At 41.0% G+C, this 60,948-nt stretch overlaps 4 protein-coding genes and 1 non-coding gene across 5 annotated transcripts in view; 1 reads left to right on the plus strand and 4 right to left on the minus strand.

Annotated features, from left to right (window-relative positions):
- The window catches only part of slc16a2 (solute carrier family 16 member 2), a 24,657-nt gene extending 16,171 nt beyond the window's left edge, over positions 1–8,486 (plus strand). Inside the window, exons 6-7 of the mRNA XM_061079559.1 lie at positions 2,390–2,662; positions 2,772–8,486. Coding sequence (XP_060935542.1) covers positions 2,390–2,646 — 257 coding nt within the window. The 3' untranslated portion in view covers positions 2,647–2,662; positions 2,772–8,486. The remainder of the gene's footprint in view (positions 1–2,389; positions 2,663–2,771) is intronic.
- Positions 8,487–19,561: 11,075 nt separating this feature from the next.
- On the minus strand, positions 19,562–35,230 carry f8 (coagulation factor VIII, procoagulant component). The gene is made up of 27 exons (XM_061079131.1): positions 35,055–35,230; positions 34,656–34,756; positions 34,092–34,214; positions 32,535–32,747; positions 31,616–31,798; positions 31,350–31,453; positions 30,315–30,435; positions 29,935–30,214; positions 29,670–29,835; positions 29,430–29,517; positions 28,492–28,709; positions 28,247–28,388; positions 27,930–28,139; positions 26,366–27,228; positions 26,139–26,281; positions 25,137–25,302; positions 24,651–24,890; positions 24,310–24,538; positions 24,023–24,205; positions 23,545–23,661; positions 23,011–23,082; positions 22,712–22,797; positions 22,436–22,591; positions 21,805–21,949; positions 21,569–21,717; positions 20,455–20,637; positions 19,562–20,030 (listed from the first exon to the last, which is right to left on the minus strand). Exons 1-27 carry the CDS (start codon positions 35,228–35,230, stop codon positions 19,875–19,877), a joined length of 5,013 nt encoding a protein of 1,670 aa, XP_060935114.1. The 3' UTR covers positions 19,562–19,874.
- A 1,178-nt stretch (positions 35,231–36,408) lies between these two features.
- On the minus strand, positions 36,409–49,569 carry zgc:152774 (uncharacterized protein LOC553526 homolog). The gene is made up of 18 exons (XM_061079339.1): positions 49,486–49,569; positions 49,323–49,395; positions 46,405–46,537; positions 45,337–45,558; positions 44,475–44,621; positions 43,286–43,439; positions 42,996–43,124; positions 42,577–42,696; positions 42,372–42,475; positions 41,939–42,070; positions 41,291–41,407; positions 40,514–40,591; positions 40,067–40,118; positions 39,607–39,965; positions 39,206–39,304; positions 38,140–38,530; positions 37,573–37,736; positions 36,409–37,296 (listed from the first exon to the last, which is right to left on the minus strand). Exons 1-18 carry the CDS (start codon positions 49,522–49,524, stop codon positions 37,140–37,142), a joined length of 2,670 nt encoding a protein of 889 aa, XP_060935322.1. The 5' UTR covers positions 49,525–49,569; the 3' UTR covers positions 36,409–37,139.
- trnak-uuu (transfer RNA lysine (anticodon UUU)) lies at positions 44,084–44,156 on the minus strand. The gene has a single exon. It is a non-coding gene; the product is annotated as a tRNA-Lys (tRNA).
- A 2,717-nt stretch (positions 49,570–52,286) lies between the features above and the next one.
- On the minus strand, positions 52,287–60,592 carry pmt (phosphoethanolamine methyltransferase). Its single transcript, XM_061079332.1, has 12 exons — positions 60,436–60,592; positions 56,620–56,791; positions 56,032–56,187; positions 55,019–55,155; positions 54,687–54,838; positions 54,408–54,596; positions 53,852–53,941; positions 53,643–53,732; positions 53,435–53,557; positions 53,134–53,265; positions 52,683–52,799; positions 52,287–52,528 (listed from the first exon to the last, which is right to left on the minus strand). Exons 1-12 carry the CDS (start codon positions 60,470–60,472, stop codon positions 52,418–52,420), a joined length of 1,506 nt encoding a protein of 501 aa, XP_060935315.1. The 5' UTR covers positions 60,473–60,592; the 3' UTR covers positions 52,287–52,417.
- Between the last annotated feature and the right edge of the window lie 356 nt (positions 60,593–60,948).

The following is a 60,948-nucleotide window of genomic DNA, read 5'->3' on the forward strand; positions in this document are numbered from 1 at the left end:
AGAGAAAAATAGGAGAACAAAGATTGAAAAAATTGGTGTGAGCAAAATGTATGGCAGGATTATTTGTGCTGCACATTGTGTCTAGAGAGGTTTGGGCTTGTAGCCAACTCCAGGTAGTCTCCGGGGATTTGTCCTGAGAGAGAAAACCTTGGATGTCAGAGAAGAAGCCGTCCAATCTTGGAGCAGATCTGGATCCGAGGGCAGATCATTTGATTACTTTTTCTAACATTGCGAGATAGAGCGTTGTTCAACAATCTCTTTGATGTCTAAGAGAATATTTCCCAGATCTTAATGAATAAAACACAATGAACACCCAAGATCTGGATCCCTGCCCGAATGGACTGGGTTCCTCCCTGACCCATACTGCATCCTTAACACCAATTTTAGTGATAATCCATCTAGTTGTTTTTGCGTAATCTTGCTTAAAAACTAATAAATTAACCAACCAAAAAAGGGATAAGGGTAACCATAATATGATATTTTAATTTAGCATAAGCTTTTTTTAGTTCTCTTAATCTTTTGCTGTAATTTGTTGAAAACATGTAAAAACCCCAAAAATATTATTCACAATTTTGGAAACATGGGAAATATTTTGGTTTCACGTGACTACTATTTATTTTAACAAAAAAACAGCATGGTCGGCTGTTGGCAGCAGGAAAAATGGTAGATTAGAGAAAAATCTGCAATTACCTTGTACCTTTGCTTGCTGCTCCCTGTTGTTCCTGCATATATGTCTGAAATGTGTCCATCTTTTGTTGGTAACTGCAGTCAGATAATTGGCTATAGAGCATCCGGTGCATGTCGGATGCCGCTGTAAGAGGCTAACCAGCAAATGATTGCAGTATTTGTGTGCCAACACAAAGCCCTTAAGGGGTAAAGCACAGTTTAGTGGTTACATTTGGTGTATGATTACAGCCTCTTTCCGACTCTGGCTTTATCTCCTGCAGTTAAACCAAATATGAAGCTGGCAGAATGCAGACTTTAAAATGTGCAGTATACATACTGTATAATGTGCTGCATCATATCATACTTAACTTTGACTAAATATTAAAATGCATACATTACCTCTACATTCAATAAAAAGGGCTGAATGTTATTGTCCCTGTATAAACATATGTGCTTCTGTACAGTATGTCCTATTCACCAGCAAGAATGTGTACGTACACAACAAGCAACAATGCATGCACTCACCCCTCCCATCGGTCTCATGTCACAAGCTCAGTGCAGTAAACTTGTTGACCTTGTTCTGTCGGTGCACTGTGGGAATAGTTTGTTTCTTTTTACTCACATGTGGATAAATACACATGTTCGTCAGCAGTAGCATCACAACAAGGAGCAACACGTGTTCAGCAGATGGTTTTTATGTTGCGGCTTATCCATTTAGTAGGTATAGTACAGACAGAGTGATGTTTGAGTGCTGTATTGTGATAATTGGGACAATAGTACAATGTCCTTGTTTACTGCCACTGATGAGGGGAAGGTGCCAAGTGTCGGTGGGAATGAGGTTGGAACTCCAGGATTTCAGATACTTAAAAAGTTAAAATTCTGAAAGTAAATTAATATTTGGTATTTAAAAATTGAGTAATTATATATAATAATAAATAATGTATTGTTTTATACCAGTTTTGCTGAGGAGACGTTTTTGTTCCTGAAATGTGACTGAAATTGTGACACACAAAAAATATGAATGCAAAAAAGTCAGTGTTGTTGCTTTTCAGTGACATGCCAGGCTGTGTTAACCTGACAAAACAAATCTCCCAGAAAGAAGAAAACTGGCATTTAAAGGCTGACAATGCTGAAAATGAATGAATATTTCAGGACTGATATTGGTTATTAAAAGTGAAAAATAACATGATTCTGTATAGTGTTATAAAGAAGGGGTAGGGGTGGCATTTTTATACTTAAGGTTTATTAGTTAAACGTGAAACAACACAAAATAAGAACAAGATACATGTAAAATAAATAAATAATAATAATTGCTCTAATAAATGTTAACTCTCCAAAAGAGATTCTTGGAGAATTTCTATGGAAATAGACATATATAGTGTTTTTATAGCAGTTTTAGGGAGAAGGCATTTTTGTCCCAAAGTTGCTGAGAGGGAGTATTTTAAAGGAGTCCTACAGGTTAAAGATAAGTTTAAGTAAAAAACAAACAAATTTGGTTATAATTCAAATGTTTGACAGAACTATTGTGGCCAAATCTTGTGTGCTACATAATGTTATAATGAAATGAAGCTTACTTTCTTGAATTGGACTGTGAACTTTCTGACTATAGCATAAATGATTAGCCAAAAAAAAAATATATAAATGTGCCAGGGTGTGAATTCAATACCAGGATGTGACTCACTTTGTCGACATGCATAACATTTATTTTGCCACCACTGCCCAGGTCTCCTACATGATTACTTTGGGAACTACACAGTAGCCTTCTCCCTGGCCGGGGTGCCTCCTATGGTGGGGGCCGTGGTGCTGTTCTTTGTGCCCCTGATGCACTCAAGGCTCCAGCGAGGCCAGGCCGGGGCGTCACCAGAGGAGACGTCCACGACCGCCCACATGTTGCCCACCACGCCGCTAGCAGACGAGCCAAAGAGCTGCACCAATGGAGAGATCCTCCCCGGCTACACTGACGTAGAGACCCACATCTGAGTCGCACTGTACAAAGGTTACAAACATTTACATTTGATTACTATCGTGCACATGTCTAGAATCTGCACCTGGAAATATGTAAATAAGTTTCCCTTCACATTTCCTTTCCTTGCGTTTTTTTTCAGGGATTCCGTCCACCAGCACCTTTTCTCATCCTTTGATTGCGCTCCTCCCAACCAGAGCTCTCAACCATGGACTTCTGTTTGCTGACCTTTGACCCCACTTGGCCCTCATTGGCTGTTTTGTTATTTGTACATGGAGAGAAGTGGAAAAGGGCACTCTGGCTACGAACTGCAGAAAGGACAAAAAACTGGTGCATCAGGGTAGTATGATGGAAACATTTAGGGAGGATAAACACAGCAAAGTCTCTACTCCGATTTTTTCATCAGTGGGGACTTTGTAGTAATATAAACTGTACCTCCAAGAGGAAAGAAAGGAATAGATTTTACCTGACAGCGGTAGTTTCTGATTTCATAGCAAGAATGACTATAAATATATTATATTACATATATTTTAAGTCATAAAAATTAAGAATAGTCATATTTACGACAAAAAATGACTATTCTTTGTTTTTAGATTCCTTGTAAACCCATTGTGAGGCATATAAAATATGAACTAGTGAAGGGATAAATTCTCAATTTCTTCACGTAGTACCTCATACATCAAAGTTTTCTCAACACACTGCAGGTTTTATTTTTTCTACTGTTTTCTGCCGAGCCAGCGACAAGAGAATCTTATGTACAGTACATGTTTTACATGTCACTGCAAATTCCTCTGAGAGATCAGCAACCAGACACAATCACCTCAACCACACACTGTTCCACACCGTGCTCAAAGCCAGGGTCTCAAACTCAACTACTCAACAATCCTGCCTGCACGGGAGACACATATGTGACTTTGGCAGCTGCTGATTCCACTGATCTATTTGCCACGGACTTGTGTGTTGGATTCTTCTAGTGTTATATTATAGGTCAGTTCACTCAGAGGTGAGCAGTGAGATCAGTGCATCTCCTACACGAATCACTGAGAGGAAACACTACAGTCGATACAAGGTCTTCTCCTGAGTCAGCCTTAACTTTCAGCTTTCGATTACGTTTGTTTCTCCAATAATTCAACACTTCATTTGTCTTATTGGCCTTTAACATTTTTAGTAGGTTGCTAGATAAATCCACATGAACTGTTTGCTATGAATAGTTTTGTAGTGTTTGCACACTGTCTACGCATATTAGTAGAAAAAGCTGGAATCACGCAGGCCTCATGGCAGATTGACGACTGTCGTTAACTTTAGATTTTCATCATAATAACAACAGGCATTTTTTTTATCTTGAGTTTTCCTGTGTATGAATGAGTGTCTGTGTGTGTACTTGTTCTTGTTGCCACTTTAGGACCTTTTCCTGCATAAAGACCTCATCAGGACCAGTAGACCTCATGGGGACCACAGCTTGGTCCTGATGGGGCAAAACTTAATTTCTGAGCCCCTGGTTAAGGTTAGAGGTTAATATATGAATGGTGGTTAGATTAAGGTTAGGGTCGGTTATGGTAAAGGTTAGGAATAAAGTCCACCATGATTCAAAGTCGCTGCAGAGCCCTAGTCAGGATAGCTGCACAAAAAAACCTGTGTGTGTGCGTGTACACGTGTCTGTGTGTGGCACCTGTGCATCTGCATTAGTAGTAGCGGCAGTTCTGTAATATGAAACTACGATGTTACAGTCTGTTGATAAGAAGGGGACTTCTGAGATTAAAACTGCCAAACGGCCCCGGGGCCCTCATGAGGCCACTTCACAGAAACAATGAATTTGCTGCTGTAGTTTAGTCTCGTCATGAGCACCTCGATCACTGTGTTAGCAGCTGTGAAACTAAACGTTACAGCCTGCTCTCTTAGATTACAATGGACTGTAATGAACAGATGTGAAGTAGAGCTTCAATAACAGACAGTTTTTAGTGTTTTGAGTTTGGGTTACACTCTTTTTTTATCTGCGTAGCTGAATACCAGTGGGAGGTCGGGGGGAACAAGGAAAAGGAAACGCCCTGGTGTTAAGGTGGTATTCCTTTTCATTCAATGCCCCCTGTTGCTTTCACTGCCATTATTCAGTCTGTGTTACAACACTTTAGGACCGTACAGCTACACAAACCTTACTGCTGAGTGTAGCTTTTTTTGGTGTGTGTTAGTGTTTTGGAGTGATGACGCTACATTACAAACTGTTCTGAATAGGAAACACTTATACCTCAGTGATCAACCAATCAATCAATCCTCAGCCGTTTAGGTGTGAACGCGTGGACATTCTTCATTAACTTCTTAGTGGTTTGTTGATGCAGTCTGAGTCTCAAAACCATTAAGTTGCCAAATGCTAGTTTTTTTTCACTTCCTCTGAACAAAAGCTCATTAGTGTCGTTTAAGTTTTACGAAACATCGTACTTCCCTTTCTCATGATCAGCTGGTGCAAGATTTATCCTTCCCGTTTTGTTTTTGCCTTCCCATCCATTTGCCCTGATGTTTTTCATTATTTACTACGGAATTTCTAGTTGTCAGTTGCTGTCTTTATCACAGCCTGATTTCCTTGTCTGTGATTCAAAAATGCAGTTAATTAAAAATTTATAAAATTCTTAACTAAAGTGCGGAGGTGTTTAACCATGAGCAGTGGCGACTTTTAATTGTTAACTGGTTGTTTGAAAGCAAAATCACAGACCTCTAATTTGACTGAGGCAGTGTTAAAATCTCTTTGTAGCACAGATGTTAATTTGCAGCTGCACAGAAAAAGGTAGGGAGTCATTAAAGCTACGGGCTGCGTGAGTTAAGCTAACCAATATCATAAATTGTGATACAAGTTAGCTTTATTTCAATTCAGCCAATTTTGAGATTCATCATCTTTCAGCTCCCATTAACGTGAATGATCCTGCACATCAATGTCATTCAAACCAAATAAATCTTCAAAATAAGCAGAAATCAATTATAAATACTTTTTAAAGCCAGTTTTTACTTTTAATATTTCTATCTATGGAGTTAAACTCAAAAATGATGTATGGCTAACTTCCTGCCTATTAAACAATACGCAGAGGTAAAAATGATAGTTTTATTTTTGTGATAAGAAGGTTGCAGGTGATGCTTTTTAAAACAACACAACTGCTTGGAAAATCAGTAGCCCATTAACCTTATAGCAGTTTTTTTTGTCATTTGGACCCACAATTTAAAGATGATGATATTTTGTTTCATCAGAGTATAAATAGGTTACATTTTTTGCTGTATCCTCACATTCTGCTGGTTTGCACAGCACTACCCCAGTGAAAGCATAGCTTTGCATGTTACTGACATGTTGCACTAGTTTACTAGTTTGCTGAGCTTGATGCATGTGTGTCAGAATCTAGCAAATGAACTAGTGAATGAAAAGTCCGCAGGGGACTTTAAACCTCTGGCAGCCATATTGGACGACCTCAGCTGCTATAGGCTGAATGTGTTTCTATGCATGAAACGAATCCGTCTCAAACAAAAATTAGCTAGAGTCATTTGATTTAAATGTGTTATTATTATCACTGTGAACTAATAATTTCTTTTTGTGTTGAATATGTCTCCTCGTTATCATCCGCTGTTGTTTTGTAAAACACATTTTGGAAGAGACAAGGAATAAAAACAAGACATTTGAGTTACAATTCTGCCTTATAGATAAATCAGAACTTGTTGCTACAGATTAGAGTCAAAACAGCAAAGCCTATAAAACGTTTTTCAGATCTCAATGTGACTTTTTACTTCTTATTTTTCTGTTAGTTTATGGTTGTTTTCTGTTCTGGATCTATCTGAAAAAGCTAAGTTACTTAGTTTCAGTAGAGTCGGCCCCGGATTCTGGTCAGAACCAGCTGAGGCTCCTTTTATATCTCTACTGTAGGTTCAAATAGAGTAAATTGATATATGTATACCAACTTTTTTTAATTTACCATAAACAGTTTTAATATGTTCAATGACTGATTTTTTTGGGGTTGTGTTTTAATGATATAATTCAATGACTACTGGAAAAAAATATGTACTGTTAGTGAGTTTAGCTTTAAACTTGTATCTAAAAGTGAAGGAGCTGGTTGCATGAAGAATGATTCAATACATGTGATTGGTGTTTGCCAGAGTTTTGGGCTTGTGGTCCTGCAACTACTTCTCTTCCTGAAGTCTGAACACAAAGTCAAAACCATGGATGTTTGACTTTGACTCCCGAGTTTTTGTTTCAGGAAAAGCTAAATCCGTCGTAGAGCCCCTTCTGTGTTAACCCAACCTACATGTATAATACTAACACTCACTCAGTACTTAGTTACTTAACACTTTTTTATTACTAGGAAGTTTTAGGACTTTTCATTCTTTTGCCTGACAATCAAAACTTCTCATTTCTCCTCCGGTGCCTGCTGGGGACACACATTACACAAGTCAGAGATAAATAGTCGCACAATCAACACAACAGGCTACGCATGAATAAAAACAGGCTTCTAGTAAAGGTTCAGTGTGAAGGATTTAGTGACATCTACTGGTCAGGCTGCATGTTGCAGCTGAATACCTCTCACTTTTACCCTCCCCTTGAAAGAGAACCTGTGGTAGCCTTAAGTTGTCACAAAAACTCAAAAGAGTTTTAGTGTGTCCCGTCTGGGCTACTGTAAAAAACATGGCGGCCACCGTAGAGAGGACCCACTCCCGATGTAAATATAAAGTATTTAAATACAAAGGGCTCATTCTAGGGTAAAGAAAACCAAAATTTGTACAGTTTAGATGAATCACACTAGTGAAAACATCACTAGGATTACTTTATATAACATTTCTCCCTTTCACCTAAATCTTACACACTGGACCTTTAAACCCTGTCTCAAAGCGTGACTTAGTTTCTCGGTTGTTTCAAGTGATCGAATGAACGAAAATTGACTTTACAGTTTGTAATATGTTATTCCATTGCAGCGTCATTTCATTCAGCATTAACTTAAATTTCTTGCTGATAATCTAACGCCATTAGGCTTTTCCACTGGCGGAGAGAAAAAAAGAAAAACACCACGATTATTCTGCTTTCCGATGTGCCATTTTCACCGCTCCTCTGACCTCAGTCTCACACTGCTTTGCTTTTCCTCCAAACCACACAAGCAGCATGTGACTGCGGAGGGTCTGTACATTATGAGGCTGAGACGTGATTTGAAAAAAAACAAGTCAACACCTCAGATTCGGCCATGGACCACTTCAACCCTCGATATGTTTCTGGCTCTGTTCCCAGCACCATTCATCTCTTTTCATTTTGCTTAAGTCACATTTTTATCGCTCCTGGTCGCACCTAAATAATGTATAGACCTTTTTATATGCTGTTCTAGAAACCCTGTATTTTTCATGCATATCTGTCATCATCTTGACTGTAGGCGTAGTGTTTTCTCTGCCGTAAATCCCCTGACTTTTGCAGGTGATATATTCTCATTTACATTTGTGCTCGGTCCCGGTGCAACGCTCGGCCAGGCCTTCCCACAGCCTTATATGTTTAAGTCATATTTCAATGCAGGGCTCTGCTAAACTTTCCTCCTCTAACCTCCAGTAAGGCTGCTGCAGTTAAACCTCTATTGCCTCCCCTTCCTTTCTTAAGCTATAAGCTTCTGTCCTCGCACCACAAGCTACTGGACCTTTTTTGTAAGAATATATATTTCTGTTTCACGTCATTTTACAAAAAAATTAAAAAAACTTCTAACAAGGCCAGTGGCGTCACACCATCTGAAATCAAGTCATGCTGCTAGAGAAAATGTATGTAATCTGTGTTTTTGTCAAAGTAATTTTGGATCTGTATCATAAAATGGCACATTTTTTCTATTAAACCAACAATAAAGATGTAACATGAAAACAATCCATGTGGTCTTTTGTTGGTCATGTGTTTTCAGTCCTCAACTGCTCCACTTCCATATGAGCTGCTGCAGGCGCTCAGGTGTTTTTAGACATGCAGGCACTTTGAGATTAAGTCCAGGCTACTTTAAATGCATGAAAGACTCGGCTCATTCAGAACAGAAATGTAATACTCCGCTGCAGCTGAGCTGGGACACACTGAATGTGTCCTTGAATGTGTGATCTCCTCGTTATCACCACAGCAACATGGCTGAGTTTATTCAGGCATCAAGTCCTCGCTTGACTCCCTCTCACCCTGTTTACCATCAGTAAATCACAGCCACTGATGTGTCTTATATCACACCAGTCCCTGAATCCCACCCAGGCTCTTTATGTACACGCAGGGAACTAACGCATGTGACAAGGCAAAGAATAAAATCACTGGCGATAAATAAGCAGTAAAACAATGAGGAACGATCTTTAACTGGAGATAATACATTAAAGACATAATGTTGAGCCTGAACTCCTTTATTCAACCATTAGACCTCTATTGATTCCTTCTATTTTCAGCGAATGCTCAGGATTCAGAAACTCTCAGGAAAAAAATACTTGTGTATTAGATTAAGAGTATTTTTATTCCAACATGATTCAGGATTATCAGATTTGAGGATTATTTTATTTAAGGCTGAATTGTTTTTGTTCCATATCAGAAAGCAAAAAGCAGTACAGCAAACAGCACAGTGAAGCATCACACAGCTCCCTGTATTTGAATAGTTATAGAATCAATGCTCTCAGTTATTTGGGTACAGATTGTACAAATGCAGGCTTCATTCATTTCACTGTATGTTTGTGAGTGTTCATGACAGCCAGTAGGTGTCACCAAACCACTGTTCTGCGATAAGTAATGTAACACTGTGGGTTGACCAGTAGGGGTCGTCCCCTCCCATCTTTGAATGAACCATTTTGACTGAACTCATCATAAAGAATCTGGACTTCACAGGGTGCTGTTCGAGACCGTAAACATCTCATGGAGAGACGTTAGCTTTAAGTTTGTATTTAGTTGAGTGACTTTACTGTATGTCCTGTTCTACAGAAAATATATATAGGAACCTTTCAGCAATAAAATAAAATATCATTAAAAGATTACTAGTTATTTTCAAAAGCATATTATTTATCAAGAACTAAAAAGCATTTGTATGAATGAAATATAAGGAATTAGGGTAGTGCATTGCTATTTGAGCCATATGTTTCCCAACTTGGTTCATATTTTGTCAAGAAATACTCATACTGATTCAGAGTAAGTCTTTGATGTGGCTAGCATTATTTTTTTCTGTGATTGTGAAAATAGCTTACAGTGTAACTAGTTTCGTCACAATAGAAACTTAAATTAGGAATTAACCACAGACGTGTAAAACACATTGTCCGAAAATAATTCTCGCGGTATTAGTTTGAGAAAATGAAATGCATTTTCCAGGATGGTCAGAGAAAATATAAATGTGTTCATCTGTGATTCAGGATGGAGGTTAAAATAACCATGAATAATTCTTAATAAACGATAAACAGTACATTGTGTCGCAATGCAGGAATTTTATTATGCATAATTTCCCAGTAAAAAGTTAAAAGTACCCCTGGTTTCATCAATATCACAGTGAAAACGATTTTTGTGTGAACATACTGTAGTTCCATTGTATAATATAAGTGATGAATGAGGAACAAAGCATGTGCACATACTGATGTTGTCATTTGAAATGATGTTGTCAATGGCACCGTGAAGAGAAAACAAGACGAACAAAAGAGTAGATTAGGTCTTCGTCGGTTTGTTCGGTTTATCTCACATCCAGGGGCCTGTGGGTCGTCAGGGGCCTACGGACCACATCAGGAAGTGACGTGAAGACGGTGATAAAACTGTGGTCATTTTGTTTCTGTTGCGTCACAAGCTTTTCTGTATTTTCCTTCCTCTTCATGAGAACTGTCCCTAGAATAAAGTTCTGTACACTGTTATTGCATATAAGCAGGTTGTGACAAAGGAAAGCTAGGCAATGTCTCACCAGGTTCCACATTCTCTGAAGAGTATGACAGATCCGTCGTGGTTGGAAATCTCACAGCTGATGTTGCAATTTTTTCCGTTGATAAATGTGTCAAGTCAGATCTGATTAAGTTTTTATTTTTGATTAGTTTCTCACAGGGTGGATTATAAATAAAAACAAATCAGTTTACCTCAATAAACAAAAGGCATGTTTCCAGTATAACATTTTTTTAAGTGTATACACAATGTTGCAATACTGTAACTTCAGCTTCACTCGCAGCAGCAAGCCTGGACTTCTGAACTGTTGCAAACTGAATGAAAAGAAAAAAAAAAAGACGAAAATGGGGAAGAAGGATAACCTGTTTCCCATCAAAGGCTGTTTCTATTCTTATAAACCATTCTTGGGCCATACCAAATGACTTTCAAAAGTATTTTTGATATAAATGATTTCTCATCTGTGAAAGGGGCTTTACAAATAAACTTGACTTATTGTGTCATATATGACGGCTGGAGCTGCTTCTCTCTAGCGTCTGATGTCAGATGATGATGATGACGATGATGATGCTACCCACGCATGGTTTAACCTGAAACAACTTGATCAAGCGAATTGTCACCATGTAGTAAAGTGTTGCATTTGAGAATAGGTTACACTCAGAAAGTTCATTCTCTCCCAACATAATATAAGATATATGTAAAAGCAAGTACCTACATAACTTCAGTGAAGCAGACAAGTTAATGGTATGCATAACTTTTACTTGATAACATTTCTTTATATTTATTAGTTGTTTTACTTACTTTTGCCACTTCAGGAATTGCATCCAAGGAAAAGTGCACAAATGTGGATTAATAAGTGGTAAATAAATAAGACAGAAGACATATTTAACCCTTTGATACACAAGCTATGCAAACCCCTTTTTGGCACAACATGGGTCAAAAATGACCCGTATTGACCTACAATGTTATTTCATGCACGGCTGAGTGTTTCATTGATATATTTTTGGAAATAAATTATTTCATCATTTAATATTTAAAGTTAAATATCTTGTTTTTGATTACCACAAATCATTATTTTCATTTTATCTTTCTCAATTTATGAACTAAAATATTTGTTGTATTTTTACATCAAGTTTACACACATGGGTCAAAAATGACCCAGGTATGCAAGTATGATAAATAAAAAGACATACTGTTATAATGATTTTGTTAAAAAATATTATTTTAGCAATGATGGACCAAAAAATTTCACATTTAATATTTATAATGTTTATTTGTCACTTTGTCTCACTTACACATAACATACACCATACAACTGATAAAACTGATGTTGAACTGTAGTGAACTGTTGTTGTGCAATAGGAGTAGACTTGACGTTGGCTAATTATTAATAACCATGAAATATGATTATTAAAATAATAAAAGATTATTTATTAAAAATAATTAAAAATGATAAGGCTATCGTTACTTATCGTAGAGGGGCACCACCCTGGTTACAGGGACCAACGAGTCAAACTATAAATATCAGTCTCATATGATACTTGTTAAATTAATAATCCTAATAGTTAATATTAATGATTATTTAATAAACAATGAAGGGTTTTCAAGTTCAAGCACAGGCTATCGTAATCCAGCTGTATTCACACACATATGCACAAATAATCACAGACCTCAGATGCTTTAATTACAAAAGCATTTATTAAAAAGAGGGAAATACCGTTAATGTTATTTAATGATTCATCATTTTAACAAACTCCAATATTTCAAAGATAACAACAGCAGCAGCACCTATCACAATTCAGAAAATACATGTAAAACCTGCGGTCTACCTATGTATGTCTGTCTGTCTGTGTGTGTGTGTGTGTGTGTGTGTCAATGTGTCTCTCTCTGTGTGTGTGTGTGTGTGTGTGTGTGTGTGTGTGTGTGAGAGAGAGAGAGAGCGAGAGAGAAGAGGGGGAGTGGCACATCCAATATGGCAGCCGACAATGATTCAAGGAATCATTAGGCCTAAAAACTCTCAAAATGGTGGTTTGACTACAAACAAGATGGCGGAGCCGCTTTGGAAGTTAGAGCCAAAATGGGAGGAGAGAGAGAAAGGAGGCGTGGCAATAATAGACTCTCAAAATGGTGGTTTAACTTAACGTTATCCAAAATGGAGTTTATGTTAATGACCATGTGGCCTGAGCTCACAATGGCGACCGCCACATGAGTTACACAAAGGGATTTTCAGACAAAGAGAATTTCTTATCTCTGCTTGGCTTTGGGGCCGAATTGCTTCCAGATGTGTTCAGCCTCTCTAAGTATAGATTTATCTATGTGACATGAACTGTATATACAGATCGGAATGTTTGTGTAAACAGGTTCAGGAGAAAAGAGAGAAAGGGCGAAGAGAGAGAGAAAACATGCAAGAAGATAACAAAGAAGCTCTTAAAACACGCCGGAGATAAGTTAACAGTGATTTAACCACTCAGCCCCCAAGCGGACGTTGTGGGCTGATCTGATCGGTGAAATCACTGCAGACCTACCCAGACGTAAACAGCACGGCCGGAGGCTTCTCGCGGCGCTTAAACACACGGAACCCGGAAATGAACCGGAAGTAGCCGGATCGTCGTGGCTAAACAATGAGAACGCGGAGGTTTCCCAAATCAAATGCACTCAAATAAAGACAATACACTACGTATTAAAACTAGTACATGCCCAGACAATCAAGTCTCTTACTGTACAACCCTCGCGGTGTGCCTGCGCTCGGCGCGAATGTGCCGGGGGCCAGTGAATCACGTGGTCTCTCTCGAGCGGAGCTCCGGAGCTCGGCCGCTGGACCGGAAAAGGGAGCGAATTCCTCGTGCTCCTTGACGGCATGAAACTTCGTCTTTTTTCTGTAACAGCGGAGATTGTGCTGCTTTACAGGAACGGAGTGGATTTTCTCATACTCCTCAGCGGGATGAACGTCGCGTTTCTGCAGGGGACGGCCGTGGAAGCCGTCTGTAACAGCGGAGATCGTGCTGATTTACAGGAACGGAGTGGATTTTCTCATACTCCTCAGCGGGATGAACGTCGCGCTTCTGCAGAAAACGGCCGTCGTAGATGTCTTCATGCTATATGAAGACATCTACAAACTGGAAGCCGTTTGTAGATCGTTGGAAAAAAGAAAAAGTCTGTGGAAAATGTCGGAGTCCGTCCCGCGGGTGCACTTCCTGTTTCGGTCTTTCAAGTTAAAACAGCAAAAAGTCCTATCAAAATAAAACTTTGACTGAGATAAAAGAAGAAATGAAACGAATTCAAATAAAATGATATTAAACAAACGTCTAATCGCCTCCTTAGTTGCTGAGTCGTGTGGTCGGCCTCGAAAGGTCTGGTCACAACTTGAGCAGTGGAGTAAAAGAGAAACATTTCTGGGAGCACAGCGTTTTTGTTGTACCTGGGAGGTACCTGCCTCCTCAGTAAGCGGTAATGGGCTTCAGTTGGCTCTCAGCCAATGATATGTCAGGGTCCCGACCTTAGTGGGCGGGGATTCGACCTCAGTGGGCGTTTCAGAGTTACAGTTGGGGTTCTCTTGAAGGACACCCGAGATGCCCCCCTGCTGGGCGAGGCTCCACGTTGTCTGAAGAATGTGTGGATGCAAAGCAGAAACCGGTCGGACTGGTTTCGGGGTGGCCAACAGGCCGCAGTTTTATTGCCCCCCTTTGTTTGGAGGTCAGATCTCAGGACTTCACCCCCAACACTGTGGTGAATGTATAAAATGAATGAATAAAAGAAAAGAAAACTGATTAAATTAACTCATATGGGTACAGTGCAAATTGCCATCTCAGTGCATACATGCCTCACAAATGACTATCACATGTTTGTGCTCCTTGGACACAGGGCTGGTGCACTTGGAACCCCAGCTGCTGGCTTTTTGGTCTTTGGCAGCTGGGAAGATCTTGCACCTCTTCCTCTTCACTAGGCCCTCCTGTCTGATGTCCTCCTGTGGCTGGGTGGTGGCAGCGTTTATTTTTCTTAACCCACATCTTCCCATTGCCTCTGTAATATGAATTCGAACCTATGACTTTTCTGCCGTTAAAAAGCAGCATAAAAACGGACAACTTTTCTGCCGTTAAAAAGCAGCATAAAAACCTATGACTTTTCTTCCGTTAAAAAGTGGCTTAAAACCTACGTCTGCCGTTAAAAAGTTGCATGAAAACGAACAACTTTTCTGCCGTTAAAAGGCAGCATGAAAACTGACAACTTTTCTGCCGTTAAAAAGCGGCATAAAAACGGACAACTTTTCTGCTGTCAAAAAGCGTGATCTAGGTATTGTGGTAGAACTTCAAGAGTATATTCACTTCTGTATTCTATATTCACCTGTCTGTCTGATTCCACTGGACAACTGTTGAGCAATATTCGCTCCAAGGTTCCTCTGATCTTTCTCGCCTGGCTGTCTCCCTGCGTAGATCATTCCATCTATCGCATAGGGGACCCTCGTGTCGCACATCCAGAAGATTTTATCCCATATTTTGCAGGCTTGCTGGGCATGTTTTGCAAGAACTTGCACCTGCCCCGGAATGGCACAAGCTGCTCGTCTATGGTGACAGTGACTGCACTGGGGATGAACACTCTTTTGAAATTTGCCAGGAAACAGTCCTATACATACCTGAATGAGGCCATGTGGTCTGTTTCCAGTTGAAGAGCCCTGGTCCTCATGTCATCAAACCTTTTGAGGCGGCGGATATCGTCATATCTATGGAACCCCATGGTGGCCTTGTACATTTGATTTTGGAGTGGATCCAGAAACAGCTCCCACAGGGCTACATCCCAGCTCTTGTCCCCTCCCCTGCAAGGAGGGTCAAACCAATAAAGGCCATGAATTCTACTTTGACGACGCATCTCCACTCTTCTTCTTCTACTTCTTTTGCTACTGCTGCTCTTCGTCCCTCTAAATTGGTGCATTTCAGAACCTCCTCAATGATGTTGTCACTATTAAATAAATCCCAGGCATCTCTGGGTGAAACTGTTGTTGAACCAGATGCAGGTCCTGGGCAGCTCCTCGGGATGTTGTGGCTTCTTGCTCTGCCCTGAGTGGGGGGATGCTCATTCCAGTAAGACCCCTTTTTACTCAGTCTATTGGCCTGGGTCTGAGTTTCCTCTTCAGAGGACTCATCAGACGAGTCTTCGATCTCATTCAAGGAGTCTTCTTCATCTAGGAGAGCTTGATTTCTAGACACGCCCACAACTCCAGCTTGACCCTGTGGCACATAGTCTAGGTCATCAGCATCAGAGATGTCAGACTCAGAATCAGGATCAAGAATTGCTTCATCTTCATTTAGCATCTCTATGACCTGTTCAGCTGTAAATCTGGAATGACTGTGACGAGCCATACTAACACTGTGGATAAAGAAAATCTAAATAATATTTAAACTATCAGTTGATAAAGTATACAGTATACTGTTCTATTTCAAGTTGTATTTTGTTTACCTAGCTGACATTAGCTAACATTAGCTAGCTAGAATAGAATGTCATGTTGACCTAGCTATCGTTAGCTAGAATTGACCTAGCTTACATAAGCTAACATTAGCTAGCTAAAATAGAATATGTTAACAGCTAGCTAATAATATTGGACATATTTCTCTTTCCCACAAGTAGAGTGAAGTAATGTTCAAATGGTATGTGCAGTTATCTTTTCACAAGATATCAAATATTTTCTTAGGTAAAACAATTGTAAAATAAGACTTACATGAGTCAGATGTGCAAAGGCAGCCCGTTTAGTTCTGACAAGTAGTTCTGACAAGTGTGGCATGTGAAAAGTTGTCCACAGTAAACATGTTCCTGACTACAAACATTTACAAATCAAAGGTTCCTATCAATTCACACTTGCACACATGGGAAATTTTTGACCCATTTGTGTACTACACAACTAGTAATACAGAAACTATTTTAGTTTAAAAAAATTAAGACAGAGAAATGGAAAATAATGATTTGTGGTAAACAAGATATTTTAATGAATACTTTGTAATATTAAATGATTAAATAAATAGATTTTAAAAGATATAGCAAAGAAGCACAGCATGAAATAAAATGTGAAATGAATACGGGTCATTTTTTACCCATGTTGCGCCTTATAAGGGTAGTGATACAAAAATGATTTTTATTAAAAAAAGTAAAAAAGGACAAATGACAATAAGAATTTGTGATGATCAAAATTAATTGAGGAATTCCTGGAATTCTGAATGATGGAATAAATTTATTGCAAAGATATTTACAATTAAAACTCCATCGGGTCACTTTTGACCCATGTTGTCATCAAAGGGTTAACAGCCAGTCCTGGATAAGAGTACTAATAAGGACAGGCCTATAGATAGAGGTCACATTATTGCATATCAACGTGTCTTTAAGTTCATCACATGCCAGAGTCAGGAGAAGGTGGATCTAAATATTAAGTTGGGTTGTGTTTAACATTCAAAAAAATCCTCCACATGATATAAGTTAAACCAATAACAGAACACTGCATCACCTCACAACCTGCAGTACACTCAAGTGAACACGGTCGGTTCAAGTAGTGGGTCACAGTCATACAACAGCCAAACAGACTGTGTCAGGGCAGAAGCTCAACACAACTGTATATTCATTACTGCCACAATCTCTTATAGCCAATCATGCGGTTGCTGTCAAACTTTAAATCCTCAGTGATCCGCTTCCTCCCCCAGTCTTCATCCAAAGCCCTGGTCGAGTCAACAGGAGCTTTCATCATCATATCAGGATCCCCAGCCACCACCAGCATCTACCTAGACCCTGGGGGGATTTCTGACGTAAGGGTCTAAACGCCAAAAGACTTTCAATATATTGCATCACTTTCTTTTTGTGCACGGCAATAACAATGTTAAAATTTCTCTCCTGATTCAAAAAGATACATGTACATATAACTAGGAAAAAGTAGGTCTCAGCCACCTAACCGCTGTTTGCTCGCAGGGAGGAGTTACATAACACATACAGTTAAGACAACAAAAATAGGAAGTACATAAAGAATTCTGAATTGATGAGTAAATCCTGTGAAAGCCTCAGTGTGACCCGCAGGGTTCAGTGTCCGCAGTCGATGCTTGGCCTGTAATTGTTCTCGTTGTCTCTTTCACACGCTGCAAAGCCATAATTCTTCAGTTGGAGCTGAACACAGGTGCTGTGTCATGTTGCTGAGATAACAGAAAGTGTGTTATTGTTTTCAGAGAGATAAAGTGTGACAGCCAGGCATAACGTGCCACTGCTGTGTCAATGTGCCAACACATGTCCTGTCCAGGATGACTGTGTCCTCCAAACGAAACACACCCCCAGCACCGGAAACTTCTTCAGCTGATAGTGAGGTGATAAAGGTCGGGCGGGCGGGCGGGCCTACAAAAACGCAGCTCGTGTTTTCAAGCCTCGCACAGCCGGGGCCCAAAATATACAGCTTAGACACACACACCCGCCGGCGCCTTGAGATCTCAATGTTTCCCTTGCAGTCACCTCACAATTTCATCTTCTTCTCGGTTTTCCTCAGCAATATTTGAACTTGTAGCAGAACAATGTTGGAGCCAAGCTGGTCATTGTTTCTAGCGGGAGGACCTGGTGGAGGAGGATAAGCCGAAATAACAGTTAAGGAAAAATTCAGACTAAAGACAGATGGAGCGATGAAAGAACAGAGATAAAGTGGAAAGAAGGAAGAAAATAGAACACCCTTGATTAATCTGTGGACTATTGTTTGAAGCTGTGCATGTTCAAATACCTGTGGTTTTGAAAGCACATATAACAGTTCGAGCTTTGCTTTTTGAATCTATATTGTTAGTGCAGTTCTCATTGTAAACCTGCCTGTTTGGAACGGGCTGTTTGCTCAGCCTGTGTTAAAGGGCACACATTATGAAAATTCCACTTTTGTAGTGCTTCTACACATTAGTTTGGGTATCTAGCATGTCTACCGTCCCAAAAACTCTGGAAAACAAGAACTCCCGCGATTTGTTGAGGTTCCTCTATGGCTTGCTACACGGCCCGGCTCAAAACAGGTCAATCTGAGGAGGGCTGTTTTAGACAGGGTAAAAAGGGTGCCGTTTTAGATGATCCTTGTGGTATTTTGAACAAAATATGTTACAGACATTTCATTAAGACCCCAAGGAACCATATCAACTGTGGTGAAATGGGCATACGATGGGTCCTTAAAGCTCCGCTGTTACTTTATAATTCCTTGATATTATTGAGTCCTCCTCAAAAAGATCTACAATATACTTTATACTTTATAAACAGTCTATGGTGCGAAGTGAGGTTTGTGTTCATCCTACCTGGTTTATCTACAATCAAGATTATATAGTCAAAGTTTTTCATATAATGAAACAGATTTTTTGTATTACTGTTCACGTGCGTTGCTTAAATACAAGTTGGATAAAATTGACTAAACTGCTGTTATATGTTCATGTTCATATTTTCAGAGGTCTGTTAAGCAATTGACACAATTTACAGACCCAAGTCCACCACTTTTCTAAATAAAAGCTCTGTGAATCAGCTCAATATAAACCATTGCTGCAACAAAATTCTATGAATGTTGTTGCCATGACAGAGTTTAGCATCAGTGTGAATGTCTGTGTCAGTCTGATATGGTGTAATGAAAATGATCAGATCATCTAAAATTTAGATGATGATCGGATCATTCAGATTCATTCAGATATTATTGGCCGTAGGCTGCAAGTTGCATACCGCTGCTGTAGTTAATCCAGGGGACCTAGAAGAAGACATGTTCAACTTGGTCCAGAGACTGAAGACACACAGCCCCGTCCCTGCTGAATGCTACAGAGCACTGGTCACTTGAAATTCCTTTTTTATAGTATTGAATGTATCGAGTGTCCAAATCGCACCAATTTCGCCACTATACTTCCCTGGACCACTAAAAAAACACAGACACCAAGTGTGAAGCTGATAAGATGAAAAGATCACCAGATATGTGTCCCACAGACAGACAGAGAGACAGAGAGACAGACAGGCATTTTTGTAACTAGTAGGTAGATTCATTGTTTATACAAACTCTTATAAAGCATAAAAAATATAAAATGATATACAACCAGTCAAACTGTTTACATTTTTCTCTAATATTTACACAAGATTACATTCAAAATGTTTGATCTGGAGTTCGCAGAGCCCAAAAGTGTTTATCTTAAAACAAATATCTAAACTATCAACATATACATTTCATCTCACCTACAATGACAAAATGCCACTCCGACAATAAGGGGAAGATATAAACAGAGTTGTGGCTACGGCAGAAATAGCTTTTCCAATACAATATTTTGTATATAACTTAAGAAGTGCTCATAACAATAAAATCATCACTGAAACAGCATAAAAATACAAAAAACACACTGCTGCTTAAATGCCGCTGCAGGCTGGTTGGTGAGATATGTGGCTTCACAGCACCTTCTGCGTGTCACAGCCCAGGACCTCCAGACGCAGGGCGATGCCGTTGATCCAGCCGCGCGGGTGGACACGGAGGAAGCGGCCGAACAAGGGGGCATCGAACACTGTGACAGCCTCCTCGTCTGGATCATTGTTTCCTGGGAAGATCTGAGGGTGGACAGAGGAGGACAGAGAAACAGCAGATGAAGAATTGTAATAAACTAACACTGAAGTCCACAAGTTACAGATAAGCTACAAAAATAAATCTGTGTATAGACTTGTGTATTCAACTGTGAGTTCAGCAGATGTGGATTTGGAAGGCGTGATACTAAGAAGCAAATATTTGTTCTAAAGTTTTATTCGTTACAAGGTTTCTCTGTAACCACAACATAAAAACGTGGTTTTATAGTATCACGGACTCCCAGCTCCTGAACAGAGTGACTCATCCAGAGTAATGGAAACTGGGAGTCAGGCCTGTGTTAATGATACAATGAAGGAATAAGTGAAATGAGTAGAGAGAATGTTAGTCATTGCACTTTTATGGACTGTTTCTATGGCCGGCAGGAACCAGGATCATATTAGTTTGGTCTACCTGTTCTCTTTGGGAGCTGCCCTCTAACACACTGCTCCAGGATTGTCCGTCCTGGCTGATGGTGACCGAGAACTCCGTCACCATCATTTGGGTCAACAGTGAATGTGCTCCTTGGGTTATGACCCCTGTGATGCGTCTGACTTTCCCCAAGTCGACCTGCAGCCACTCATGGGGGTTGTCGTGCTGAGATGAAGTGAACAGAGGAAGCATCGTTAGATCTCAGTGGAGAAAATATTCATATTACAGAAAACAGATGAACCAGAGTCCAAGAAACCAAAACAGCTCAGGGGAAAACAGACTGTATTAAAGATGTTGAGAACAATTTTTTAATTGAATCCTGACTGTGGCTGCTGTAAAAGGATAATAAATGCTCCAAAACCCTTTAGAATAAGTTACTAATAAAAACTCTGTGTTAGGGACACTATTCAGATAATAGTTGACCCACAGTGTTTGGCGCCTGTCCAATAATCATAAGTGCTCCGTACTGCTTGACTTGTGACTTTGAATAACAGCTCAACAGCTTGACAGAGGGAAAAATCACACCTCTAATGCTCAGTGCTGCAAAGTGTGAACTCGATAAGCTCCAGACGGGAGAAGAGGAGGAACTGCAACGCAAAATAATATGAGGGTAAAGATACGGAGAACAACGGGAGGAGAAAAGGTCTCATGATCAACAATACTTTTTTTTAACAAAGAGTGAAGACTAACAGAAATAGTTTGTCTTTTGATACTTAGGCAAACAAAAGAAAAGAAGACAGTAAGCTATTTATTAATGAATTCTTTGACTTTGATTTTAAAGAGCACACCTCCGACTAAACTTTTCAGTGGCTTGTAGCTCAGATTCAATGGACAGATTACAAGTTCAGTTTTTATCAAGCAGCCACTATCTGGATAAATTATCAACCTGGAAGTGGCGACATCATGATCCTTGACTGATAGAATAACTTCTCTCATTGCTTTAACTGCAGAACAAGTCATGTTACACTCATTCAGTTAGAATGAATTCAGCTCAGCTGTTCAGAGCCAGTGTGAGATGAGCTGAAGTCATGGCACTTTGGGGAATATGCATGTACACTAGACATGTATTTGTGAATGTATGTGTGTGTCTGCTCACCATTGGCCTCCAGGCGTTGGCTCGGCCCTCCAGATGGAGCCGGGCAAGACTGGGGCTCCAGATACGCAGCAGAGACTTGTGAAATGAGGAGGCATTGAAGCTGCTGTCGGGAATCAGTTTCCTTTGGAGCCCGAGAGGCAGCGAGCAGCCTGATGACAAACACAGATGCACACTGATTTTTTTCACTGTAAAATTATCCCTTCTAAAAATGTATGTTACTGTTTGGTGAAACTCACTGTTGAGATCGCAGCCCAGCAGCTCCAGTCGGAGAGCAGGCTTTTGCACAAAATTTAACGGCAGAATCCGGACGTAGCGAGCCACAAACGGTGGAGAGAAGTGATGGCTTCTCACCCTGTAGCTGTCCAGGTTGCCGTAAAAGTTCTAAAACACAGACACAAACAATTTAACATTTAACACTGCTCAACCAACCATAGTCAGTCATATATGTGACCAGCAACATCTTTCAAAACCAACTTATAACTGCTTAACCAGACCTCTGTCTTTGGTTAAAATACAAAGGAGGTTAAATGTTAAATTCACCAATTACCAGTAAGTTGCTTACTAGTGCTGACTAATACACTTACAAAGGAAAAAATGATGACATGTATAGACTGGGGGGGTTATCTTCCTGAAATGATCATAGATTGTTAGTGTTGTTTCTAAAAATTGCTTCAATGTCTACGAATTGAAATCACGTCAGAAGTCACATGGTCTGTTTGTCTGATGTTCTGGGAACAACATGTTCTCTGACTGTTGTCTTCGAGACGCTGCAGTGCTGCTGAGAAACTCATTTCCTGAAGCATCAACCTTTTATTAGTGATAGAGATGAAGACTAATCCTGCTGTGATACCACAGCAGAGGACGTACGTTCTTCTGCCTGGTGCTATTTCCTTTGTAAGTGGTCCAAGTTTCCAGGTCCAGACTGTAGGAGACGGAGAAGATTGTGATGTAGTGGTCCCTCAGCCATGACCTGGCGCCCTGTGTCTGCACACCATGCAGCAGCATGGGCCTCCGGAGGTCCACCTGACAGCACACACATTACATTACACATCACATTATTGAATTCAGGGCTAGCATTGGTCATGAAGGCACCACAGACTGGCAGATAAACAATGTTACAGTGAGACAGACTGTGTGTCTAACCTGTATCCATGACATCTTGTTTCTGCCCATCCAGGCATTGATGGAACCTGACTGATCCAGCCTGGCCAGCCTGGGCTCCCAGCCATCTGGACAAATGTATGTAAACATGTTTATAATCACATTTAATGGGACCAATATCCAGGGTTTAATATTTCATAAAGCTGCTTCGGGTGTTTTCATTTTCAGTGCACTGGTAAGCATGTCCTCTCTCTGTAAGTATCTACAAGAATTGAAGGACGTCTTGGTTTGTTTGTCTTTGTTAAATGAAAATTAGAACGAAAATATATTAACAGACTTACCTATGTGATCTGATGCTGTAATCTGGGAATCTTCAATTCTGCCTGATTTCATCCCCAGAGGTATAACACAGCCTGCATGTCAGTAAAAGAAAACCCCAGTTGTCAACTTTCCAAGTTTTCATTAATATTACTTATCCAAATTTCCCAGTTTCAGTGTACTTGCTAAATCTATACAGTGCAGACAAACACATTGTCTGTTTTGGGGCTTTTCTTGAAATGATGAAACGAGCTTCAATGTAAGTTTACCCAAGATATTTGGCCTGAAATTGTGTAAAATCATCATTAAAGAGCCCTGTACACACAGCAAGTAGTCTAGTTTGTATTGTAATTGGTTCCAAATATCTGTAGCTCTCTCCGAAGCTACATGAAGCTGTTGGACTAATTGCAATAGTAACAAGGAGAACATTTCTGGATCCACTAACACAGCTAGAAACAGTTACAATCACACTTAATCCATCATAATAGACTAATCTAATACATTCTAACTCCAATTACCTTATGAACAATATATACATATGTGACACATGCACCTACGTGGATTATACACCAGAAGTTTCGCCCTCATGCCAGCCAGCTGATAGTCTCCTATGGTGCACTCCACCAGCCACGTGCCGACTGTAGGGGGCCTCATCTCCACCGTGCCAAACACTCCTGGACGGTGAGGAAGAAATAGGTGACGGAGAACAGAAAAAATGAATAAATTACATGCTACAGTGTATAATGAATTGATCAAAAAATAGCTTTTTTATATAACATAACCATGGAAAAACAAACTAGAATAAGGTAAAATCTATGATTCCCTTTGCTCAGAAAATTCTCCAAAAGGATTCAGAATATTTGAATATAGAATAATATGTTAAATTTTCAAATATACAATAGATTCTGTGGAATGAAACTACTGCTGAGGTTGATACTGACAATGAAACTCAAAATGCAGACAAAGACAACACAGGATGGAGGGTTCAAGTATACATTTAATAACCTATACATATCAAAGTGTACGTGTATTTACCAGGGAAGAGGTTGAAGACACCCATGCGATGTTCCTGTTCAGTGTGAAGGGTGAAAGGTAAACCATGGAAGTGCACGGCGTGGTACTCCCCATCACTTCCCACATTCAACAGGTGCCACCTTGCTCTCTGGTGCTGGGCGACCACCAGACCAGGAAGTGTCTCAGCCACGTAACCGTTTATAGCTACAGTGAAAATAAATCATTGGCATTATCGAAAAAAAGGCTGAAAACAAGTTGGTGGGCCAGTTAAGACACAACACCAACAATCAACCTTATTGTCTCATTACCTGCAAACTTGTTGCTGATGTGGTACCAGGGGTCGTCTGTGTTGACCCAACAGGGGGGGGCACAGTGCTGCTGCAGATTCTCCTCCAGGTACCAGCTTTTAGTTTCGTCAAAGGTGTGGAAGAGCAGGGAGAACTCTTGGATGTCTGGCTGTGTTTGCTGACCAGTGAGGAGGGTGCCAGACTTACAGATCACCAGCGGACCGATCAGACCTGAGTGAAGGTCCTTCTCCTGGACATGGAAGGAAATATGTTCAATATAAACATTTGAATACAGCAGGTACAAATTCTGTGCTGCATGTCCATGACAGATTTGAAGGCTGCAGGTGTAGACTCATACAGACCTTGTCCACGGTGGAGTAGTAAGCTCCTGTCTTGCAGTCAAACTCAGTGTTGGTGGGTCCTTGTTTGTTGGTTACTCTCCAGTTGTAGGCCCGTGACTCACCGGGGGCCACAGGCTCTCCTGGGACCCCAGGTGGAGCAGGGGAGGCATGGGTTTGTGCTATGCTGGCCCCCTGGCTACGGTCATACACTCCCTGGAGGTGGAAGGAGTAAGGCCTGGATGCCTTGTTTTTAAAGATCACCTGGATAAAATAAAGAGGGAAATTATGTCAAACACTCATCTAAAGAGAGGTTTTGTTTTCCAAAATGCAGAGGCACAAACTTTAACTGAAGCTAAATCATTGAAACTAGCTTTATTTCATAATTCAATTGTTTGATGAAACGTATTTCTCACGTTTAATGACAGTTTGTAAAAGAGGACGTAGCGACAGAAAACCTTTATCTATTTGTTCTTCATCTCATTTTACTTGGGCTACAGCATCACTCACAGTGACAAGATCATTGATCTCAGCTCGGATGAAAGGTCCAATGATTCCCAAGTGTTGTTGAAGCTCTCCTCTGTTAATGGGACGGAGGAAGTCTTTATCCTTGTAGCCTCGAAACACCACCTTCTTATACTCGGGCAGGAACTTCCTCATCCCTCGACGCATCTCTCTAAAGGGAGAGTCAATACTAATGCTTAAACACCGATATATTACCTCTTTGACAGATTTTACCTTTTAGTTTTAAATAATTCAACTTTCATCCATCTACGCTACACTGCTTATGTGTCCTATCATTTAGCTAAAACAAAAGCTTTTTCCATGCGCTTCCAGTTAAGATAAGCTGATGTTGTGGATAGCTTCGAGCTGGTGGAGATTCACTTTCAAACTGTATTTAGTGAACAGACATGAGAGTTTTGTTGACCTTCTAATCTAACTCTAACAATTAAGTGTGCACAGATGTCCAGGCTGTATGTGAGAACTTAAATGCCTGCGTCAGTCGCTCAGAATATTCAGCAGAAATATCCTGCTCTGTTGTTTATATGTTTAAAGGCAAACTTGATATTAATGAAGCTCAGTGTAAATTCAGTCAGGAAATTTTTACCAGCTTATTGATCAGCGGATTGTGGGCGTTTCTATGGGGCCAATCAGATTCTGCCACAGTCTCTTCGAGCCAATCATGCGGCTGCTGTCTTAAATCCCTTCTCCTCTCTTCCTCAGTGAGCCGTCACTCATGTCGCTTAAGTAATCCACCTCCACCCCAATCTCCTCCAGTCTTTAGCAGAACCATCATCACCTTATCTAGATCCTCAACCACCACCAGTGTCTAGACCCCGGTGGGGAATTCCTGTCCTACGCTCTACTTCACCCCCTCCTAATCCTGATGACATCACACAGGGGTCTAAAACGGCAAAGGACTTGTAACATTCACATCACTTTCTGTGCGCATGTCAATAAATGTTGTTAAAATGTTGAATCAAAGTCTCTCCTGCTTGACTTGATATTTACCTGGGTTTGATGAGCTGATTTGGTTTTCTGATGCCGTAGTCCCAACTGATCTCCTCTGCAGCAATGTAGTAAGTACGATATCTGGTCCCTCCAGAGCGCGGGTCCACGTGATCTGAGGCAAAGATATCGGATGTGCTGTTCGCCTACAAAAAATATTGACATTGTTACAGGTGAGGTGGGAGACTTTGGACTTAATAAATGTACAAGACACATGTAGAAAATAGTACCTGATGGTCGTAGTCATCATATTCTAGAGACAGATCTATCTGTGTTTCGTTGTTGTCAGCCGTGTAGTTGTATTCCAGGAGTGGCAGATCCACTTTTAATTGCTCAGGCTCAGCCTGGATGTAGTTTTTCCAAACAAAGTTTTTATCCATTTCCTCTGAGGTGCTCGGCTCCAGAGCTGCAACCTTCTTTGTCAGCAGTGGGGTGCTCTTCAGTGAGATCTCATTACTCTCTTCAAGCTCTTCCTTTGGCCCAATCTCCTCACTTGGCATGTCACTCCTTCCCTGAGACGTTACCTCTGCAACAGTGTCCGTGATGTTTCCCACAATCCCTCCATCGATCTCCAGGTCAGCTCCTCCATCCTCTGAGGCTCCAGAGCTGACGTCTCCATCTGTCCAGTTTCCTTCGGCCTGTCTTCTCTGTCGGCCACCTCCTGTTTTTCCAGTTCCAGTCTGATTAGTAACAGTCCACTCCTCATCTCTCTCTAGTTCCTCCAAGATGTCCAGTGGGATTCCTCCCTCTGACACCTTGTCTGTTTTTTGTCCTCGTGCTGATGTTACTGAGACTCTCTTCAGATGACATATTGCCTGTTCCTTGGTGTGGGTTACATTTTGTCCTGTAGAGTTTCCTGACTGAGTGCTGTTATCATCGAGGGGTTTCTTGCACACCTTCACCAAAACAGTGTGATTTTCAGGTCTACTGCCTCTTGGCAGCAGACTGAACTGATCAATATAGTCAGAGATATCTTCTGCATCTTCATCGTGATCAACGTGGAGGCCTCCACTGTTGCAAGGGAGAACGCTGTAACTGATGCTCATCCCCCGGCTCTTCAGGCTGCCATCAAAAGCGCTGATCTCCCACTCACCTGAGAGAAGAGACAGGAAAAGGTTAATATGAATTGAGTACAGACCCACAGAGGTTAAGAAACCTCTCACTTGCCAGTAAGTACTGAAGAAGGCTGTTGGATGATCGGTTAAACATCTTCAAGAAACACAAGCAAGTCTAGTTGCCCACGTAGACCTGTACAACTCCTGAAGATCAAAATCTGTAGTTTTCATGTGAGCCAATCATGGCCATTTCTTAGTAGAAAGACCAGTAGCATATACACCTTGATATTTGTCAACCAATACAGTATATGATGTCAAAGCTGGGAAGAGGCGGTCATTCTCAATGCTCGAAAAATATGAATCGCAAAGATGATTCATCACATTTGTCTTTGGATCACAGAAGAGGAACTTTCTTGCAACGGTACCATATTTGTTGGTTTTTGAGGAATAGGATTCTTTCATCATGCTACCGCCGGGGAATTCAAAGAATGCACAATGTTATGTAATTTTGTGGATGACCACCAATCGTACAGATCATTGGAATAGTGTGATTCTATTGGCAAGAATGTCTATCATCAGTTTGCACATGGACATGTTCAAAATGCTGATCCGCTCATAAAAACATTGCTCGGTGTCATTACTTATGGGCAAAATTGGTACCTTTTATTTCTCAACGGCTGTTATTAGCACAGATTTGGTCACTCAGACTGGTTGGATTTCTACATGTTCAAAACCTCACCTATTAGCTCAGTCTCCATGGGAACGGTCATGCCAGTCATGGGGAACAGTGTGAGGACAGACTGGTAGAGGCCTTGGTACTGAAACAGGTTTCCCGTGAAGTAAACGGACAGGAAGTCGCTCTGGGTGCCCACACTGGCCACGTGCCAGAAGGTGACATCAGTCTGACACATCACAAACTGACGCCCACTGAACATGATGCCATTCACACCTGGAAGAGCAGGGACAACACATGTAATTCTGACTCTGTGTGTTTAAAACAGATATTTATTCCACTGAAACTTCTTAAGAAGAAAAAAACATACAACGTGAACTCACTGTAAATGACGTTGGAGTCGTAGACTTGTGGGTCGGTGTTGTTCAAGTTCTGTTTGGACTTCTCCATGTTTTCATCAAAGTACCAACTTCTGTTCTCATCAAACACAGCAAATATCAAGCTCCACTCTTTATCTGGGCCCAACTGTGTGTAACAACAGATCCAGTAGAAGAGACACAAGATATTAAGTCACATTTTGACAGGATGTTGTTCAAATAATTTTTCATTATTTGCCGATTCTTCTCACCAGGCGTCCTCTGGCGTCGATAGCGTCATACTTGCATATGAGCAGGGTTCCCACCAGCCCCGATACCAAGTCCCTCTCCGGTGAGACGGTGCTCTGATACAGTTGGGTCAGACACTGGGGGTCCCCCCCCAAAGGCCCGTCATCTGTTGTTAGCCTCCAAATGTAGCCAAACGTTCCGTTGGGGGGGACACCCATAGAGCGCAGGTCATTCTCTGCATCTGTTCCATAGGAGGAAATTAGATCTCATTGTGATGTTGGGGGTTTTGAGGTGATGCAGCAGAAACAGAGAACACTAAAGACAATGCGATAAACCTAATGTGATAATAAGACTATATAGCGCTAAAGTTTTAGTGGCAGGATTACAAGCTTTAATAGCACTATCATCAGAGATCATTACATAATAGTAACGCAATATTTCTAAAGTTGTAACTTTTAAACAAAGGGTTAGGGGTTAGGGTTAGGTTATATCTAATCATTATAGATATTTTATTAGCTTTTCTTTCCTTGGATATTTAAATTCAGCAGTATATGACTGATATCATAAAATTCTAATGTCATGATGTGCACAGTTGTAATGTGGTTATAGATTTATAAAACTAACATTCAAATCATTAATCATATTTCGATGTTTTAAGTTTTTTGCTATCAGAAATTAGATAATTTCAGAGGAAATTAAGGTTTTTCTGATGGCGAGGTGTGGTCTCAGTAATCCCTACAGTTCAATATGGCTGTGGTTCTCAAGAGAAGCCACACCCACTGTTTAAGCGGTCCAATCAAACCTTGGAACCATTTGAGAACCCCTCTTGAAATTATATCTCTCCATATATTAATTATACTCAGCATTAACTGAGCTGAGGATGTTCAAGATATCTTTTAAACCAGTCAAATTAGAGATAAGTTAGGATCGCCTGTTGCTTCATGTCTGAGTTTAGTCTCACCGTTGGTGGTTCTCTGCAGTGGAAAGATCTGGGTGAGGCCATTGGGGTAGATATTGTAGGAGCGACTGGCCAGGTTTCTGAAGATGATCTGGAGACACAATTGAAACCAAATATCAGATCAAGACAAAGTCATACAACGAACTTTCAAGTTTGTTTTCTTGTACGATCAGCTTTTCTTTTGTTTTGCCTCATATTCTCCATTCACATAATCCCCATGTTTTCCTGAACGGACTCACTCACATGGAACTGGTCGTTGACTTTTCCTTTCAGAAGTGGACCTAGTAGATTCTTGTCAGGGTTTTTCCTCTGAGTGAAAGATGCGTCTGTGTATTCTACATACACCACCTTCTTGTACTTGTAACCCAGGTGATGAGGAGGCCCAGGCAAATATCCAGACTGCAACTCACTGATGAGACCAAGAAAGGAGATAAAAAAACTTCCCTCACAAACAATTCAAATCAGCTCAGCGACTCACTCCCTGTTCCTCCTCCTCCATTGTTCTGACCTGTCTGTGGGTTGGAGGTGAGGAGCGTAGTCCCAGGTGACCTCCTCAGCTGCGATGTAATGCCTCCAGGTAACTGACACCTGTCCTCCGCTGGATCTCCCTACCGCTTGTGGCCTCTTGGGCTGAAAGCTGAAGGTGTTGAACATATTTCCGTAATCATAGTCGCTGTAGTCTTTGCCGCTGTCCCCGTTCTCCTTGTGTTTGACGTTACGGCGGTCAGGCCCCGGCAGAGTGGCGGGCTCGGGGCATTTCTCCACCGTGAACAAGGCGTTCATACCATCTGGAGGAGAGCAGCAGTGCACCGGGACAACTGCAGGTTATGACTCAGATCGAAGAGATAAAACACATTTTTTGTCAGAGTAACAGATGTTTGTTGTTACCGTGGCGATGAGCATGTATCTGGCAGCTGATAAGGAAGCGGCCTATTGTAGAAGGTTTCATTTGGGCTGTGATGAAGGTCATGGGAGTCACCTCCATCATCACTTTACGATGAGTCAGCACCTGGAGAATCGAAGCAGAAACACTTAAATCAGAGGCACTAGTCCACACAGTTTGTTAAAAAACATGAAAAACATAAATTATGAATTGGATTCTGAAATTAAAAATGCATAAATGTCTATTTTTCAAACAAGAATTAAAAAATTAACAATTAAACTGTCTGTTATACTGCAGACTTTAGACTGCATATTATATTAGAGACGCCTACTATTCCACTGCAACAACATTTCTGAAGTCAGGGTCACATTCAACACAGTGCTTGATGCTTTTGGTAAGTCTGTTTTTAAGCTATTTGAGCACTTCTTACTTTACTCAGTGTGGCCAGTGTGGGCACCCAGAGCAACTTCCTGTCCGTTTACTTCACAGGAAACCTGTTTCAGTACCAAGGCCTCTACCAGTCTGTCCCTGACCCTGTTCCCCATGACTGGCATGACCATTCCCATGGAGACTGAGCTAATAGGTGAGGTTTTGAACATGTAGAAATCCAACCAGTCTGAGTGACCCAATCTGAGCTAATCACAATTGTTGAGAAATTAGTGTAACCATTTTTGCCCATTAGTAATGACACCGAGCAATTGCTTAATTTTCTATTTGGACTTTAAAATAAACATAAAAGAATAAACATTTAAAAGAGTAATAGAAGTTATTTATGCAGACATCCGTTTGTGCAAAAGAAGAGGTGTTGCTTCTCGCCTTGAAAAGTGAACATGTACCTCTGCCATGGAGGTTATGTCCACTTAGGGTTAGGGTTGTTTTTGTTTGTTTATCTGTGAATTACATTTGAGTGCCGATCCAAACCAAGGGGTACAATTCTAGTTAAGTTTTTTTATTAAATACAGGATTTTTAAAAAATCTGCTCCAATGACTTCTGAGCAGCTGTTATCTGTGACTGACTTTTATGCGACGACTTGAATTACCTGCAGCGAGTGATGCTGAAACTGAATGGAGTGGATTTCTGGTGCTGTGCCCACTCCGATCATATGCCAAAACACATGACTACGGCCCTGACACATTGTCAGACCTACACAGACACACACACACACACACAGAGAGGGAAAGAAAATGAGGCCAAGTTCCAGTGCAGACCACATTCAACACAGCCACTGATACACCCAGCACGGTGTTAGCAACACTTAACATTACAACACGACTTCATGGAACAAACTCCAGTCTGGTGCATTACCAGGTAACGTGGAGTTGACATATCCATTGATGGTGTGGTATTCCTTCCTGCCGTAGCTCCTCTTGAATTTCTCTCTGCTGATCCTCTCTCCTACCTCTCCATACCAGCTCTTTGTTTCATCGAACACAGCAAACAGCAGGACGAACGCTGGATTTCTCCTCTGGCCTTTGTCTGTGAAGGCACCTGAGGACAGATACACACACGATGCAAGCATAAAACATAATGGTGAATGGACTGTGTTTGCATATATTGTCCAATCTTATCAACCTCTCAAAACGCTTCACGATCCAAGTTGCATTCACCAATTCCTGCACAACATTCATACATGGTTCGGTTGTCAGCTGTCAGAGGCAGTTTTAAGTTCTTGACAAAGGACTCTTCTTAATGTACACTGGAGGTGTCAGGGATCAGACCACCAACCCTTTGGTTAGTGGACAACCCTCTTTACCCCCTGAGCCATACATAATGGCAAAAGAGCAAGATGCCAGAGACTCAGAATGAAAAAGAACACAAAGGCTAATTTAGCCAAATGGCACTTCAGTGGGAAATTGTGTCTGTTTGAAGGGGAACTGATTTATTTAATGTTGCACCTTCATAACCTTCAACATGTGAATTTCCCCGATGTGTGGATAAAAAAAATTCTATCTAATCTAATAAAGCTGAAGGACGCACAAGAGACCGGTTTAGAAAAGAAGATGAGCAGCAGAGGCCAGGATGAGTCTTGTAGTTCAACCTCTTAAAAAAACACTGGATCCTACATTTCAACAACTCAATAACATCTGATGACAGACTAGTAAATGTCTGTGTTCTTCAAATTACGCCAACTCCCCCAGTAATGCAGGCTTTAAAATGTGTAGTTATCAATCTGAAATCTTTATTTTCATCACAAGTTGTTGGAAAGCTCAACAAAAATACTGACTTGGTTTGCAGATGAGGAGGGCACCGATGAGTCCCGAGTTGACGTCTCGCACTGCGTCCACTTGGGATGAGTAGGAGTAAGTGAGGCATTCGGGGTCGCTGCTGGTGGGTCCGTCTTTGGGGCTGATGTCCCACACATACTCATAGTATCCTCCTGGAGAGACGGCGTCATCCTCCTTCTCCTGACCCGCTGTGGAGTCATCATACCCGGCTCCTGGAGAGAGGAGACACAATGTGACTCATCTGTATTCATTCAGAGGTAGAAGAGAAAAATATTGTCCCTGGAGGAGGATATTTTTGTGTAATCCTCTTTGAGGTAAAGGAGCATGATCATTTAAGTCTAAAGAGACACTACAACAAAGGCCATAAAGTATGCAAACTAGTAGAGCTCTAAGTCCCAAATGTATCCTTTCAAGCTGCACCAAATTTCCCACACTCATTAGATACAGTTTTTTTTTCATTAAAGTCTGTGAATCATTCTCTGAGAGGCTCTGAGATCCGCCCTGATCCAGATCGGCACCAAAATTGAATGGGTTTTCCCCTGACCCATATCACATCCTCACATCCACCAAGTTCGGTGATCCGAGGTGATCCATCAAGTTGTTTGGGTGTAATCCAACCCATGAATGAAAACCCAACAAACGCACAGGTGAAATCATAAAGTAAAAAGTATATAATAAATTCAATCAATATATCACGATTGTGTTCTCAAGCGTGTTAATTTCATTTGTTTAAAATTGCAATTCAAGCTATACCCTCTCTTCCTCTTTGATCCGATTGAAATTAGATTCATGAAGCTTTATTCCTGGACGTGATGGGAGCAGCTTTTCAGATTATAACAAACTCTGTTATAGGAATCTAACCGGTGACAGGAAGACATGAGCTGCTTTACAGGAACTGACTGACTCTTCATCTACAGCAGAATTAGGACAAACGCCAGCGCCTGCTGTGAGGGGGATTAACCAATAAAAGCTTCTCCCATCAGGGATATTCAATCATTACCTAGTTGGTGGTCAGGAAGCATGTAATGGAAGAGTGTAAAATTTTGACTGATAATCTCATTGGACTTCTGTGAGTGTGGGTTCTGTGCCGATTTTTTTTTCTGCTGTAAAAACAGTTTGGCCGTAACTTGCTGCACACACGAGATAATGATAACCGTTGACCGCTGCAGCTTCTCAGGAATCAGAATTAAAGAAACTGTCACCATAATGTTAGTTTCTTGCAGGAATTAGATCGAAGGTGCATGAACAACCTTGACTTTTTCAATGAACAGATTCTTTTTTCCCTTTTCTCAATAAACGTATTCTTCATTCACTTTTGGTCTGGCTAACATTCACATGTTCACTGGAACTTTGCGTTTACAGGGTTTCTTTGGTTTTTCCATTGTCCTGCTGTAGGGAGTTCATATAAGAAAAAAACTAATATGAGTCAAAAGGTTGAGTCAGATTGTTGCTCACTATTTGACCAAGAAGAGCAGAATGCTTCTGACTAATGTACAGTGTGTGATCTCACACAGTTAAAATGCTCATGAGACAAGAGTGACCAGTTCTCCCAGTACCTTCACCCTGTTTCCAGTAGGTGATCCCCAGAGGGCTGACACTGTACGGCTGAGAGGCCAGGTTTTTGAAGTGAACCACCACCCTGTCGCCGGCCTGGGCCACGATCACAGGGCCTTGAATACCTGCAACCAACAGACACAACTTACTTTAAGAATTCACAATAAGAAGAACGAGGAGAAGAAGAGCAAGAAGAAGAGGAAACATAATCTGAATCACAATACACACTATCAACGTTTTCTTAGTGCTGGACGATATGGAAACTTATATCAAGATAAACATGCTCATATCAGTTGATAGCGATAATTATCACAATGAATGTCACAATATTATTACTTCTAAGTTACAAGACTGATTTTCGATCCAACGTGGAGGTTGTGATAAATAACAGCAAAACAAATCTGAGGCAAACAGTATATGTTGCACCTCCTCAGGCTTCGTGTGTTCAGAAATACTGGGTTAACTGTTTACTGGCCATTGACAGACGATCATCTATATCATCTACATGTGATAATGACACAGAGTGAGGACAGAAGAAGTGTGGCCCATGTGTGAAGGAGACCTACCTGTCCACGCGGCTCGGGGTTTGGGGACAGTGTATTTGCCGTTTGTGTACTCCCTGTAAACTGCCTTGATGTATTTCTGAGGAATGTCTCCGGATTTGCCTCTGAAAAATAAAAAAACACAGTGAAAACAACTCCAAAGTAATAACGATAATAATAACAAAGTCATTATAATAATAAAAATAATTATAATTAATATTATTATTATTATAAATAATTGTCATTAATTTCAGATGACAACATTTAAACTGTTTTCCCAGAGAAACTTAGTTTTTTAACTAAAGCACTGGATTTACTAGATTTACACTTAATTGAACTGTTTTGTCAACTTTTAACTCTGAGTTGTAGAATGACACCATCAACGCAGACAGGACGGGCTAACTGCAAGGGAAAAGTGCTCACCTCTCGGAGTCTCCATCCTCCATGTAGATATAATCCCATCCGATCTCCACAGCAGCGATGAAATAGTCCCTCACTGCGGAGGGGCCCTGTGGCGGAGGCTGCGGTGGCTGCGGAGCTTCCCCGGTGGAGGCGCAGATGAGCGGCAGCAGCAGCAGCAGCAAGAGAGTCCCGGTCATCGCGGAGTGATCGGCGGTCAGCTTCACGAGCAGGAGCCCGGGTGTGGAGGTCCTCCTGCGGCGGGGCAGGCTTTAAAGGGCCGGTGGAGAGGGAGGGGAGCAGGGAAACTGGAGGCGTGTGTGTTGAGATTAGATGACCCGGGAGGAGACAGGGCATCTCACCAGAGATCCAGAATCATGAGCTAATAAAACAAGGATGATTTCATATGGAACTATTGGCTCCATAGATGTGACTTAATCCTGTTTGGATAGTTGGAAGTCATTCATGAAAATAACACGTGGGGCTGCTGGTTGGGAAAATAAACTCTGGTGTGATCCTGTTCCCATGAGTCACTGGGCATCTGAACAAAAATCGGTTATATAACGCCTTCAGAAAATATTAAACTTCATACGTGATAGAATATTTGAAAGTGGGAAAGTTTATTGAATGATTGCTATGTGCTATGCAGTTATAGAGCTGCTCTTATTAAAGGGATAGTTCACCCAAAAATGAAGGTTCACTCAATATTTACTCACCATTATGCCAATGTCGGGGCTTACGGACACTTGGATGACACCACAAGAACAGTTTGGAGGCATTTGATCTTTCTTCCTTATGTTACTTTTACGTTTGAAGAACTGGTCACCATTTACTTCAATTGTATTTGGCTGCAACACCGTTTACCCCTGAAACTCCAAAAGAGTTCAAACACTTCAGCTCTCCATCGGCATATTGTTGATATAATTAGTGAATTTTCATCTTTGGGTGAACTATCCCTTTAATGGGTTGTAACAGGTCTATAATTAATAAATGGTCAGTTATTATCCATCATAACATTTGTTACAATTTCTAAATCTCTCATAAAGTGTGTAAAGGTAGCACTCTTGTGGATACTGCTGCTCTTGTCCAATATACAGAGTATGTTTTGTACCTATTGTATGATTGCATTCACCAGATGGTTTATTCTGAGAGGTTGCAGTGTGAATACATATTTTTTATTGATAATAATGATTCACGCATCTAAAGAACAGATAAAAGCTCCAATCCACTGTCCTTAACTGACTAAAAACTCAAATGGCTGATAGCCTTGAAGCTAGTTGCCAGAGAAATGGTGGTTAAAAACAAAAGCAACAAACAATAGATACATAAATTGTAAGGATTTCAGCAGTTTACAAAATCACAACACAATTTCACTGTAGACGTGTGAGAGAACCATGTTTTATTACTCGCCTTGACTGCCACCTTATGGCAAATAAAAGATACTGCAAACCACGTTTGTTTACTGCAGTGACGGTTTGAAAATAAACATCACATGGTTTTAGTACAAAAAGCATGACTCCATGACTCTATGACAGAATAATTTGACACACGTGAATGAAACGAATTACAATATAAAAGTTAAATAGTTAAAAAAGCAGGGAGAACACACAGCAGCAGAATATCACACTTTTTTAAAGAAAACAAATTAAAACACAAGTTTAGATCAAAAAGTAGATGATAAAGTAAATAGGCAGCAGATATAATGTGGGAAATAAAGGTTGAATATAAGCATAAGTCTGACTGTTTTTCACAACTTTGACCATTAAAGTTTTATAGTAATTATGGATAATATTATATTTTTGAATGGGGATATTAAGTTAAATTACAACTGCTCTTCTCTTTGCCTTCATGTTTACCACAGATGTTAGAAGAATTGTACACTTATATTAAATTGATGCGGTGCCCTTTCACAGCTAGATGTAATATGAGGCACAGATAGTAAATATAATAAAATAACCTTCAAATATTATAATGCAGAGTTCGTCCATAAGCATCAGACATTTTTATGTAAGAATGGCGCACTTTCCAATTAATTAATTAGCAGATTGGACTTAGTTTTATTTACCAGACTTTTAGCACAAATCTGCAGGATATAAAGAAGAACAGTGATCATAGTTTCAGTGAGTTGACCTCTATGATCTGCTGCAGGATGTCGTCCACGTCCGTCGACTCCAGGCTGATGCCAGCGAGGTCCAGCTGAGGCAGCAGAGCCGTGAGAAGCACCACCATGTTGTGACGGAGACCACGCAGATTCTCCTGAGCCGATCTGTTGGAAGATCAGGTTCGTTATCATAGCTGGAAAACCTAACCGCTTAAATTCACTCACATGTAACTCTGGTGGGGGGAACTTTACTTTTTACTCGACAAAAAGAACAAGAACTTGCAAATAAACATAAAGCATGGGGCCTCAGTGTTTTTGGAGAAGTGGGAGGTCAAAAACAGAGGAAGGCGTTAAAGCTGCCATTCACACTATTTCTTAAAATAAAGCTGGTGGGGCCTGTGTCGTTAACTGTATGTGTTTGTCTGTGCAGATCATACACACCTGCTGTCTTCACAGGGCTCGCAGTCCCCGTCCCTCGTCCTGCTCTGAGCTTCAGTTTTCTCCTTCCTGAGTTTGCTCTGCTCGTGCTGCTCCCTCAGTCCAGACATCGCTCCCTGACCCTGGACCGGCAGCGTGAGGGCCGGGCGGCTGGATGAGGCAGAGCTCTGGTGCAGAGGACGGAGAGAAGAGAGAAGTTTTCTGTCAGTTGCTCCTGCAGGGTTTTTTGAGTCTGAGCCTATTTAGACGAATAATTCTAATAAATCAAGAATAAAGCATTTTCTATCCTCTCATATGTGAATGTTTTGGTCGGCGCTAAATTCAGTTAAGTATTCTTAAGGGTAAAATAAAATGAGCGTGAACAGTGTGAGTGAGGCTGCTTCAAGAATCATTCAAACTAAATCATGTCATTGGATATTTTTACAATGAATGAACCACAAACTACTCCAGACACAGTAAAAACAATTCAAATTTATGAGACTTTCATAATATAACTTTCGATTCATATTGAGTTTTGTATCTGTTCATCATAATAATGAAACTAAGATGTTGGATATAAACTCTGCTGACCTCAGCCGTGTCCATCTGGCAGCCGACCTCTCTGCTCTCCGGGGCTGCCATTGTGCCTCGAGACTTTTTTGTGTCTCGACCGAGAAGCTTCCGCAGCTCCTGAACCTCTCTCTCTAAAGCAGACAGCTTTTGTTCTGTAGCCTCCTGCCCACTCGCTCCGAGATGCAGCGGCATGGTCTGCGTGGAGGGGAGTGGGGGGGTCCAGGTGAGGTTAAGGGGTGTTTCCTGCCCTGTGTCACCTGGTTTCTCCACCCGGCAGCAACTGTCCTGATTGGTTTTCTCTGAGGAAAGTGTCTCGGACACACATGCTGGCTCTTCAGGGTTCATCTCCTCCACCATGTTCTCTGAGTCAGGCGGTTGCTCCTCCCTAAGACCGGACTTCCTTTTAGGGCTACAAAGAACAAATACTCGTGAGTTTGTGAAGACCAGAGCTGTGTGAAAATCATCTTAAATATATGCATATTTTTTTTTGTTTATACATTCTTGGGAAATGTTATCAATAACACTAAACAGTTAATGGGTTCTTTTTCATTTTCAAATATATGCTATTATTGTGTGATAATCGGCTGAAAAAAGACCATATATTTTTTACTGACCATACATTTATTTATAATAGAAAAATCTGTTACTTATTTTGTTGTCTTGGCAGTGCTAACGAATTTCTAAAATGAGTCGGTCAAATATTTAAGGGGCTAATTGACTAAATGTCATAAAAAACATTCTCATTACTTTTAAACAAGTAATTAACTGTATTTTCTGACCTAACATCTACAGAAAGCTAAAAAGCAACATCTAAAATCATAGTTAACTGCATTATCTTGACTAACAACACAACTATGTTATGAAGTAGCTCAGTTTTTATTTGAAACTTAAATATATATACTTACGGCTAAATGGCTAAAAGGTGGGAAATCCACATTGTAAAACTTAAAGGATACTTTTTAGAATTTTTCTGAAGAATATACCAGTAGATTATTCTATCGTCTGAATTATAGACAGTATATAAAGATGGATGACACTTCCTTCCACTATCAAGAAACGAAGCCAAAATATCCCAAATACATACGCTGCCATCTTGTGCATTTGAAGCCAGAGTCTGCGTATGGTGTCAGGTCCCACTGGTACACGCCCTCGATCACTCGGGACACAGCTGTCAGTCACACCCCTTTTTATAGCGACAAACAAAATTAACAAATTAAAACTTACTAAAAACATGAAAACTTGAACAAACAACACCGTGATAAAACAAATAATGACAGAACGAGTCTTGGATAAAACTTGAGTTATGGTGTACTTTGACTTTTTTTCGTTTGGACATCTGCCAACACAGAGGAGACAGGATTTACGGCCTGCACTGATGACAACCACCAGGTGGCGATCAAGACGCTTTGGCTTCACTTATGGGGAGCTGTCGTGTGGTTCATCTTCATATAAAGTCTATGGTTCTGAAGATACAACATATCTCACCTTAATGTGTCTGCGTTCTCCTCTTCTCTCTCCGCTGTCTCCACATCTGCATCTTTCTTTCTATCTGTCTCTTCACGTCCTTGTGAGGTTTTCCCCTTGTCTTTCTTTTCCCTGACTCTGACATCAGACTTCAGTTTTGCATGCGGGTGTTCGGCCGTCACCCAGTTTTGTGTCTTTGCCTCATCACTCGTGTCTGTGTCTGCGTGATAATCTGTGTTTGTCTGATCGTCTTCATGTGTGTTGTCCTCTTTTTGGTATCGATAATGTGTCTGTGAAGACTGGTACGTGAGCTGAATTGGTTCTGATGAACAGCGTGAGAGGATCTGATGTTTAACCACTTGGTCCCGGAAGTCACACCCCTGCAACACACACATGACAAAACACATTTAAAACACAAGTTCAGAAGTGGTATACAAAACAGAAGACACAAGTTTCAGTATAAGAAAAACTTTTCACATACCTCCTCTGATCTTTCTCTTTTTCTGCTTTTGGGATGGTCTCTGTAGGAAAATCTGAACAAAATATAATCTAATAATCAGTAGACGTTTAAATTGCTGCTGACATGATATATGCAGTTCTTTGTATGGTGCTACTTACAGCACTGCATGTGCCTCAGTTCTAATAAGGTAATGGTAAATTTTTTGTAACCATAAAAATCATATTTTTTTTATATCTGAACAAACATGCTATACTATGAGAAAAGTTTGCTCTTTGTGTGATTCCCTCGCTCTTTGTGCTCTTGAATCCTTTGACTCTCATTTTGCTACAATCAGCAGCAGACCCCCCCCACACACACACACATCCCACACACACACAAATACACACACAAATACACACACAAATACACACACACACACACACACACATACACACGTCTGTATGTTTGAGAAGAGAAATAGAAATGTACTGTTTCTTGTGGTTTTTCTGGTAGCTGGGTGAGAGCATCTTCTCGCTCTCCTCCGCTTCCTCCGGTGATGAGCAGCTTCTGAAAGGCAACAACTTGATTTAGTTACTACAGAATTTCAACACAAACCCTCACCACAGCCAAACGCACTCACACACACCCACCCGATGTCTGTTAAAGCACATGTAGATGCCTCGAGTCTTCTGGTCATTTATTTTGGATTGGAACTGCGTTGTGAGGTTGTCTATCATGTTTAGCTTAAAATGTAGCGTCTAATCCTAAAGGGTAACTCGTGAATACAACTGACTGGTTTCCTCCGTTTGACACTGACCTGGTTAATGTCGCTGAATCGACTCCATGAACTCATAATGTAATATAAGCACAATGTAAGCTCTTCAACATAACACAAATTACATAAATTAGTGGCCTGGCCCTTTAATTAGACACTTTATATCAGTCAAATGCGAAATAACTTTTTCAAAACATTACTGCCGTACACAGTCTGGATGTTTTCAAGCTAGGAAATCATCCTAGCTGCCTTCTAAATGATCTTTACAGGATTGTTGTGTTGAGAAGAAAACACCCAAAGCATGTGAAAATAAAAAAAAACTCCTTTGTGTGTTTTCCACAAGTCCGACTGGAGCATCGAACAGGAAGGTGTTTCAAAATCAAACCAACTTGACAATGATCTGATTTGTGGGCCAAGGGTTGCAATGGAGGGTGTTTAGTGTGTGTTTTAGCTGTGGTTCAGTAAAATAATGCAGGAGATCAATTCCGCACCTGTAACGTGGGTTTGGGTTCTGGCTGCAGTCCCACCTCTCAGGAGCGTCACTGTAGTAGCTCACAGGGACGCTGCGCCACTTCAGACACTCTTCACACTGGAGCAACTTGGGACCCCTGCCAACACAGACGTACACACAGAGGGGGCCTTTATTTGGATGGTCCACTTTCAGAGAGTTTGACAGACTTTCAGATCCTGCTTTTGGAGAGCTGTCTGTCAGCAGGTGGGATTAAAGGGAAAGTGCTCTCATGATGAATAAATAGTATTTTAAATGATCTCTGAAACTCTGGCATGATTTCCTCAAAAGTCCCCATAACCCTATGTATTACCACTTTAAGGGTTTATATACCATGAAGTGGTTTCATCTGTAATGATTGCATATTTAAAAGCAGATGAGGGACAAGATGATCCACATTCCAACACATGAACATACTCTAATTATAATAATTAGATTGACGCACCCTTCATAACACCCAAAAACATTGTACACATGGTAAACACGGAGAGATAAATGATAACTGTCGATCTAAAAACAGAACAAATTCAGAGGATGGATAGGGAGAGAGTGCTCAGGTTATGAAGATACTAGTAGCGGAGGAGAATTTTCACAACAATTAAAAATGATGACGACAACAGTCAACACTGACTCATCTGCGTCTTGCTCATCGTCCTTCTCTTCTCTGGAGTCGACAGCGTGGAAGTCTTCCTCTCTCGACATCTTCTCTGTCACCTCCTTCCAGTAGTCGTTGAGTTTCAGGCCCAAAGCACCGAGTGTGAGTCTTGAGAGGAGCCAAACGAAAAAGAGATAGATTTTCAAAAAAGGTTTCTTGACAAGGCTGTTTCACTGAAGGAACATCGTGTGGCCAAGATACCTTGAAAAATACGCTGATAATATCAAGATTTCATGTGGAAGCTAATCTTGTAAGAACCACATGAGTCATAACCCTGTAAATACAGATTGTGGCATCATTTTCTGCTTTTGTCTGTTGTATGCATCAACTTAAGCACTAAGCTCTTGCAGACTCCTGACAGTGTGTGTGTGTGTGTGTGTGTGTGTGTGTGTGTGTGTGTGTGTTGTACCTGTATTCTTTGGTGTACTCAAAGTCTTGCTTGTTGTGAGCAGGTTTGAGAAAGTTACACTCGATGATGCCGATGACGCCGACTCCTGCTCTTTGACCTGAACCCTGCAGAACATTGGGGAGTAAGATTTAAGAAGAGGAAAATATCTGTTAATATTCAATATGGAGGGAAGCAGTTTCACCTGTGTTAAGATATACAGCCTTACCTTCAGCTGGCAGCCCACTTTCTCATAGGCTTTAATGAGTCGGTTCTTGTGATACATCAGGATTCCATAGTGGTCTTTGCTTTTTAGATTCAGCCCAAACGTCACTTTCACCTTCTCTTTCTGACACACATCAGTTAAGGTTAACAGGGCTGTGGTATTGTTTTTTGCTTCTTCTTGAGAAGAGATGAGAACATGAGATGTATATCGGATGACAAATATGAAAGTGATGTGACTAAATAGATTAACTAAAACACAAAACCCACATGACTTGGAGTTTGCATTTTCCCTTCTCTGACTCTCACACACGCACGCAATGACGCACGCACACACACACACACACGCACGCACGCACACAAACAAACACACACACACACACATACACACACAAACACAAACACACTCAGGAGGCAAAGGGATACACTGAAGTGGGGTTTGTACACGTCGTGCTCAGTGTGTGTCAGCCTCTGCGACACCACCTTGGAAATAATCTTCGTCCCCCTCAGTATGATCTGTATCCTTGGCCTCAGATACAAAATACTGAGATAGGCCTGAGGCAAACACAAACACACAAGATGTAAAAGTGATATATTTTACATTTAAAAAAGAAAATCGGTCGCTAATGAGTTTTATGGTCTATTAGATATATTAAACAAACTTATACCACAACCACCTATATTGTAGTGAACACACAGGTTTACCCTCGACTCACCTGGAGACTGAAGTGCATGTCGGGGATGTTCTGCGTGGTTCTCATTGATCCACTGTTCCTCAGTCCCTTCCTCATCTCCTCGATCTGAATCTCAGGTAAACGGAAGTCACTCACATCCGTCTCAAAGTCGATCTCCGGCCTACCATCTTTTGTCCTTCAACATAATAGCAAAGGAGGCAGGTAAACAATGAAGGGAATTTGCCCAGTGACAGTTTATAAAGATGGGTGACATGACATTTAAGCTAAATCATCTTGATCACCCCCTGCTGGCTGGCTGGAGTACATGGCAGCCCCCATCTTGTATATTATATTAACTGATATATTTTGGTTTAACTTTTTTACAGTGGTAGGAAGAAGAGATTTGGATCCTTCATGATATAAAATTTGTTTTACTTTAAAATATTTGTGGCTGGCTAATCTTGATAAATGCAGCACAAAGTATTTGGTGATTCTGATCATTATACAACAGAAAAAATAAAGAGATAATACCACGTCTTTAAAGGTTCAGTGTGTAGAATTTAGTGACATCTAGTGGTGAAGTTGCAATTTGTACAATTTAGTACACACTAGTGAAAAACACTTCTAGGATTATTTTATATTCAACTTCTGCCAACAGATCCCTTTCACCTAATTCTTATACACTGAACCTTTACATTGTCTCTGATCTTCTTATGAGGCTATGTATTTAAATCTCTGCTTCCTGGCATTCATTTGTCTAAAGGCAGGTTAGAACAAAAGTCACCTACATGTTGACAAGATAAGCAAACACTACATGTGGAAATAGGCCAAAGAAAATAGCGCCCGAACAGGGACTTGAACCCTGGACCCTCAGATTAAAAGTCTGATGCTCTACCGACTGAGCTATCCGGGCTCTGCATGCACGCTCAAAGAACCTTTATATGAATCGGCTACTGTAAAAAGGCAACACTACGTATTCACAATGTTCTCTAAACATCTCATGTTTGATCTCAGTTGTTTACTCTGTTCAAAAACCAAAGTGTAAAATGACAATTTGTGATAAACAGCATGTTCATTAAACAGCTTTGGACAGAGGTGTTTCCTTCTGTTGTCAGAGGGGATTAAAAGACAAGATGAGATAAATGAAGCTAAGCTTCTTTGCACAAACAAATTTGGAATAAAAGTTTAAACTTCTAACATGCATGAGAAAAAAAAACGGTGTGACTCCTACCTGCGGATGTTCCAGATTAATATCTTGGTGCCTTTTTTGGAGAGAATGGAGGCAAAGTGTGCATGGATCTGCTCCTCGGAGGAGACGATGGAGTGCTTGAGAATGGCTGCCAGACTTGCCTCCGAGTCCTCCGTCAGCACCAACGACTGTGACTTCGGGTTTAAGGACCAATGTGTACGATTTTGCAACATCCAGAGGTGAGGTTACACATTACATCCAACCGACACCCCCTCGCCTCACTACTTCCTTTACAAGAGTGTAAGAGATTCTGGAGATTCAGGAGCAGTGCGGAGGCATTTTTCTGTTTTTTTCTGTTGTTTTTTTACATTAAAAGAATTGGTCACCATTTAATTAGATTGTATTATTAGATTTGGCTGCAACGCTTTTTACCCCTGAAACTCCAAAAGTGTTTTGTGGACTTAACCCCTTCTCCCACCATCTCCATCAGCATAGTGGTGAGTAGTAGCAGTCAACTTCCTGCAAAGGGTCTGAAAGTCCTTTCTATCAGTAATAAAAAAAAATATCCCACTAAGAAGGATCTGAAAAATGATTTAGTTTGATCCAGACTGAAAACCACCTCTATCGGTCAAATTAATTTTGATCCCTGGTCTGGGGCGCTTTACACACCGGTTATATATATTCATACTAAACTGAAATGTCTGAAGGGCAAAAATCAAAAGATGCAGACGAGAAAGTGCCAGGATTTCATTTGTTCAGCTCATTTAAGTCAATGACATGCAGATTTCACACAAGTCACCAACTCTTGATGGTTTACAGTAATGACCCCAGGAGAGATATGCTGAGGAAACAAACACACACAGACTCACACTCTATCTAATGATTCCCTCATTCTTAAAGGATATTGGTTTGTTGGTTGAAGGGGACGATGGGCACGATAATGGCCTGGGCCTTGACATTTTCCAGGTAGGTCTGAGACAGCATTCCCACCGACTGGCAGCCACCGTTCTTGGTGAAGATGAGTGCGTCGCGGCCCAGGCGCATGGAGCCAGACTTGAAGCCGTTTCCGTACAAGCCGATGGCCTGCTGACTGGCTTTGCCTGAGCCCTTCTCTGTAAAACCAAAACTGAACACAAAGGTGAAGGGGAAAGTGAGGAAAGTGTGTGGTAGTCTGTAGTTGATTATTTTTCATGGTAGAACATGTTAACCTTTTTCTTTTTAATTAATATATATATATATATATGAAGGATTAATGCTATAATAATCCAAATTCATGCTACAGTAGTGATTTATTCATCACCCTAACCTGTCTGTGATAGTGTAGTGACCTGTTTATGTGTGTGAATTGTGGGGCCGTGGGAGAATGTGGATGTGTGGTGTCTTTATGAGTGTAGAGGGAAACACCTGACACGCTTTGTGGTTTATATGAAGCTCGTTTCAATTCAAGCTCAAATCTCTCACTCTCTCTACGCTTGTTGATCAGCTGATTGTGGGTGTCTTAAATGAGCAATCAGATGCTGCCACAGTCTCCTCCAGCTAATCAGGCGACTAATGTCAAACTTGAAATCCCTTCTCGTCTCTTCCTAAGTCAGCCTTCATTCAGTGATGCCCATAACCCCCCCTACACCCCAATCTCTAGTCTTCATAAGAATCATCATCACCTTATCTAGACCCTACACCACCACCAGGGTTTAGACCCCGGGGTGGGGGATACCTGTCCAATGCTTTTCTCCACCCCCTTCTAATCCTGATGACATCACATAGGAGTCTAAAACGCCAAAAGACTTATAACATTCAAATCCCTTTCTCTGTGTGCATGTCAACAAATGTTTCTTAAACCGGTGAATTGAGGTCTGTCCTGATTGAAATATGGAAAAAGGAACAATATGACTTTGTGTGACAATGTGCAAGAAAACATTTCTGATGCAGCACTTTCCATTTGCATGTGAACGTGATGGGAGTGTGCGTGTACCTGAGCATCTTGTGCAGTCTGTTGGGGGTCATCCCGCTGCCATTATCAGTGAACGTCAGACAGAGGTGACCGGCATCTTCCACTACATCTATCCAGATCTGTTTAGCAGTTACACCAGGATCTGATGCATTGTCTGTAACATGTGACAAACAAACATCAACAGTAGATGTTTTCATTTCCATTTCCAGTATGACGGGACCTATCTGCTAAATTTAGAAGTTGTTCAGGGTGGCAACACATTATATTGTCTCCACCTTCTGTCACTATGAAGGTCAAATAGTAAGAGGTGGTACAACAGGCTTTCATTTTATAGTGCACAGGGTGTGAGAACTATTAGATCATTGGGATGTTTATAATTTGATATGGTTATTTTCCCCCCCCCTATGTATTCACAAAAACTGGTTGGAAAGACATAAATATTTTTTTTTACATTTTAATTTATTTTCCAGATGAATTCATGGATTTTGATGAAAAAATAAACCATGCGTACTAGGAGACCTATTATCTATGAGTGTGGCGAATTGGGTGCAGCTCGATCGTAAAACTGATGTAAGTAGCCATGTGACCATCCTTATGAAATGCGCCCACAAACCTCCATCATGGAAAGCTGTTGAGGGAATGAAGTCCAACAGAGTTCCAATGTTTAATAAACTTCAAACGTTTATTTTGTTTTGCTTTGATTCGGAAAAGAAAGAGCCTCAATCGATTTCCTTTCAGGACAAATGAAAAAGCGCTTGATTTTCAATGTCTTAAACAAAATAAAACGAAACCAAAGCAGTGTTGATATCAGGTCAGTGTCCAGTGAGTAGGCAACAAGGTGGCCTGCTCTCCATGCCATACATGAACAAATGGCTCCATAGCCCTTTTCTTTAGGTTATGTCCTCTTTTGAGCTCAATTGATACAAAAAATGTAACTCCAACACTAGTAATATAGCAAAGATACTTTCCACAGGACAGCTTGGCTATAAAATGAGTAGACCAATGATAGAACCCTGCCTCTAGATTGGCATTATTCCTTGAGAGCCATCTTGAATTTGGAAGACGAAGACCATGACCTCTGCCAACCTCATCAGCGATGGCATCTTGTATTTCACCACTTCTGCAACATTTCCTTTAAATCGCCTTCAGGTCCCGACAAGCCCCAATGAACATCGTCTTTCTATTCCACCCTCACTTAATGGGAAATGGATGCACTGGATTAAACATCAGCCTTCAATCCACAGGCTCTTAACCTTACTTGTGTGAGGACTCTTAACACAGAACTGGTGAGGTGAGCTCCATGATCCAATGCTATGTGAAGAATTTGTGTTTGGGAAGGTAAAGTCCATGATGTTAAATGTGTCATAGGCTTCCATCAGACCGTTCCACGTGATGCTCAGACGTGTGCTCAGCATTCGCCTGACTGCTGACGTCCTTGAGAAAGTTGATGTATTCCTAATGGAACTTCTCATTTCTCTCAAACTGCTCTTTAATCTTAATCTTGAAATTTTAAGAACGCTGCACTGCTTAGCAACACATCAACTGTTACACGTGTCAGACATGTGTGACAGTGAACTAGCATGTACACCAGACGACCAGGAGCCTGAAACTGGAGCAGCTACATTCCATTTATTACTTATTGTGCTTTTACTAGTTAAACATGGCAAAACTGACCTCTGTGAAAAATATAGGAGGCCAGTTCCTGCAGGATTAGTTAAACAAATGAAGACAAATGTATATTAAAGAATGATAAAGATTCACCACTGAATCCTTTATCTCTTTGACATTAAGATTAGCTGGTACAACACGGGTACTTTTTGCACCTAAACCTGCTCCAAAAGGTGATTGACCTTGTCGTGTCTTTCAAGCCGCAGTGTCATGTCGAAGTCGGTGTTTGAAGCGAGGAGACGCAGACCCAGAACTTGCTGTATGACAGAATTGATTACACAGAAGTTTCACAGGTCAGACGGATACCATGGTATACCCGGAGACATCACAGCCAATAGTGAAAGTGTGACTTGCCTCTTGCAAGACAACGAGTTTTATTTGTGGAGGTGGGACCCCATGGGGAGGTGGGATCCCAACACTAGAGATAACATGACATCACAAAACCGGGCCTTTTACCTAAATAAGGACATGTTTAGTATCTTGTACTGCAAGTCTTAATTTTACAGTTCAAAAGAGTATTCTCTGGGGGAGAGAGCTAACTAGTAACACCTGGGATAGTGTTCAAAAGAGTCTGAGAATTTGAGAATCAACAAGCCTAAGATGTAAACATGTCATTATGTTTTATAACTATGCTAGATAGATCTATTAGCTAAGCTAAATATACTACAACTTCTTTACTTCTTCCAGTAGAGTTTGCCTTTCAGTTTTGTTTTGCCTTGCAGCGTCATAACTCTGAGTCTAATGCCCCTAACTCTGCAATCTGTATTGTACAACGGTGCATCTGCACACACGCACTCTTCTTCCTGCTAAAAGGCGGCAGCCAACAGGAGGTCAGCACGTCTGAACTAACGCGAGGGGGGCCAATCGAGAGGAGGAATGAAAACGCTCACAAATCAACCAGTCAATCTCATGCACTTCTGAAACCTCCTCTCCTCTCGTTGAGATACAGACATATGAGAAAAGGAAAGGGTGAAGATACAGTAAAGCCTCACCACTCTTTTTGGAGTTAGTATATTATTGTCGGTGCATAAAAGCACACACACAATGCAGTTGACTTCTCTGTAACAAGCCTGTGAAGTGTTGGAGATAGTTGCTGACAGACTGTGACCGTAAACAAATTACTGAGGGTGTGACAGAGGAAGTGCACACGTTTCACATGCGCGACAACACAAAGAAAAAGTTAAAAGTGTGCGTCACAGCGAAAGAAGAGTTCAGGAAGTGAAACAGTGAAAAAGCTGCAGGTGCACAGGAATAAACGCGCACGTATTTACCTATTAACTCTGCCACCGCGCTGAAGGGCCATGTGTGACTGGTGGAGTTGCTGTTCAGGAAGGAAGGGCTCATCTGAAAAACACAGGGAAACAAGGCGCTCAGTTTCGTGTCATCCGGTAAAAAAGGCAAAGAGTAATTTCATCCGAACTCTGAAATACGCACAGAACTCAGACGGATCCCGTGTTCGCTCAGCCTCGACATGGTGAGCTGCGTCCGAGCGCGGAGCTGCTGCTGCGGAGTGTGTGAGTGGTGAGTGCGCACAGGGAAACACGACTATGGGCGTGACACAGACAGACACACACACACACACACACACACACACACACACACACACACATACACACACACACACACACACACACACACACACACACACACACACACACACACACACACACACACACACACACAGACACAGACAAGTAATCCAAAAACATGTTCAACAAATACACCATGGCTCTGATCTTCAGGGCATGTTATTCATACAATGGCTTTAACTTCCTCAGCACTTTTACCAGTCACATTGGAATGTATCGCATGATAAATCATACTTTAAAATCCACAGTGTATCCATGACATATGCACATAATACTGAAATGAACCATTCTGCATAACCAGTCATTTTGTAGTTGGTCAGGACATCTTGAGGTTCATACTTCTCTTTATTGTAATCAGGGGGCATGTTCGAGTGCTTCAGTGTTGCTGTTCTCACCTCTTAAACCACAAAAGGCTTCTTGCTGAGAAAAAGAGCTGAGCTGGGAACAACCAACCTGACCAGCTTCGTGAATAGACGTGTAATAAAACAAGTTGTTTCCCTTCTTGACTCAGGATTTGTCAGAGACATGATTGCAAAGCTGCACAGTGACACGTGCTAAGAGTAGGTTCCATACAAGGTCAATTAAATGACGTGCAATATTTTGAGAGTTAGATAATAGTAAAGAACGCGGATGCAGGGCTTCTATAATTGAGAGTGTTCGAAGGAAGTTTTTTGCATGTATTCTCACCTAGTGCCTCAGGGAAAACTGTAAATGCCGACGAAACCCGTCAGCAAACAAGGGAGCTTCACAAGTACAAGTCTGACAAGTTTGGAAACTTTGGACTGTTTTTGCAAAATCTGTTTGAATAACTTACTGCTGAAATAAAAAGTATGTTAATCCTGTAGGAATTTCTGCATGAAAGTAAACAACTGCAATCAAACAAGTCACACACAATTTTTAAGTGTCTAAATTGACAGTCACCTGCTGGTTATAAAAGTAAGTGAAGCCTTGAGTAAACTGGTTGAACCTCTTTTGCAAGCTTAACCTCAAACAAGCTCTTCCAGTAGCTCAGAACTGCACAATGTTCAGGAAGGACTTTAGACCAATTCCTCTTTACAGGTGTGCTTCATCTGTTTGGTGTGAACAACTCCTTGAGGTTATTAAAAAAATACGGCATATTTAGGGAACAGATTTTTATGTTTGTGAAATTTGGTGCAGAGGTTTATGATGTACTGAGGGCCATTCTAGGTTCAAATTATTGCGTAGTAGATCTACTGTGATGCATCCTGCCTCCTAAGACAACTCAATGAACTTAATCAACTTGTAATTTAAGAGGGACATTTTTTTTTAAACATTGTTTCACACGGGCCAATCTCAAAAGTAGGTAAATATCAATCTTTGGGGTGATTTTGTGGAATGGACCGAAGGAAGAAATCAAACAAAGCACAAATCCCAGAGTTAAAAAGATTTGAAACTTCATTTTATGAGAGGTACAGAAAACAAAGAGGAATGGAAAGTACGCTGACTAGGGGAAGGGTGGAGTTGTATTTAGAATTTTTTGATGATTTAGTATAAATATGGGTCGGACAAGAAAAGTTGCTTCTTTCTACTTTTTAGATGGAAAATGAAAATGTTGATCTACCTTAACTTATGTTACTGAATACTTTTGTTAAGTTTTTAGTTTTTTCTATCATTCATATTGATGATCTATCTATTCAGTGATTTTTTTCCAACAAATTTATGGTATTTTATCTTTTAGAAATGTTTGAAATGAACTAAACTAAACCACCAACTCACAGCACCAAAAGCAGCAACAAATCTTGATGCCCCCCTTTTCACATTGGTATGCCGAGTCCTCTTTACGTCATTTGTATTTGTAGTTGTTCATCCCAACAATACAACCTTGGTTTCATCATCAAAACCTTTTCTAGTCATGTTGTGGAGTGTCAAGATGGTCTTTGTCAAACATCAGGTGCACAGTGAAGCTTATTGGGAGAACAGCGGTTCCCTGTGACGTCCTGTCATTGACATTGAACCCTTTTGACCTTGTGATTAAAGATGTTAATGAGCTCTAACAATTCCTTCAAGCCTTCAGCTTTATTACTGGGATGTAGGGAGGGAAGCCACTGAACTGAACTGTCTCCATTTATAGACATTTTATCTTTGGACTGGTATCTAAACTAAATACTGTCCCCATTTCCATTTCTAAATGAGAAAAAACTAAAGCAATACATTTCATCAAACTAAAACATAATTTAATAAATACTGCAGCACAAATACTATTAGATAAACGAAAATGGAAGGACCTGTTCCATTTTCTCACCAATATGATTATATTAACAATCTCTATAAACAGATCCTTGGGGTAGGAAGCCCTCTGGTGCGCAGGGTAAACAGTCCTTCAATAGAAGTGTAAAACATGAAATGCATTGGCTATCAGCTTGTTAATATATCTGTGTTTATATGCAGATACTATGCAGATAAGAGAGATTAGCTAAAGTGTAGTCTGGACCTTAAACACACAAACATAATCACACCATTTTGAGTTTTATTTGGAGAAATGTTCGACTTGTGTGGACTCAATGGACTATAAACAATAAACAGTTAATGGATAACGAAGTCTTGGCCGTATATTGGTGATTCGAAGGATTCAAAATCGAGTAAAGTAAAGTGCTTCTGTAACATTCAGGTTCAAAACACAATGCGTGTTGTTTCATTCATTTTATTCCTCAATCTTTTTTTAAGAAAACAAGGAGCTTCCCACAGAAAAGATTAATAGACAATAAGATTAGAAATGTTCATTTTAGTTTGTTTTATTATCTACTCCATGTCATCACTCAATCTTTTGTTGCATAAAATAGTCCCCATCGTTGATCTCCAGTGTTGGAACGTTCCAGTTTTTCCCTCCACCCGTTCACTATTGCAATATAGTCCTCTTCAGAGAATTCCTGCAGGCAATACAGGCAGATGTGATAAGCAGCCAGACAAATAATTCAGTAAGGAATTAAGATGATGAATAAAGAAAAGTTACATGTGCAAGTATAACTGTGATGTTGACAAGATTTCTGTGTGTGTGTGTGTAAGTGTGCAGTGCACATTTACCTCAATGAATTCATCTTTGATGGCCTCTGCTCTCTGCAGCTCTGTCTTGATCACACGGATGAACTGGTCTGTTCGGTCTTCTGCCCGAACGTTGCAGAAACCAGCTTCTTCAATGATCTACAGGAAGAGACAGTATAAGGTTGGCGTTGAGGAGGGAGAAGCACCACCAGCTGATGGATGTAGTTACATAATAGCGAGTTCACATTCACAGTAGGAGCTTTCTGCACAGGAGAAAACATTTTTAGTGAATTACACAGCATATATGATGAAGAGCAAAACAAACACCCTTCAAAACCCAAAATGACATTGGAAGATTTACACTTTTTACTTTGGACATAAATTGACCATCAGTCAATAGAAAAAGTATCTCATCACAAACTGGCAAAGACAACCAAAAGGCTAAAGTACTTTTCATCCTTCCACTATGTATAAGTCTGCCCTGTGTTTTTACCTTGCCATACTCTGGGGGTGTATGAAGGACGTAGCCTCTCTGTTGGACGTAGGCCTCGAACACTGGTGTCCAGGGCTTCTCCCCACAGCAGTAGTCACTAATGAGCAACTTCCCTCCAGGTTTTAACCATGACTGGAAATAGATAAAGTTAATTAAATAATCGATAATGTGACAAAACGGGCTAAAAGAAATCTGTACACGACACACAATGTTGCTATTGTTTCATTTCAGTTTAGCACCAATAAATCTGTTTTGCTTTTGTGTTCAATTGCTCTTGTGTAAGGTATGAGAAAAGGCTCACGTGAAAGCGTCTGAAAAGGGCCAGTTTGTCGTCTATGTGCAGGATTGTGTCTCTGCTGTAGATCACGTCGAAGGAACCTTCTGAGAACATCCTCTTCGTGGCATCGGCCACTTCAAACTGGACCTGATGTAGAGCACATGCCATCACTCATTTTTTTAATCTTTAAAATGTGTGACCATTAAACCAATAAGGGAATATTTAGACGTACTGAAGGCAGCTTCTCATTGGTCGCCCTCTCCATGGCAATGTCCACCATGTTGTCTGACAGGTCCAGTCCGAGCACTTGAACACCAAATGTCTAGAAAGTGACATCATCATCGCCATCATTACAGTGCTTACAGTTAATCTAAACATGACAGCATTCCTCTGTCATCATCACCCGTCTCGCCCTAACTATCCCAGAATTCTTGGTTCTACCTTTGCCATGTAGAAGTCTCCTCCTCCGATGCCACAACCAATATCCAGAACCTTCTGTCCAGGCTTTAGGGTCAGCAGGTCCACAAACTCCTGTCAGCACGAGTTGTACACACATTTAACTTTAAACAAAAAACACTGTGCATCTGTATAAGCCTCAGGTATCTCCAAGGATGATGATGATGGTTAGCATGCATAGTTTGAAGTGTAGGTTTTATACTGGAGGGTTAATCTGTTTTATTTTGTTAACCATGTAATAACAAGAAATGTCAGAACTAAATAATGTACAGTAAAATACAATACTACTATAGATAAGCAGGAATTCTAAAAGAGTAATATTTTCTTATGTCATTAGTCATGGAAAGGTACCAGTAATAATGCTAAATATAACACTTTAGCACAAAAATGTGGAGCTTCTCCAACACAAAAATAATCAACGACCCTGATGAAGCTGCTCTGACAAGGGCCAATTCCCCTTCTTTGGGATATGTTTGATGAAAAGAATGCGATTGATTCCTTCCAGCCGGTTTCTTTGGTTTTGTCCAGACTTTGTTCCTACCTTGGTGGTGCCGAGGCCCCCTGTGCTCACGTAACCAGCTCCAAACATCTTCTCGTAGCGCAGGATACCGCGGCTGGTGTACTGCTGGTTGTCCAGGAACTGCTGGAAGGTGCAGAATCCGTCCTGGGTGATTGAGGAGCGAGAAACCTTCTCCAGCAGCCAGCAGATTTGATTGGGATTTTTCTTCATCTGGAATAGGAGGACATCAAACCTCAGACACTGCTATGTCCTTCTATTTCATAGTTTCAAACTTATTGGACATTCAATGAATTACTCTACCTCAACATAGGCTTCAACTTTCTTTTTCATAACAATGTCAAAACCAATCGTTTCGCCGCCCTCAGCTTCCTCTACTTGTACCGATGGTACCAGGTGGCTGTACTGTGCCTCAGTGCGGTAGCAGGTGGGGTTGAAGTCCCTCTTGCTGTCACCTTGGTAGAAAGTTATTGGTTAAAGCAAATCATTCCCATCATTGCATTTATTGAGAAAGGAGGTAAATGGTTTGATAGATTATGTCGTGAAAAGTCAGAATCTGGACTGCTAAACTCACTTACTATGAATGTTTGAATACTGCTTATGATGTAAGAGGGATATTAATAATAGTCTGGTACCTGATCGGTGGTTGCAGGATTCTCTGAAGAATAGAAAGCCACCGGGCCGCAGCCAGCCCAGCATCTTCTTTACTAAGCACTTCAGCTCCTCGTCACTCAGGTACATCAGCAGCCAGTTAGAGAAGATGAAGTCAATGCTGAAGAGAACATTGAACGCATCAGGAATATTTTATTCATATGGTTTGTTTTTATTTCGATACATCTATATGTACATTTACCGTTATTTTTTTGTGTTTTATTGCATGTAGTAGTTGTGACAATTTTTTTACAAGACTGATCAATGGCCCTTGAGCAACCTGATCTGGTCAGTTCTGCCAAATAAACATAGAGGGAAACCTTGTTTTTCGTCAAGTGGACCTACGCACCTTTCCCAATGATCATCAAGTGGGTTTTTGACAAATATCATGAATAGTGAAAAGGTCCAGCAGGAGAGAATGTCAACTATTCAGGTGACTGAGAGCAGCAAATACCCAAATAATGATCCTTGTTTGGAAAGGATGGGTAAAAATGTTAAGTAGTCATTAACAACACAAGTATGGACACAAGTAAACTAAAGTTCTAATTATTTTTATGTGACCTGAATAGAGAAAATTAAGTGATTTCAATAGTGAGTTTAGAAAAATCTCGCCATGTCCATTATGAAATGACCAAAATGGGCTGCTAGTTAACTTATGTCCATTATTAATCCTCCGCTGGCATCAATGAACTCTCTCCGTTGGTCTCACAGTTCATATAGTAAATGTGGCATGAACCAATCAAATATCCACGAGGGTCATCCTCATGGTGGCGCTACAGGAAAACTCAGGGACTCATCTAACCCACCTTTGTCCTCTGGGGGCCATGAATGTCTGCATGAAAAATGTCCATGCCTTAAATAGTAAGTATTTCAAGCCGGACCTAAGTGGTGGACTGATCATGCAGCCAACAACATCCCCATTCATACAGCCACAGTGCTATTATGGCTAAAATATAAAAATACAATATCAGGTAGTCACACATATCTTAACACCCACCTGTTTTGGGGGATATCCAGCTTTGTGACGTCAGCTTGGATGAAGGTGGCGTTGTTATGGTGACCATTGTTCTGTCTGTTCTTCTCCACAAAGCTTTCCATGAAGTCCACAGCCGTCACATGGGCAGCCTTACTCAGCAGGTGGGTGGTGTAGCGGCTGGAAAGGCACATCAGGATTAAATCTATGCAGCTACATTCATAAAGTACTCTTCAGTCCAAAAAATGCATTTGAAAAGGACCATTCTTTAATGGAGTGTTAAATCTAAGAACTTACTTGTTCCACTTCTTGGATAGAAATTAAGCCAATTTCCCCAAAGTCCCAAACCCTCTAACACCTGTCACACTTAATGCTATAGTAGAGTGAGAGACATTTAGGCATTACAAATTGAGAAAGTGGCTTGATCTCTTTTTAAGAGGACAGCATCACTGGCTCTTGTTTAACAAGTTTTTTCAAAGAACATTGTCATGTCTTTCGTTGAAATCTAGAGACTCATTCTCTTTTCTTTTGATACAGGTGCCTACATTAAACAGAAACCTGCTCACACACATTCACTGCACTACGAACGGCTGAATGCTCCCCTATGCTCACCCGATGCCAGCTCCCAGCTCCAGCACTCTGCGCCCGCTCAGGCAGGGCAGCACTGAGAGGATCTCAGGCAGCTCCTGCTCAGTCAGCTCCTGGGCACGAGAGTCTAGCATCATCTCCTCCATTGTGGCATCCTTGGAGTGCTCCTTCCAAAACTCTGTCATGTAGCCACGGACTGTGAAGCACAAAAGGGGCCGGTTCAGTGGTGGTTGGCAAAATGTTATCTCATCAATTTGAAGATATTTACAATAACAAAAAGGTGACGACCAGGGGGAGGAAGTTTCTTACTGCCTGTCCGGTCAAACAGAAACTAAACAAGACTATGCTTCCAGACCAGGACGGTATTGAGATGGTAATGATATACAAATACATTTTGAAAAGACACCAGTAACAGTGCTGTGACTGTGAGCTTCTTATTGTTTAGTTAAGAGCAGATAGCCAACAATTCTGAACTACAAATGTATGTGATACTTAAGTGTAAAATTGGACTATAACTAATCGGACCTAACCAGTTTTAATTCATTTCAGATAACAATGTTGTAAATACAAACACATACAGAGGAATAAAAGCAATATTTTGACTTTTTTTCTGGGATATGTGGGAATGTTAGCGCCTGCCTGTGTATCATCCATCAAGAAGTTCAGAAAACAAAAGAAAACTAGGGCTACGTCGTAGCACTAACGGCCAGGGCACACACAACTCGGGACCTGTTGCGGTTGGTGGAGAGAGCGATCGGCGACTGGGCACACGGCTCTGCATGCCTCTGCATCACAAGACTATGAGCCTTGTCCACGCTATCTATTGCAGATCACACGGTGAAAGTTTTATGTAAATAGGATGATAGTTGTAGAAAAAAGCTTACTTCCTGTTGCCAGTAGGTGGCGCCATCACTATTATTACATACAGACTAATAGACCTGTTCAAGTAGGGGCTCTGATGTAGCGTGAGCAATTTAGTTTCAATTGGACAACTTAATTTTCACACTGATCAGTAGGTGGCGCTATGACCCTGCACTAATATCAATATATGGAGCTGTTCAGGTCAGGATTGTGATCATAGGTCAGTAGTTCGGAGCTGATTGGATAATCCAGAGTGGATTTACAAAGTACTCCCAGTTTCATGGCAAATCAGTAGGTGGCGCTATGACCCTGAGGAAATATTGACACAGAGCTTTTCAGGCTTGGACTCTAATCATGTGACAGAAGTTTGCTAGTTATAGGACAATGCACACTGGAGTTATGACAACATCGTCTCCTTTGGCAAAGGATGATCCCTCGACGCACCTCAAGGTTTACACGGTTTGAGGAAATGTCACAACTCTGACCATGGTCTTATGACTTGACTGAGCTCTTTTGAGGTGTATATTGTAAAGCAGCCAGGAGCTTTGCATCAAAGTATAAAACATGTCACTTCCTGTAGCCAGCAGGTGGCGCTGTAATGATGAGTCAATATTGACACATGGATCTGATCAGGGCAGGATTGTGAATGTGTGAATGAGGTTTGAGGCTGATGGAACAATGCACAGTGGAGTTATAATAAATCACTCTTTTTTGACGAATCATCAAAATTTCACGCCACGCCACGGTCCAGCCGTGTGACGTACACTTTAAAAATGATGATTCTATTCTTAATAATTAACTTAAGTTGTCTCAACATTAATTGACACACATCAGCAAGGTAAATTTAGTTTCCAACATATTAACAATGTGTGAACGAGCTCTTCAGCCCTGGGGAAGAAAATGTGTGCCTAGAGCAAACCATGGTCTTACACTGCCCTCTAGTGACCAATATTGCAGCTCAATCATCTTGATTTGGCTCATCAAACTTTAATGCCACGCCAAGGTCAGACTGTGTGACAAAAACGCAAAATGAGAGGTAGTTTATATCTCCATATTGTTTAGATGACTCTCAACTCCGAGATACAGAACCCCATGTTTTGATGGCGTGTAATCAAACTTTGATCCAATGGTGTGACGTAAAATCTAAATTCAAGGTAGTTTTTATCTCCATATTGTTGAGATGACATTCATCTGATGAAAGCCTTGGGGCAAGTTTGTCAAAGTAAAAATGTGGAAAATGGCCACTAAATCCAAAATGGCGGGCTTCCTGTTTTGTTTTTCACAATGCACCTCAACTTTTTTGTGCGTAGATACAGGTGTGTCCCGATTTGGGTGAAGATCGGTGTAAGCTAACTGAGGAGCTTTTCCTTAGATGGCCCTGTTGAGCCATTTTGCCACACCCATTTAAAATTACTTTTTAGGGTTTTGAATTTCCTGCAAACTTTGGTGAGAATTTGAGCATGGCTAGCCCTGAAAAAGACCAAAAGGGAAATACAAATCCTTCAAAATACAATAGGGCCTCCCACCGTTCGAACTCTGCTCTGTGTTGCGTGCTTCACTTCCTGTGTCCCACACGCAATGTTGAATAGCCCATTACTCACGTATGACGGTCCACGCCATCAGGTAAAAACACTGTCTTGTTTCTTTTCAGATCGTATAAATCTTTCAGATTTGCAGCAGTCTTAGACATCAAAGGAATCTATCACCATTGACAATGACATTAAAGCAAACTGACATCAAATAATTATTTGTTATTTGATTAATGAATCCTTTGAAGTGTTCTCTAATATAAAGCCTGGGTTGCATGCATTTTGGACACTGCAGGAAGGATAAACGCTTCACCCCCTGTGTCTGTCATGCAACGTCTAGCCTTGTCTGCTAATTGCGCATTACGGTCCACGCTATCAATAGCAGATCACACAGTGAAAATTATATGTAAATCGAAATATAGTTGTAAAACACAACTTACTTCCTGTTGCCATTAGGTGGCCCATCAATATTATTACAAACAGACTAAAAGATCTGTTCAAGTAGTGGCTCTGATGGGTGACAGCTGCAGGAAAGTAAGCCCTTGCCGCTGTGAGCAAAACGCATGCAACGTGGAGATGTGCGCTTGCTCATTGATCACTCTCTCCACCGACCGCAACAGGCTTCAAAATGCCTGTGCTCGGGCCCGTTAGTCCTGTTAGTTATTTTCATCTTCATTTCAATATATCCGACATAAAATGTTCATCCAAATAAGAAGCAACAGGTCATGTCACTTGACTTCAATTTAAAAGTGACATTTTACAGAGATGTGTTAATTCATAACATTTGAAAAAATTGTTTTTGAGATCATGTCTGGCTCGCAGGTTAACCATTAGTCAAACCCAGTGAAGCAATCTTAAACCAATACTGTGATGTGGCACATCTAAAGCTCCTATCCCAGAATGAATCTGTCGCACTTGCTGTCTATGACAGTGTGGGATGTTTAGCACACTTTTGTAAATAGAGCATGTAAAATGAAACTACTTGGATTGTCAAAAAGAAGATTAATGCATTGAATATGGAATTAAATCCCTTAATCCCTTAATGACAAAAACTTGTGAATCAGCAGATCACACATTCAGATCACACAGGAAATGATGCAACCCTGACCAACATAACTGTGCCTTAAACTTCCCTGATGTTACACCAGCAGATAAACACACAACACTTGGTTGACAGCAACAGAACAAACCTATAACCCTCCAGTAAACAGATAACGGACATGTTTTATGAGACCCTGATACACACCAGGCGTTTTTGGAACAAGTGCAGGTCAACTAAATGACACATTCCAGCTCGGACTGCACAGCAGGATTAACAACACAACTGCACAAAACAACGTGGCAGCTCCAACTGGATTCAGCCAAACTTTGGCGTCATCAGTTGCATCAGCTGCTTTAAACTCACGCTTCGAGGAAATCAATCACAACCATGTTATTACCCTGATCATACCTTTCTCCACGGGGACATCTGGGTGATCTGAACTCATTGTCGCTCAGTGTGGAGGTGAAGCAGACGTGATGCCAGGCGGGTGATGACAGTGCGTGACCTGTGCGTGGCGGAGTGCGGGCTTCACGTGGTGCGGGAGCCCTTTAAATATGATAAGGACGGTGGCGCGTGGGGAGGTGGTCGCCAGGTATGAAACTGTCCACTGGGGAGCGCGCAGAGTGGGAGGTGATGGGAGGGGGGGGGGGGGGGCATATGAATAATCATCCCGGGACAAAGGTCTGATCACTGTCGGGGGCACGTCTGTGGCTGGGGTGACAACGTGCGCGTACACACACAAGCACACGCACGGGCTCAGAGACGTGCTCAGAAAGAGTGTTAGAGTAAAGTGCACTCACTCGGAAGGCTGGTGTTTATGCAGTAAGGAGAAGTGATGTGTTTCCCATGCAGACAGCCTGTCCCTATGTCTCTCTGTGTCTCTGTCTCTCTGTGTCTCTGTGTCTCTGTCTCTCTCTGTCT

The sequence above is a fragment of the Limanda limanda genome, chromosome 10 (genome assembly GCF_963576545.1).
Source record: "Limanda limanda chromosome 10, fLimLim1.1, whole genome shotgun sequence".
NCBI classification, from domain to species: Eukaryota; Metazoa; Chordata; class Actinopteri; order Pleuronectiformes; family Pleuronectidae; genus Limanda; species Limanda limanda.

Coding starts and splice junctions, on each gene's coding strand:
- f8 (XM_061079131.1), bottom strand. CDS start 35,230: ATGACCGGGACTCTCTTGCTGCTGCTGCTGCTGCCGCTCATCTGCGCC. Junction 23,662..24,022: donor TGTCTTCAACCTCTTCCCTG/GTAAATACACGT, acceptor CTCACCGTCCAG/GAGTGTTTGGCACGGTGGAG. Junction 20,031..20,454: donor GCAGCTCCCAAAGAGAACAG/GTAGACCAAACT, acceptor GTCCACCCTCAG/ATCTTCCCAGGAAACAATGA.
- zgc:152774 (XM_061079339.1), bottom strand. CDS start 49,524: ATGTCGAGGCTGAGCGAACACGGGATCCGTCTGAGTTCT. Junction 44,622..45,336: donor CCCTTCAACCAACAAACCAA/TATCCTTTAAGA, acceptor CCCGAAGTCACA/GTCGTTGGTGCTGACGGAGG. Junction 37,737..38,139: donor GCCAGATGGACACGGCTGAG/GTCAGCAGAGTT, acceptor CCTCTGCACCAG/AGCTCTGCCTCATCCAGCCG.
- pmt (XM_061079332.1), bottom strand. CDS start 60,472: ATGAGTTCAGATCACCCAGATGTCCCCGTGGAGAAAG. Junction 54,839..55,018: donor ATCCTGCAACCACCGATCAG/GTACCAGACTAT, acceptor CTTTCTACCAAG/GTGACAGCAAGAGGGACTTC. Junction 54,597..54,686: donor AAGTTGAAGCCTATGTTGAG/GTAGAGTAATTC, acceptor CTCCTATTCCAG/ATGAAGAAAAATCCCAATCA.